The sequence below is a fragment of the Panthera onca genome, chromosome C1 (genome assembly GCF_046562875.1).
Source record: "Panthera onca isolate mPanOnc1 chromosome C1, mPanOnc1 haplotype 2, whole genome shotgun sequence".
Classification (NCBI taxonomy): Eukaryota; Metazoa; Chordata; class Mammalia; order Carnivora; family Felidae; genus Panthera; species Panthera onca.
In genome coordinates this window covers 14911240-14983328 of record NC_138346.1, presented here as the reverse complement: position 1 = coordinate 14983328, position 72089 = coordinate 14911240, and the positions used below count along the sequence as shown (strand labels likewise).

Below are 72089 nucleotides of genomic sequence, written 5' to 3'. Positions count from 1 at the left end.
AACTCAAAATGGATTAAGGGCCTAAATGTGAGACCCGAAACCATAAAACCTAGAAAAGAGCAAAGGCAGTAATTTCTCTGACATCAGCCATGCAACATTTTTCTAGATATGTACCCTGAGGCAAGGGAAACAAAAAAGGAAAAATAAACTACTGAGACTATAAAAAAAAAAAAGCTTCACAGCAAAGGAAACAGTCAACAAAACTAAAATACAACCTACTGAATGAGGGAAGATATTTGTAAATGGCATATCTAATAAAGGGTTAGTTTCCAAAATGTATAAAGAACTTATTAAATGGGCAGATGGCATGAACAGACGTTTCTCCAAAGAAGACATACAAATGGACAATGGACATATGAAAAGATGTTTAACGTCACCAATCATCATGGAAATGCAAATCCACAATGAGATATCACCTCACACCTGTCAGAAGGGCTATAATCAAAAACACAAGAAATGAAAAGTGTTGGCAAGGATGTGGGGCAAAATGTCGTGCACTGTTGGTGGGAATGTAAACTGGTACAGCCACTTTGGAAAACTGTATGGAAGTTCCTCAAAAAACTTAAAAACAGAACAACCAGATGACCCAGGAATTCTACTACTGGGTATTTACTCAAAGAATATGAAAGCATGACTTCAAAAGGATATATGTATCCCTATATCTATTGTAGCATTATTTACAATAGCCAAATTGTGAAATCAGCCCAAGTTTCCATCATTAGATGAATGGATAAAGAAGTGAAATATATACACAATGGAATATTACCAACCCATGAAAAAGAATAAATCCTGCCATTTGCAGCAACATGATTGGATCTAGAGAGTATAATGCTAAGTGAAATGTCAGAGAAAGACAAATACCATATAATTTCACTCATATGTGGAATTTAAAAGAACAAAACAAATGAACAAAGAAAAAAGAGATAAACCAAAAACCAGACTCTTAACTATAGAGAACAAACTAGTTACCAGAGGGGAAGTGGGGGCGGGGAATGGGTGAAATAAGTGAAGGGGATTAAGAGTACACTTATCATGATGATCGCTAAGTAACGCACAGAACTGTTGAATCGTTATATTGTGCACCTGAAATATAATACTGTATGTTAACTATACTGGGATTAAAATAAAAATAAAAGAATAAAGTCCCAGGTTTAACATTAAAATCCTGAAGGTGAGTTCTTCCCTCCTTCAGGATTGTTGAGTTGTTGAGCTGCTTCCTTTTCAGCAGTAGTGGAGCAGACTCGCGCATCAAACGTAGCTTTTGACTACGGAGCTTAAAAACCTGGTTACGAAGCAAAATGCTTTTGTGTGTTTCCACTCTGTGCAGAATAGTACGTGGTCAAGAGCATGGGCACTGCCACTCACAAGCTATGTGACTTTAGGCCCACTTCTTAAAGAGGCGATAATGAAAAAAATGATGCTTTGTTCAAAGAATTCACCTTATTTTTGGTTCCTCTCCTACCTAAACATTTCTCCTTTTCAATATCCACTAGTGGATAACCCTCATTTCCTCAGCCTTTAAACTTTGAAATATTGTCAGCTTGGTTTCGGAAACTTCTACATCTCTCAAATCCGTAGGTGAGCTTTCCAGACTCATGTTTGAAATGTTACGAATACACTGGTAATTCCTAAGTGTGTACACACAGCCTTCACCTCTACCCTGGACTCCTGATCCAGACGCTCTACCTTCTACTCCATGTCCCCACTTGGGTGTCTAATAGTCTTCTTCTTGTACCCAATATGCTCAGGCTAAATTCTCGGTCCCCCCCAAACCTACCCTGGCATACCTTTCCTCAATTCATTTATGTCACCCATTTAGTTATTATTCAAGGCAAAGCTTTGGAGTAATTATTGATACTTCTCTTTCTGTCACTTTCTCCATCCAATCTATCGGTAAATCTTGTTGGATCCACCTTCACTGCTGTCTGATTACTGCTGACCACCTTCATCACTGCTACCCAGGTTGAACTCACATCACCTCTTTCCTGGATTATAACAATCGTCTCCTATTCTTTGTCTTTTTAATCCTATCTTTGTCTTTCTAAAATCTATTCTCAAGAGACAAGCCAGAGGAATATTTTAGAAACATAGCTCAGACATAATGGCTTTTGTACTCAAACTCTCCAATTTCCCATCTCTTAGAGTAAAGCCGAGGTCCACCAAATGACTGTAGGAGATCTGAGTCCTAACAGTCTTGGACCTCATTTATTCTTCCTTCTATTTATTCCCGTTCATTCTATTCTAGCCATACTGATTTCCTTGCTCTTCCTCAAGCATGAGCTCCTGCCTCAGGGCCTAGCATTTCCTGGCATCACTGAAATGCCATTGGCTTTCCTGGCATCACTGAAATGCCATTGGCTGGAATTAACCTCTCCAGGACCTATATGATACACTCACCTAGATTTCAGGTGTTTTATCAGGTGATGTCAACTCCAAAAGGCCTCCCCTGACCACGGTGCTATCTAAAATACCACACTTCCGAGGTGCTTGGGTGGCTCAATTGGTTAAGTGTCTGACTCTTTTTCAACTTTTTTTTTTTTTTTTTTTTTTTTTTATTTTTGGGACAGAGAGAGACAGAGCATGAACGGGGGAGGGGCAGAGAGAGAGGGAAACACAGAATCGGAAGCAGGCTCCAGGCTCCGAGCCATCAGCCCAGAGCCCGACGCGGGGCTCGAACTCACGGACCGCGAGATCGTGACCTGGCTGAAGTCGGTCGCTCAACCGACTGCGCCACCCAGGCGCCCCAAGTGTCTGACTCTTGATTCTGGCTCAGGTCATGATCTCACGGTCATGGTCAAGCCCCGTGTTGGTCTCCGTGTGCTAAATGTGAAGCCCACTTGAGATTTTTTTCTCTCTCCCTCTCTCTCTGCCCCTCTCATGCTCATTTTCTCTCTCTCCTCTCTCTCTCTCAAAATAAATTTTAAAAAGCTAAAAAAATAAAATAAAAGGGCACACTTCTTTCCTCTGCTGTATTGTGTGTATTTTCTATTTGCTTATCTGTCTCCTGTACTCTCTCCCCAAATCCGAGATAATAAGCACTTCATTTTTTTTACTGCTGCATCAACAGTACCTATAATTAATGCACATAGTAGGAACTCTATAAGTAATGGTCAAATAAATGAACTAATAAAAGAATCCTTATATCCCTGATGAGTAGTAACTTTCATTGACCTTTCATTGATGGCAAAATGGCATACAAACCATTCCTTCTAGCTTTCAAGGCTTTCCATGATTCACCATTCCAATTACATTTCCCCACTACATTCCAAACATTCAGCCTGATCAGTTTCTGAAACCTAAGCCTCTCCCCTGCACTCTCCCCAGGAGAGATTTCCTCAGCACCCCCCACAAGCACCCATTCTATCTCTTCATCAAAGTGATGTGATTTGAAGCGGAGTTCAGGAGCCAGTGGCCAAGAAAGAATTCTTGAGATGTTTTTGGTTCAAAAAGGTGTTTTTATCATAGCATGGGGACAGGACTTGTGGGGAGAAAGAGCTGCACTGGGATTGTAAGTAGTGACTGATTATATAAGATTTTCTATCCTATGGAGGTCGGCGGGGGAGGGGGGGTGATGTCAGGGTCCCAGGAAATTGAGTCTATAGGTTTCTGAAGATTGCTTTTTTCTTGTAAATCATTAAGACAATTGCAAACTGATGGAGTTGATGGAGATTCAAGTCCTGCAGGACTGTGATCCCTAACAGTTAACCATTTGTTTTTCCCCTTCCTTTGTTCTTGGGCCGCCAGGGAGACCTGAGGAATGTCGTACATATCCCTCTTGGGGGCAGGGGTGGGTTGCAGGATGTTAGCTTGTACTTTACCCTCAGCTTGCTTTTTGCTCCCTCATCAACAGTATGGCCCACATGCTAGAAACTTTCCCAAGCCTTCCCTGATTCCCACAGCCCCGGCACAGATGTTTATATCCATATGTTTTACCCTCTTCTGAACAGGAACTCCCTTTAGTGATTCATGTCAAGTTTATTTGAATGAATTATTGCCAAGAGTCACCTTAACAAAGAACCTGACAACCACATAAGCCACGTTGCTATTCTAGATACTATCGTTCCAGTTTTGCAATAAGGCTTTGAAATTTCATTTTCCAAAGATATATTTTTGCTCATCATACACACCAAGTGACTGGCCCCTGTAGAATAGGCTGAAAAATCCAGTTGAATTAAAATCAGATTATAGGGTTTGTTTCAAGTGACTGGGAAGCTGATTGTTGGTGCTGAATTTTCAGGGAAAGACTAAAACTCAAAATGGAATCATCCAGATGTTTCTAAATATCCATCTCTACCCATGTCTTATACAGAGTGTAAGAGAAATATATTTAGTCAAACAAGAGGCCCATGGAGCTTCAACCACTGCCTGTTCCCCTCTTTCTTTCAGCTCTTAAGGAAGCCAAGCCCAGGATACGTGTAGTTCCCTATTCACTCCATTTAATTACAAGCGACATCGCCAGCTTCAAAATTCCGGCTCTGCTGAAGGATGAGCCGAGTGCTTTGCTCAGGGAGATTGATAGTCTGTCCTGCCCCCATGGATGGGACTACAAACCAGGCCACGTCCCAGGTGGTATCCAATTTCCAAATGAGGCCAGGAATATTTAGAAGTGGTTACAGCTCTGACTTGGGACTTGTCTCCCGGAGATGCCACGATGCCTTTTTAATTTCCTGACATTTTCAGATACGGGGAAAGAATCCAGCGGATGAGTCACCAATATTAATGGGGGTTTGAATTCTATTTGCTGCAGCAGCTGCCTCCCCATTAGTCATTCACAAATATATATATATATATATATATATATATATAATCAGGCAAACTCAGGGGAAAAGGCAGTGTCGACAGCCATTCGGTTGCCTTTTTCATTATCAGACTTTGGCTGCTGCTGCATGGAGAGGAGACCTGTTTGTTTCCTTGCCTTGTACGTGTCTATCTGAGAGGCTGAAAATAATTGTTGTTTACATACCACCTTGATGGAAAGAGCTTCATTCATTTGATGGACAGAAAATACCATGAATCTGCTTCATTATAAGAGGGCCAGAATTACATAACATTTCAGTACTTTTGTTTTTCTGGTTCCAGGATTTTGCATATCTGCGTGCCCTGATAGGAAAAGGAGAAACAAAGTGAAGCATTTGTGTTGAGGGTAACAAATTTCATTTCAGAAACGTCCACACGTATCCAGGGTTTGAAGATGAAGTATTAGAACAGTCGTATCCTAGCTACCTGCATGGTTCTCCAACTGGCAAAAGCCAGGCGCATTTTTAAAAGCCACACCAGCTGGCCCCCAGCAATGACTGAGCTTTACTGAACAATCAAGTCCCTTCATCTTATTTGAAAAGTAAAAGTGTTGGGGCGCCTGGGTGGCTCAGTCGGTTGAGCAACCGACTTCGGCTCAGGTCATGATCTCATGGTTTGTGAGTTCAAGCCCCACGTTGGGCTCTGTGCTGACAGCTCAGAGCCTGGAGCCTGCTTCAGATTCTGTGTCTCCCTCTCTCTGACCCTCCCCCGTTCATGCTCTGTCTCTCTCTGTCTCAAAAATAAATAAACGTTAAAAAAAAATTTAAATATGAAAAGTAAAAGTGTTGCTGAATTTTCTACAGGTGTTTCTGAATTTCCTCTACTTCTTGTGCATTTCAGATTAAAGGGCATGTGGTGCCAGAGTCCCCTTTGTGAGTGAACGGAAGAGATTTTTATTCAGAAAACATCTCTTGAGCCCTGTATCCTGAATCGTGAGCCCATATCAGGCTCTCAGCTGGTTGCTCTCAATTATTAAGGTGCGTAAGATTCACCTGGAGAGTTTGTTTACAATCCGTAATTTCAAGATACATCTTAAAGAATCTGGTCACCAACTCTGATGTGTGTTTGCGGGGGAGGTCCTACTCCACTAGGCAATGTTCTGACACCACATGGGTGTCCTACAGGTCAACTCAATTCTGACGCTATCTACACAGAGACAGCCTCAGATTCCACGAGTAAAGGGCTCGGTCATATACGATCGTGCCCTTCCGACATCAGATACCAGATTATCACCCCTGCTTGTGACTGGCTGGCTCCAGATTGGAGGTTCCAGGATCCCCTCTTTGGGTTTGATGAATTTGCTAAAGCAGCTCACAGAATTCAGAGAAACATTGACTTACTAGATCACCAGTTTATTATAGAAGGATGTAACTCAGGACCAGCCAGATGGAAGAGATCCATAGGGCAAGGTACAGGGAAGGGGTGCAGAGCTCCCATGCCCTCTCCAGGGTGCCACTCTCCCAGCACCTCAACCTGTTCACCAGCCTGAGAGCTCTCCAAACCCAATACTTTGGGGTTTTTATAGAGACCTCATCACACAGGTATGGTTGATTAAATCGTTGGCCATTGGTGACTGCTTCAACCTCCAGCCCCTCTTCCCTTCCCAAGTCAGGGGTGTGGAACTGAAAGTCCCAACCCTCGCCTCAGAGCTGCTTTTCCTGCAATCAGACCTTGTGCTTAGGTACCTTCCAAAAGTCACCTCAGTAACATAAAGCCAGTTGTGGTGGAAAGGGGCTTGTCGCAAAGAGCAAGACACGCATTGCGTGTCTTTGCGGCACTGAAGTGATTTCGGGAACTGAGGAGAGACTAAAAATTATGACAAAAGGTGCTCTCATCACTCTTGTCTTTCAGAAAGTTCCAAGGGTTTGGGGAGCCGTGAGCCAGGAACAGTAGATGAAGACCAAATATACATAAGAAATCTGAATGACGAAATATATATTTCTTACAAATCACATTGAACACCCTGCAGTCGTTCTTGGAAAAAAGCCAAGGAATCTATAGTTTAATAAGGATATTGGTGATTCTGATGAAGGCAGCCCACAGTGCAAATGTTGGCCGATCCCAGTGCAATAACAGAAATCTGCTGTGACGGCATGTGATGATCCATTTCTTAGTCAACACTTCACTAATCTATAATAAAGCTGCCATCACCGGTTTAACTAAGAAAGGGGAATGTCATACGGCAGAACCCAGGTTGAGAGGCACGTATCTCCACACCAAATCCAAAGCACTCCCTGGAACCCCACTGAGGGCCAATCCAGAAAACAGAGAAGATATCTGTACCCTCGGATTATAAAAGGAGTGAATGTCCCCCCACTTGGCTGACCTGAAGAGCTACTTTATCACCACCTTGCTCTAGGGTTTCCTAGGTTCCATATGATGTCGTTGGAAATATGCCATGCCTTCTGCTTTGGGGTTGATTTCAAGGGCAAAAGACACGTCTTTGATTTCTGCCATGAGCTTTCCAAGACCAGTCACGAAGAAGAAAATTTCACTTCTTTCAACTTGTTTGTGGAGAAGACAGTCTCTGTCAGCTCTTTCTTAGATCCTGCTTGTGAAGGAGAGAGAACATATCTAAATATCACAGGGAGGACAGAATGCTGTTTCTGCCATGGACAGTGCGTCATCACCATGAAGAGCCATGCCTTAGGCAAGAGAGGATCATATATCCTTCCTGCTGCTTCCCAGGGCAATGAGGTTCTTCTCCTCCTCAATGACTCAGGTCTGCAAGGTACCTTATAGTGGAAGTGGAAGGCTTCAGAGGTGGTTAAACAGAACAAGAGGGATGGGGCATCCTGGAGTACCTTACATCCATCACCCCAGTTGAAGCCATTGCCATGCTACCTCTTGTCAACCTGCACATCACCCTTTCCTAAAAAGCCCACACCCATTTGGGCCTACAGGTTTACGTACCAGGCGCTCTTCCCATTATAAGCCCTTTATATTAGTTAAAACTCCCAGATTATGGGGAAACTCAACCCAAAGTAAACAAGGTTTTTTCAAAAAAGGTGGAGGGGAGTGGTGTTTAGTGCTTAAGGTGTGGCTGTGCCAGAGTTTGAACGATGTCACCAACTAATCCCCCTTTTGTTTATATTATTACATGCCTCTGTTCTGCTTCTGTCTGTCAGTAAACATCATTCCACAGAAGGGCTTTCTTAATGCAGAGAAGAATATGTGTGCTGCTATCCACAAAACTGCTCGATTATGACCTTCAGAGGCCAAAAAAGAGAACCAATTATATCACATTTCAGTAGGCACTGTGACCAGTGCTGGAGCCCTATACCTATGCTTGAATCAAACGCTGTGCGGGGAGCTTGGTTCTCCCTCATCGTCAACCTTGAATTATGACCAACCTTGACCGGGGGGGGGGGGGGGGGAGGGATAGCTGGGGCCAGGGAGTGAAAGCGGTAGAGAGTAACGTGCAAAGCAAACAGAACCATGTCTCTCTTCTACGTCTCTCTCTGCCTTTGCCACCTTTGCACCTTTCATTGACTCTCAGCTCAGACATCACCTCCTCCAAGAAGCCTTTCAGAATGCCTGCGTGCTAGCTGGTCTTCACAGAATGTTTACACACCTGACCCTCCCACCCGACAGGCCTCCTTAAGTACAAGAACCAAATCAAAGACATCCAATGCCTGTATCTTGAGCACCCAGCATCTTGGGATAACGTATACTGATTTTCTCCTAAAGCCAATATGAGAAATAAACACCATTCAGCAAGAGGCAGCAAGATCTGGGAGTGTGTCCCCCCAGCCAGAGCAAAGCTGGTCTCAATGGCCCATCCCAAGCACCTTCCCTGTGGAACTTTCCTCAAACAGGATGGGCTCCAGGTTTTCCTATTTTTGTATCACTTGAAATTTATTTCTAATTTCTTAAAACACATTTATTAGCGGTATAATTTATATACCCTAAAATTCATTCATCTTCAGCGTACAATTCGGTGATTTTAGTAAGCCTACAGACTTGTGCAGCCATCGTGATAATCCAATTCTAGAACAGTTCCATAACCCGCGGTGATCCCTTGTGCCCATTTGTGGACCCCCCCCCTTTCCCAGTGCAGCCCCAGGAGAGCACTAATCTACTTCTTGTCTCTAGAGACTGTTTTTTCTAGCCATTTTATGTAAATGGAATTATATGCCATGGGTCTGTTGTATCTGGCCTTTTTCACTTAACATAAAGTCAGTTCATCCATGTTGTAGCAGGTACCAGTCTTTTATTCCTTTTAACTGCTGAATAGTGTCCTACTGCATGGATGTGTCACACTGCTTATTCAACTCCTGTTTATTATCCTTGTGGGAGGGACAGAAACCATCCATGGAGAAAGGGCAGGAAAGCCAAAGCGTCCACAGCCTTCCTGGCCCCGGATCGATGCCTTTGCCGTGATGGTCAGTACTTTTCCCCAAAGGACCATGACCCAGTAAAACAGCCTCAGACTACACTATGGTCTATCCTGGCAGAAGGGCAGAAGTCGATCAGGAGATCAAGGCAACAATAATGGTGGAGCCCAGAGCCTTCTTCAAGGTGTTTTGAATGCAGAGTTCCTCAGCTGTGACTGCAAATAAATAAATAAATAAAATAAGATATCATTTATAGGAAAAAGATCTGGTATGAGCTCAAGATTTTTGCAAAATTAAGAAGAGTATGCCAAATTCAATTTAAATAGTAGTGACTATCAAGAAGGTGATTATAGGGGCATCTGGGTGGCTCAGTTGGATAAGCGTCTGACTTGGGTCAGGTCATGATTTCACGGTTCATGAGTTGGAGTCCCGAGTCGGACTCTGTGCTGACAGCTCAGAGCCTGGATCCTGCTTCTGATTCTGTGTCTCCCTCTCTCTCTGCCCCTCTCCTGCTCGTACGCTGTCTCTCTCTCTCTCTCTCTCTCTCTCTTTCTTTCTCAAAAATAAACATTTAAAAAAACATTTTTAAAGGTGATTATAACCTGTATGTTTACAGTTTTGAAAAAATAAGTATGGGTCTTTGGAGCATCTTTTGGGTAAGAATTATAGAAAAGAAGCAATTTTCTTTCGTTTTTAAGGTAAAGGATAATGAAGGCAATCTCTTACAAGATAATAATATACACTTTCCAGTACTAATTTTTCAAAAGTGTTCTTTTCTGACACAGCAACACACGCGCACACACACACACACACACACACACCCCTTTTTCTTTGCTTAAATCTGCTAACATCCTTTACTTTTCATTCTTCCCCAATTAGTGCCATTTAAACTGAGCTTTGCTAATTAAATAAACAATGAGCTCTGAGGTCACATTGTCAGGGATAATGGTGGGGGCGAGTATTAGAAATTAGCTCACACATTCTCTGAGATCTTATTTCACAGCACGCACACAAAGGATCTCTGCATCCAGGGCGCAAGAGATTACTCATGAAAGGAATTTACAGTGGAAGATAATGAGGGAGGTTTCAGCAAGCCATCAATCTGCCCGCTGTTCCTGGAGGCCCCTGGACAGTCAGAACGCAGGCCAGGCTGAATGGAAGCAAGGTGACATTTAGAGTACATGGTTCATTGAAAAGAGCAAATGTATGCAAACCCGGGACTATCGTCTTGGGGGAAAATAAACCTTGCTACTGTGAACACCATTGTTGTAGCTGGTGAGTCCTTTCCAGCTTTCAAAGTCCTCTGGCAACCTGGGGATACTGCAGAAAACTGGCGTAATTGCTGGCATTTACTAGAACAGTAGACCCAGCTGGGAGCAAGACAGGGCATGGCAGACACTCTTAACGAGAAACTTCGCAAAAAGAGCTTCAGAGGGATTTCCTTGTCTTATCCATTTCACACTCTGCTATTTTTTTTTCCTGCATAGGTTTCAGTATGAGAGAACTGTGGGTATTCTTTGAATTTTGAAAGTTGGTTTTAGAGAGAAAAGGTAATGACTGGCAAAGACTGAAAGGAACAGCTTTGAATCCAAATGACAGCCCCGCCTTAGTTTAAAGCTAGGTTCTCTTTTCTACTTATTATGGATCTTTGATAAGAAATACAATTGCTGAGAAGTTTGTTTTGCTTGCTGTTTACTATGAGCATTGTGAGACCTTTCCTGATTGTAACCCACTGTAAAATGGGCTGTAAAACTTCCTAAATGTAGTCTGATATGTAATGGAATGAGTGATTGTATACAAACTAACCGGCATTTCTCGCTTCTGTAAACCTGCTTGCTTAGCACATTCCTCACCTACCCCCTTCCCCCTTTCTTCCTCTCGCCACAAGTAAAAACCTCCCCTGTGCTATTTGTCTCTGTCTATAAAAACGCTATACCAACCCTATTCGTGGCCTCTTGCGTCACCGGCGACGAGTGCGCAGAGGACCAGGTTCGAACCTGCAATAAATGACCCTTGCCGCTTGGCTTTGACTTACGACTCTGGTGGTCTTTTGTGGGAGGTTTTAGAACTTTGGGCATTACAAGACTGGACATATTATTGTTTCATTAAAGAGAGCCAAGTTTTGAAATGCTAGTATCTTTATTTCCTCTAGGGATAAGGTCTTAAAGAGGACTCAGATATGTGTAGGAGAAGATTCACCGTGACATTGTCCCTCTCAAATCCCTATATGTTCCCATATCTTTAAGCTGATTTCCTGCTTATGCCTCCATTACACAAAAATCCAAGCTCATTACAGAAATTTCTTTGGAGAAAATGTCAACAAAAGTCTTAGTCTTCTGTGATGCTATCTATCAGTGATGACCATTATGAACATTTCATCTATAATATTCTAGACTTCTTTTTACTACATGTGTGTACATTTATGCATATGACTGTGCGTACATCTATTTATATATTCTTGTAACAAATGGAATCACCCTGAAATAGATTTTGTAACTTTACTTCTCTCGACAATAAAACATGGTACACATTACAAGTCACTAAATATACATTTGCATTTTCGTTCCAAATAGCTATATTTTCTTTTGTAGTGTGGATGTCCTAGAATTCATTTAAACCCAGCATCAGGAAGAAAACATCAGAAGCATGACAGAAAGAAACTATGATTCTAAACTTCCTCGGATACCCTGGTCAAAATCCAAGTTGACCCTTATTCAGGAATGCAAGGCATTCTGTGGCATAACCTGATGCTGGAGAAGGCTTCAGTGAACTCGGGGAACTGCAGAGATGTTAGAAGGATTAAACGGTATACCGAATGCTGGAAGTATTTTTCAAAACTTGTTGGAATGCGAGTACATCGTAAATCACCGTAGATGTCCTTCTGTAACATCTACCATGGTTGTTTTGCACATGGTGGGTGATCAGAAAATATTTGTTGATTGGAAATGAATAAGGGAGAAGTGGAAACATACGATCCTTGCCATGAGCTGGAGAACTCTTGAGTTTAAGTAGTTTCTCTTTATGTACTCATACAATTGAATTTAAAGTATAACTCTTTGGAATAAAGATAAATGAGAATGACTGGACATCCCAGAAATTACTAGAAGATTCCAAAAGAAAATCTAAGACACAAAGAAAGCAACTCTTATCTCAATACTGTGAAGAAGACAGCAAAACATTGGAGAGAAGGTGAGAGCTGGCTTAGAAGGTATGAGCCACAGTTAAGGGTATCATTAGTTGAGTGCTTGACTATCAAGTTGCAAGTTCTCGAATGTTAATTGAGACTAGCTTCTCTTTCTGTACAAGAAAAAGGTTGTCTGGCCAATGCCTGAATGGCTTCCAGCATCAGGAAAAAAATATGTGGAATTGGCAGGCAAACATTGAAATTTCTACTTTATAGAGAAAAATAGGCAGGTATGTCCATGGTTCTAGAGAATGTACGATAACCATCTGACTGAAAACTCTTTAAGGTCCCTGTGCCTGGTGGAAACAACTTACCCTTTGGTCCACGTGATACACCATCAAGCCAAGCCAAGCCTTTCCATATTTCTTCCTCACAACAGCCTTTTTTTCTTCACATCTAAAGTCTAACAGGAAGCCCACTTTTCACGCATCTCACAGGAGGACTCCAGCTGCTTTTACATCATCCTGTTATTGCAAAATGTCTGCCAAGCTTCCATTTTATAAAATAGCTCCTCTATTCCTTTCAGTAAGCTAGAATATTCTTAAGTGCACATACACTGTGGACAGACTTCAGATATTTTTCTCACCACGATTGCCGGTGGCCAAAACCTCAAAGCCAGTCATGCATCCATAGCAAAGGTTTAGAATGTGACTCTAGTTGCCAGTCTGATCCCAGTACGCTCCTGCCTTCTGTTTGGTGAAAAGCAGCTGCTCGGCTGTCAAGTTCATCTGTTTAAAATATTTACCGCATGTAATCCTCTCTTAGCTGGTGGGCCTTTGCCATGGAAACTGTCTTAGCAACCAAGACGAGCACCAGCAGGAAAAGGAACAAACGAGAAAGGACAGAAGCACCTCTGCAAAACACCCTCGGTCCTGGACACAACACAACTCCCGCGTGTGAAACGCTGGGGAAATGAGCACTGGTAAAATACACAAGGAGGCGACGGCAGCAAGTGCCACGCCAGCCTTTTGTCATCATGCTGGATTTTCAGCACAGGAAACCAAATTGAAGATGCCAGTCTAAAGATGCTCACCTCCATCTGTAATCACACACCAGCTGGAATTACAATTATTGGAGCTTGTCAGTCTTCCTGTTCAGCCCTGCGAGCTTCAGGCATAATTACCTGCGACGAGCTAACTCAGTCCCATCCGGTTTCTGAGACAATCCATCTATGCTTTCAACAATTATTCCTTGAGCCCCAACCAATGTCAGGCATTCAGCTGACAGGCTGAGGGCGCAGTAGTGAATGACACGGAGAGTGAATCCCACTTTTCATGAAGCTTGCCCTCCAGTAAATATAATAAATCCATCCATCCATCCACCTCTCCATCCGTCCGTTCCTACATACATACATCAGACACGAACAAATAAGCAAACAATATCGGGTATTAATAGGTGCTATGAAGAATCAAACTAAGTGATGTGAAAGGAGAGCAGTGGGGGCCAATTAGGTAACTCGATCAGTGAAGGTCTATTCATGTGTCTCCAAGCGGAAGGAAAAGCCAGCGCATGGGCCCCAAGGTAGAAACAAGCTCGACGTACAGCAAGAACAGAAGCAAGTCCAGATTGTCCAAAGGGTAGTAGTGAGTGTGTCCTACCTCAGTCTCATGATTCGGGCTGGATCTTGACATATGGTGAGGCTTCCTTCACATCAAGCCCTATTCTTCTGGTTCATGAGCCTGGCTGTGTCCTATTTTAAGCAAGAGGTGTAGGCATTCCTATTACCCACTGAGAAGGTTCCAGCTGGGTGTCATCACTGTCTTGAAGGTCTCATAGCTGGACCCACAGCCTCCTGATATGCATTCTTAGAAATCTGGTGACATCACCTTAGTCACTGCACTTTAGAAGGCTGGCCGGTCACCCCAGACCAGTTGTTTAAGTCTTGACCATCTCTAATCAAATCTTATTCTCCTTTTCCCACCAGCCTATGATAGAATGTTAACATACCTTACACACAGGAGGTTTATTGCAGCATATTTTAATACAATACAATTCACTTACTTTAGTGAAAATTTCTAAGAGTTTGACAAGTGTATACAGTCACACAACCATTCTCATAATAAAGCTATAGAACATTTCCACTAGCCCTCTCAATTTTCTCCTGCCATTTTGTAGTCTCTGGCAATCACCGATCTGTTCTGTGTCACTAGTTTGGGCTTTTCCGGAGTATCCAATAAATGTAATTATAGAGCACGTGACTTTTGGAGTCTGGCTTATTTCACTTAGCATAATTCATTTGAGATTTCTCCATGCGGTGGTGTGGGTCAATGGGTCTTTTTGTTGCCAAATAGTATTCCATTACGGGTACATGCCACAATTTGTTTTTCCTTTAAGTAGCTGAAGGTCACTTGGGTTAGGTCCAGTTTGGGGCAATTGTGAATAGAGTCTCTATAAACATTTATGCACAGGTTTTTATACGAATATATGGTTTAATATCTCTTGGGTAAATATCTAGAGATGGAATGTCCAGGTTATATGGCAAGCGTATGTTTAACATTATCAGACTAACACACTTTAAATCACTCCCTTGTACATATGAAAAGTTCACCTTTGTGTAACAGAGTAAAGATTAAACCTGGAATCAAAAGACCTTGATTCAGGCCATACATTTGAAACTAATAATTTTCATGACTTTGGGAAAGTTAGTTCATTATTTTTCCAAACTAATTTCCTTGCTACGGACTGTGGATTATTATAATTTATAGAGGCATGTTATTGCAGTATAAACAAACTGGAAGAGTTTTATAAAATATATTTTATTAAAAACTATTATTGCATTATATTATTATTCCATTTTATTACAAATCTGTTACAAATGAGACGTCATAAGGTCATACTAGTGTTTAATGCATGCTGCCAGTGGCTGACACAAGCCGAAGTCACAGGCCATGAATTTTACCCTTTGTCTTTTTAGAATATAAAGTTCTAGAGTTACACTCTGTCCAATACAGTAATCACTAGCCACAATGTCTATTTAAATTTAGATTAACTAAAATTAAATACAGTTAACGATCCAGTGTCCCCATTTGCACGAGCCACATAGTCAGTGTTCAATAACCACATGTGGCTAGTGGCTACCTAATGGGACAGCACACGTGATAAAACATTTCCTTCATTGCAGAAAATCACAGATGGTGCTGATCTAGGGGGCAGATGCTATGCTGTTGTTCTCAGAAAATAATATAGCAAAAATATCCTAGAACCTATTTATAACTTAATATTAAAAATTTTGCAGTGATGAACATTACCCATTTTGAGCTTGAGACTTTTAATCCACCCTATAAGCCCATACGCCCAGGCATCCACTGGCTTGTAAAGGTAAAACCCTAATACCTATGCATAAGTAATGAAATCATTCTGTACAATTCTGGTCTGCTCCTATTTTGATCCAACCTCGTTTAAGTACTTACTCCTGACTGTCTCTAATTTATTGTCTTGTTCTTGCTCCTTTGGACTTGGCATTTGCTGCCAATCTCTCCAGCTTAATTTTGGATTCCTTCTCTACTCTTCTGGAGTATCCACCCCTAAAGGATACAGTGAACAGTTGGTTTCCCCAAGACTAATCCAATTGACGGGGCTGACCCACCCCCATCATCCTGACCCACCTAACCCTGCAGTGGATAGAAGAAATGCACAATGGTGGTATAAGGGCAGCTCATGTTATGTCAAGGTTGTTGACTGTGGACAGGGGTCATGTATTTTAATGCTTTCAGGAGCCAGGCTAGCAACATAAATGAGTGAAGTCGATGAAGTTTAATAATAGGAATGGAGGAGATTGAAGCAGACTAGAAGCCTATGCCTCATCATGAGAAGCTCAAATAAAAAATAAAGTAAAGTGAAATAAACACGATATAAGCAATTGAAAGTACTGGAATTGCAAAAGAAGAGATAACATTGTTTCTTTGCTGCAGACGATGAAATAGTGTCCTGGAAAAAACCAAGAGAATCCATGCTAAAACTAATAAAAGCAGTAAAGAATTCAGTAACCTAGGAAGATATAAAAGTATAAAAAAATTAATAAACTTCATATATGGAAACAATAACCAGCTAGAACATACAGCGGGAGAGCAAACCTTATTTACAACAGAAAAATAAAAGAAAGAAAGAAAGAAAGAAAGAAAGAAAGAGAGAAAGGAAGGAAGGAAGAAAGGAAGGAAGAAAGAAGAAAAACTTGACAAAAAAATTTTTTTAAATCCAAATATTTAGAAAGGCTTTAAAACACTCTTCAAACAAAAGGAAGTTAATTGGAACAACAGAAAGACATTCTTATTCTTGAACAAACCCATTTAACATAAGTTTCCCCAAGATAATATATACATTTAACGAGATCTCAATACAAAACTAAGTATTTTTTTTTTTCTGGAACTAAATAAGTTAATTCTAAAGTCTACATTTTAACCATTCAAGAAAATTTAGGAAAACCTTAAAAATGAAGAGCAATGAGAGGGGACAATTTTTTTTCAGATTTAAACACAGTTTTACAATAGAATGGTCCTGGGACTCGAACCAAACAGAACAGAAAGCCCAAATATAGGAAGAAAGAAAGAAAGAAAGAAAGAAAGAAAGAAAGAAAGAAAAACAGATAAATGTAACTACAGAAATTTAAAGTAAAACTTTTTGCATAGAAAAATGCTATCAGAAAAATAGACTATTTACAAACTGGGAGAAAATATGTGCCACATAGACAAAAGGGGTAACCTTCTTAATTTATAAGTAACTCTTAAGAATTAGAAAAAAAAGGGGGGGGAGCTCCTGGGTGGCTCAGTCAATTAAGTGCCTGACTTCTGCTCAGGTCATGATCTCGCAGTTTATGAGTTTGAGCCCCATGTCGGGCTCTGTGCTGACAGCTCAGAGCCTGGACCCTTCTTCAGATTCTGTGACTCCCTCTCTCTCTGATCCTCCCCCACTCGCACTCTGTCTCTCCCTGTCTCTGAAAAATAAACGAACATTAAAAAAAAATTTTTAAAGAATTAGAAAAAAAGGAAACACCAAAAACCTGATACAAAAATGGACAGAAATTAAGCAAAAAGACACACAAAGTGACATGTAAGGAAGAAAATTTCCCCAAGTTCGCTTATAATAAAAGAAATGCATACTACAACTCTAAGACACCATGTCTAGTCTCAGACTGACAGAAATCACAAGCTTGAGAAACACCCTGTTACAAGGCTGTGGGGTGACAGACACTAGGGTCATACTTTGTTGGTGGTTGTATAAAACGACCTAAACCAGTCGGCAATATCTCACAAAATCACATGCTTTCACCCTATGATCTAGCCATCCCAGTTCCAGGAATCTACCTGAAGGCGTACCTCCATAAACAACACGTCCACAAGGTTATTCACTGAGGTATCATTTATAGCTGCAAAAGAATGAAAACAATCCAAATAGTCAAGAAAAAAAAAATGAGGAAGAACTTTATAAATAGGAATGGTGTGGATTCCAATGTATATTGTAAAGTTAACAGGGCAAGAGACAAAATCATGTATATGGCATAATATGCTACTTTGGGGGGTTTTTTTTAGATAACTTTATTGAAGTATAATTGATATACAAAGAACTGCACATATTTCATGTGTATAATTTAAAGAGTTTGGATATATGCAAACACCTTTGCTATACCATCACCACAATCAAAGTAACAGCCATATCCAACACCTCCCAAAGTTTCTTTGTGTCCATGCGTTTTTATTCTATTTGTGGCGAGAACACTTAACTTGAGATCTATCCTCTTAACAAATTTCAAAATGCACAATACCACATTGTTAACTATGGGTACTATGTTGTGCACATATCTCTAGAGTTCATGCATCTAGCATAACTTCACCTTTTTACCCATTGAGTAACAATTCCCCATGTCCCCAACCACCTAGCCCCTGGCAATCGCTATTGAAGTCTCTGCTTCTACGGGTTTATTTCAGATACTTCTTATAAGTGGAATCATGCAGTATTTGTCCTTCTGTAACTGGCTTATTTCACTTAGTGTAATGTCCTCCAGGTTCATCCATATTGTCACGCATGGGAGTATTTCCTTCTTTTTTAAGACCGAGCGACCTTCCATTGGAGGTATATGCCACATTTTCTTTACTCATTCATCTGTCGATGGACACCTGGGATGTTTCCATGCTAATTTTTTTAATTAAAAAAAATTTAGGGGCAGTGTGCCTGGGCATCTCAGTTGGTTAAGCATCTGACTTCAGCTCAGGTCATGATCTCGCGGTCCGTGGGTTCGAGCCCCGCGTGGGGCTCTGTGCTGACAGCTCAGAGCCTGGAGCCTGCTTCGGATTCTGTGTCTCCCTCTCTCTCTCCCCCACTCATGTTCTCTCTCTCTCTCTCTCTCTCTCTCCCTCTGTCTCTCTTGAAAATAAACATAATTTTTTTTTTTTTTTTAATTTTAGGGGCAACTGGGTGGCTCAGTCAGCTAAGCAACTGACTCTTGATTTCAGCTCAGGTCATGATCTCATGATTCATGAGTTCGAGTCCTGCATCAGGCTCTGCATTGACAGTGCAGACTCTCATTCTCAAAATAAATAAACTTAAAAAAATTAAAAAATTTTTGAAATTAATGTTTACTTATTTGTTTATTCATTTATTTATTTTCACGCTACTTTTGGGTATATATATATATATATATATATATATATATTTGTTTTTTTAACTGATCAAACAAATGAAAATGGCTACCTGTGGGGGTGAGTGGGAACAGGGTGGGAGGGGTAGGCATGGAAATAAAAATTCTATGGGTATACCTTTCTTGATACTTTTGAATAAAAATTCTATGGGTATACCTTTCTTGATACTTTTGATATCTTGATACCTTTCTTAATGAATTCTTTTGAATTTCATGAGTGCTTTACATATTCAAAAAATAAAATAAAATCAAAAAGAGTGAAAACGTTCACAAAATATCAGCAGGCTGAATGGACCCACCTGTTTTGCCACTGATGACTTATGATCACCTGCAGGCTTGAGGACCTCCTTAGCTTACCAAGGAGCATTTTGAGGCTGTGAGTAGCAAACATGTGCTTGGGGAAGGGAAAGTGAGATTTAAAATTAGGTTAAGCTAATTGCATTCACCTTCATAAAGACTAATAGCCAGTTACAGTATAATTAGCTACTCAATTCTGTTACCTTCATAATGTGTAGAGAGGTATTAGTCCTAAGTTTTCATTCTGGCTTATAGTTGTTGTTTTTTTTCCCCAAAGTGGTTCTGACCACAGACCAAGTTCAAAAACTTATTATTCCGTTTCTAAAATCTCAGGAAACAAGGCCAACACTCTTCTAATTTCAATACCGTCTGACTCACACACCAGGCCTCCGAGGCAGCAACCGCAAACATATCGGTGTCAGCAATCACGGGCTGACTCATCCGAGAACGTGCACAACCTATGGAGCATCTCCCCGGCAGGCGTTGCAGCCTCAGTAGGACCATCTGCATCGCCTTCACCCAGGTAGGAGCCCGGCCAACCTGTGCGGTGTATCCCACGCGATCCCGCTCTGACGCCTGGCCAGAAGCAGTTGGTCCGCAGTGGAGCTCAGACTCAAAACATTCCCTCTGAGCCCAACCGACTGAGGTGCTTGCTCCGTGCTAACCCCCAAAGCTCCCCAGGCCTTAAGAAAATGATTCCCTGCTGTCGCAGAAACTTCACCTAACAGCTCACAAAATGCTATAGGGATGAAGGGTCTACCAGTTTTTGCTTGAACGGGGATTTGGCTCTTTGGCTGGCCGAGTGGCCGTAGCAAAAACACTCAATCTCTCCAAACGTCAGTATCTTCATTTGTAAAACACCCAGCCCACGGGCTTTTTTTGCAAGAATTCAGTGAGATACTCATTATCAGGGATCAGTATCCGGGTCTCAAATAAGCGTATGTCCATATGCTGGGGGAAAGTTGGCTCTTATTTCTATAACTGATTGAAATCTTCTTCTTTAAGAATCGCCATCCCCCCACTCACCGTGAATAGGTGGGGGAAACTAGAAAACAATAAAATACTAACCTGTACTATGGAAAAGCTCTCAGTTCTTTCCAGCTTGCAATCTTTTGGGTAGCACAGCAGATTTCAGGGGAACATGATTTGTCCAATCCTCCCCACTACTCCTCCTCTGCAAGATGGATTTCTTTTTTTTTTTTTTTTAATGTTTATTCATTTGAGAGAGAGAGAGAGAGAGAGAGAGAGAGAGCTGGGGAGGGGGAAGAGAGCAAGAGGGAGACCCAGAATCCAAAGCAGGCTCCAGGCTCTGAGCTGTCAGCACAGAGCCCAATGTGGGTCTCGAACCCACGGACCTCGAGATCGCGACCTGAGCCAAAGTCAGCCCCTTAACCTACTGACTGAGCCACCCAGGCGCCAAGGCCAGGTACTAAGCTCCGGTATTCACTGATCTTTCCACACTGCAGAGTAGCTGGTCTGCTCTTGCCCAGGCCTGAGCTCTGTGGAGGCACAAGTGACAGGGCCCTTGGTTGGGCACAGTTCTCCTACTATAGCTCACTGTGCAAGTCTGCAGCTCATGTATTTGTGATCTATTTCTCTGGGTCAGTCGAGATTTGCCTGGTGTACTGGGCCGTGCTTCAGTGTTCAGTTTGCTGTGACACCTGCTTGTGACTCCCATTTTTCTCTGCCCCTGCAACTGTACCCCTAGGAAATCCTTCATCGTTCTTCTTACCGCCAGCAATCTGAGGATTTGTAGGAACTTCTGGGTCCCCTACAAACACTGCTGGAGTTGTGCATGTGACTCAAGACAGCTGGCTCGTCCGTCTGGCACTATACTTCCTCGTTAAGCCATCATTCCCTTGAACATATAGGGAACCAGCCACATAGCAGTCTCCTCCCAGGGGTTCAAAAAGAGAATGTGATCAAAGCCCTTTTGGAACAGCCTTCTCACTGTGGCCCTCCTGGGAACATGGGTCCAGGGAGATCTCGCAAAGCACACGTCATCTTCCAACAGTGTCGTCTGCGCTCAGGTTCTTTACTTCTTTGTCTGGGAGGGACATCGCAATGTCATATCCTTCTCCTGAAAGTGGCATTCAACTTGCCCACTTCTCTGGGACCTAAAGATGAAAGAGGAACAAGAAGGTAAGGTTACTGATAAGGGAAGCCCCCAAGTAAAGGTTCTTTGTTGTATGCTTATTCAGCCCTGTGACTGGCATACGACATATGCTCAGTAAGTGCGAGCTGTGGCTAACTGTGCTCTATATTTGATCAAAAGAAAATACCTCCAAGCCTTTTCAAAGTGGGTCAGATGATCAAAAACATATAGTATAGTCATAGGCCAGTTAATTTTTTTTTTCAAAGTTTTTTCATTTATTTTTGAGGGAGAGAGAGAGAGCCTGATCAGGGGAGAGGCAGAGAGAGAGAGAGAGAGAATCCCAAGCAGGCTCTGATAGTGCAGAGCCCAACACAGGGCTGGAACCCTCAAACCTGAGATCCTGATCTGAGCAGAAATCAAGAGTCGGACGCTTAACCAACTAAGCCACCCAGGTGCCCCTATTGTTAATAAAAGTAAGCAGGCAGTCCATTTTTGTCTTATGCGTATTGATAATGATTGCTGATTAGGACGTACGCAGTCTTGACCTCTATTTTCCTACCGCCAGTAGCCCTATGGCCCTGGTTTCATGATGCGAATGAAGGGAATTATACGTGGAAATCTCCCCGTGAAAAATATTTGCAGTACATATTAATCCATTCATTCATTTAACAAATATTTATGCAGCACCTTGTCCCTGCCTGGGGATACATGAATAAAATGTAGTCTCTGTTCCTTTTGGACACAGGACAAAGAGCTTATTCTTTAATATACAAAGAGCTTTCACAAATCAGTAAGGGAAGGTCAGAACACAAAATCTGACCGAGGATATGAAAGGGTAGATTTTAAGCACTCACCCGCAGAAACACACACACAACCTGTCAGTATTTTTAAATGTTTAATCCACTCTGAGCTGATGAAATGCAGAGAAACTTCAAAGATACGATAGACTATGTTATAATGAGACTTTCTGAGTCTGAGCTGATGTATGAAAACGTGCTTGCTGAGTTCCACTCCTCAGGAGAGCAGCAGGGGACTCCCCGTCTCTGACTCTGGCCTGGAGAGAGGAGCTTCAGTGGGGTCCTCAGAGCACAGTACTCATCAGCACAGATTTATCGAGCTGCGTACCCCCCTCCTGTACTGAGAGCTGACGATACGGCGGTGAAGCAGGCACTCGAGACCCCGCCGTTGCAGAACTTACAGTGTCCTCAGAGCAGAGGAACTGTTCGGCTACTCAATTCAATTTAATATATTGATCATTCCTTCACAAAGATTAGATTAGGGGAGGGGCGCCTGGGTGGCTCAGTTGGTCAAGCGTCTGACTCCTAATTTCTGCTCGGGTCATGATCTCACGGTTCAAATTCGAGTCCCGCAGCTGACTCCTCATTGACAGCACAGAATCTGCTTGAGATTCTCTCCATCTCTCCCTGCCCCGCTCCCTCTCTCTCTCTCTCTCAAAATAAATAAATAAACCTAAAAAAAAAAATGATATGGGGGAGGGGGAAATACTCCAAGTGAATCGTGTTTAGATTCACACAGATGAGGTATACGCTAGAGCAACCAGCTTCCAAAACTGTAGAAAGAAAAGCTGCTAAGTGCTTGCTTCTGTGTTTCATTTTGTTGCTTCTGCAAATGATACTCGCTCAGCTGATCTTTTTCTTCTTCATCTCGGGTCCTGTTTATCAGATTACTTTTCCCCTGAAAAAAAAAAAAAAAAGAAAAAGAAAAAAAAAGAAAGCTCTTCATTGCCAATGGACTGTCTTCTTCAAAGGTCAAAATGAAAAGCTCCCAGCAGAACCTCAGCATTTAGGCTGGCTTCAAAGAATAGTTAGGTTTTCTATAAAACTTTCTTCTGGAGCCCAATTTCCTCTGAGAAGGAATCTTCTAAACAATACTGAGCCTGCGCCCAACCTTCTGCAGTTTCCTTGGAATCTGATGAGAAGGCACAAGCTGGGACCTGAATGTGGCTTGGCTTCCGGGGTTGTTTTCAGCTCAGAATGTGACAGAGGGACTGGAGGGCCCGGGCTCAGCCTCAGAGAAGGGCAGCACTTTGCTCATTTGGGAACTGTAGCTACAGTCCCTGTGCCTCACTTCTTTTTCTTGTTGGACCCCTAAGGCTGGCACGGCTGTGTCTGCTGCCCCTTTCCAGTGGCTTCATACAAGCCAGCTGGCCAAATCAGGCCCCCAGTGGCCACTACACTCTCCCTTCTTTTCCTCTTTTGTCCTAAAGCCCTAGGGTAAGCTTACTCTTCATATCTAAGCATCCTCCCAGACCCTACGGTCGACTTATATAGCCCATTTTGAGTGTCCTGGCAGGTGGATGCCTCTGTCTTCTCCTTGAAGCACCTGAGTTTATAGTACGTCCCCTATAGCCCCTGTCATCACTTTTGTCACTGAAGAGCTCTTACGGGCTGTAACACCTCACATGGAGCCATTATCCCTGACTTCTCAGCTTTGCAATGAGGAAGACTAAGCGGGAACAGTTGGGAATTAATTCTGCCACCGAGGGAGCTTTAATACAAAAATAACAATTCGAGGAAAAAAGAGTGCATTCTCTCATTTCAGATGGTTCTCGTTGGTGATTAGCATTGTCACAGAACCTATCATCTTTTCAAGTTTATTAATTTATTTTGAGAGAGAGAGAGTGCACACATGCATGAGTGGGGGGAGGGGCAGAGAGAAGGGGGGAGAGAGAGAATCCCAAGCAGGCTCCATGCTGTCAGCTCAGAGCCCAACGTGGGGCTCGAATTGATGAACGCTGAGATCATGACCTGAGCTGAAATCAAGAGTCAGATGCTTAACCAAATGAGCCACCCAGGTGCCCCTGAATTTATCTTTTAATGGAGGGAAAGATTTCTGAGGTCAAAAAGGAGAGTGTCGGAGAATATTAACTTTGTTATCCCAAGGAAGTTTTCTGTGTTTGCCTAATATCTTCCCAAATGGTTATACCTAACTCCCTCCACTTCTGAAGCCTGGGACTCAGCAGCATTTTACCATGTACCAGCTGGTTATAAGTGCCAGGAAAAGAAGTTGAGGAAATGAAGAAGAAAAGTCCTTCCATATAACTGATACCCTCTGGAGTTTCCCTGTATGCACATGCTTGGACAATTTTTTCTGGCTCGTGTTTAGCAAGTTTTTATTGTGATGTCATTTCAAATGTACAGAAAGTTGTAAGAATTTCATAAAGAAAGCTCACACACAGTGTGCCTAAATTCCTTAACCAGTTATATTTTTGTGAATTGGGTTTTGGTATGTTTGCTCGCTTACTTCCTTGATTGTTTGTTTCCTTTTGAATAATGTAGCCTGCAGCTTCCTCTAAATTCAGGAAGTTTCGTTTTCTTCCTTAGTGCTCAGAACAGACTACAGAGGAGGCCTGTCCATCCAATAAGATGCACTTTTCAATTTGGGATCCAGATCTGATCATACGGTACAGGAAGCATGGCATTTGAAGAAATGAATGGGAGATAATGGGAATGGGGGGGAGGAAGGGAGGGGGACAAAAAAGCCAGAGTACTACTTACAAGGAGAGAAAGATCACAAAGAAATGCCGAGATGATCAGGGACTATACATAGGGGTTTAAGTAGAGAAGGAATGTTAAACAAATCTTTCAGTGGAGTTATCTTGTTTCCATGTGACTATGTGAGAATTGTGGAGAGGGGAGGAACACAATGAAAAAGAAAAGACAAATCTTGCCTGAGGGAACAGTGCATCTCCCTGCTGGGTATTAATAGCACCTGGAAGAGTTCGCTGTGGGCTACATCACAGCTGCTGCATGGTGGCCACAGATGGCCAGTTCAAGTTCAAACTCAAGTTCCTCTTTTCCAAATCCCATGACAAAAGAAATATAAAAATATAGTCACGGAGGCTCCAAAAAGGCAGAAAAGTTGTCAGAAGAAGATGGGACAGTTGATACTGATTTGCAATATTTACCTCAATATTTGCTCAAGCAATAAATATTAATGAGTGTATACTATGTGCCAGGCAGACCTATGTCCCTGCTCTTATGAATCTGCATTCTTGCGGGAGAGACCCCATTCTAATGGGGTGGTTCGCATTTGAAGGACCCCATGCAGCTTTAGAAGAGGTTTACCAGGAAAAGGGAGTTTTCCCAACAGAATCACAGAATAACCTAAGTTCTCAGAGACCCTATCTACAGTAGAGTTAGAGGTCAGATTTCTCAAATCATAAGACAAAACGGGATACAGAGTTATGCCAAAACTTTTGAAAATCTACATGAAAAGGAGGCTTTTCTCAGAAAGTATAAAAAAATATATATTTAACTTAACAAGAGGTAGAAAACATGGGTAGATGATTAGACACTAGAGAGATGAAAAGCCAGTCGGTCAAACTGATGAGGTTTTGGGGTGATGGTGGGGTAGTCCGAAGCCGATGACCAACAAAGAATTCTCGAAGATGTCTTTGGTACAAAAAGGTGATGTCATTAAAGCGCGGAACTGTGGGCAGAGAGAGCTGCACTGGGGTCGTGAAGAGTGGCTCCAAACATACTATGAAGTTAGGGAGGTAAAGTCAAAGGCAAGGCCTCCAGAGGGACTTTGATATGCTAAAGAGGCCTTGCAATTGTCCAGCTAAGGTTGTTTAGGGGGTTCCTGGAGAAATGTTCTACTCTGTAGTTGCCTCAAGTGTTTGTCAAGGGGCTGCAGGTTATAAAGAAATTTAATTTTATCTGCCATTTCCTTCTTGCCTTTGTTCCCCACATCACTCTGGAGGGGTGATACTGGGGCTCCAGGAAATGGAGTCTGTAGTTTTCTGGAGATTAGGCAATTGATAAATTTGCCTTTTTCTCGTAATTCACTAAGATATTTGTAAACTGATGGAGACCCACGTCCCATAGAACTGCGATCTCTATCAGTTAACCATTTGTTTTCTTTCATTTCCTTTGTCCTTGGGCAGCCAGGAGAGCCTGAGGAATGCCACACACATCCCACCTGGAGGGTGGGGGGAGTTGTCTTCAGCCCACCCCATGCTCACTCATCAAAAAGACGACTACAAAATTTTTAAAGGCATGAGTCTCATAATTTCATAAGCAGATTTTTGCAAGTCTTCACAGAAAACATAATATTTGTGTTATATAAATTTCCATATTCTGTTCTACAACATAAAAAAATTGATAGAATATTTTCCAAATCATTAAATAAAATTGCTATAGCCCTGACACTAAAATGAAATGGGGGGGGGGGGGTGGAATTAAGAAACTAATTGCATTCATTAATAAATGAAAGGAGACTTTAATCATTTTAATAGATCTTAATAGATTCTATTTAGCATTTGATATAATTCAACTTGTTTATGTTTTTAAAAATAATGTTAGCAAGTGAGGAATAAAAAGAAACTTATCTATTCTATAAATGTTGCCCAACAGAAATTGAGAGCAAACGTTTTGCCTAATGGTAAAATATTTGAAGCATGCTCATCAAAACGTCCACCATCACCATTGTTTTTTTGACATTTTACTGGCAATCCTGGCCAATGAAAAAGATGAGAAAAAAATAAAAGGTAAATATTCATTTTGGAAACAATGAAATCAAAATCTCATTATTTTAGTGAAATAAGTCAAGCAGAGAAATGCAGATACCATATGTTTTCACTCTTATGTGGATCCTGAGAAATAACAGAAGACCAGAGGGGAGATGGGGGGAAGTTACAGAGAGGGAGGGAGGCCAACCATAAGAGACTTTTAAAAACTGAGAACAAACTGAGGGTTGATGGGGGGTGGGGGAGAGGGGAAAGTGGATGATGGGCATTGAGGAGGGCATCTGTTAGGATGAGCCCTGGGTGTTGTATGGAAACCAATTTGACAATAAATTATATTTAATATAAAAATAAATAAATAAATAAAACCTCATTATTTTATTATTTTCTTTATTTTTAATATGAAATTTATTGTCAAATTGGTTTCCATACAACACCCAGGGCTCATCCCAACAGGTGCCCTCCTCAATGCCCATCACCCACCCTCCCCGCCCTCCCACCCCCCATCAACCCTCAGTTTATTCTCAGTTTTTAAGAGTCTCTTATGGTTTGGCTCCCTCCCTCTCTAACTTTTTTTTTCCTTCCCCTCCCCCATGGTCTTCTGTTAAGTTTCTCAGGATCCACATAGAAGTGAAAACATATGGAGTCTGTCCTTCTCTGTATGACTTATTTCACTTAGCATAACACTCTCCAGTTCCATCCACGTTGCTACAAATGGCCAGATTTCATTCTTTCTCATTGCCAAGTAGTATTCCATTGTGTATATAAACCACAATTTCTTTATCCATTTATCAGTTGATGGACATTTAGGCTCTTTCCATAATTTGGCTATTGTTGAAAGTGCTGCTATCAACATTGGGGTACAAGTGCCCCTATGCATCAGCACTCCTGTATCCCTTGGATAAATTCCTATCAGTGCTATTGCTGGGTCATCGGGTAGATCTATTTTTAATTTTTTGAGGAACCTCCACACTGTTTTCCAGAGCGGCTGCACCAGTTTGCTTTCCCACCACCAGTGCAAGAGGGTTCCCGTTTCTCCACATCCTTGCCAGGATCTATAATCTCCTGATTTGTTCATTTTAGCCACTCTGACTGACATGAGGTGGTATCTCAGTGTGGTTTTGATTTGTATTTCCCTGATGAGGAGTGATGTTGAGCATCTTTTCATATGCCTTGTTAGCCATCTGGATGTCTTCTTTAGAGAAGTGTCTATTCATGTCTTCTGCCCATTTCATCACTGGATTATTTGTTTTACGGGTGTGGAGTTTGATGAGTTCTTTATAGATTTTGGATACTAGCCCTTTGTCTGATATGTCATTTGCAAATATCTTTTCCCATTCCATTGGTTGCCTTTTAGTTTTGTTGATTGTTTCCTTTGCAGTGCAGACGCTTTTTACCTTGGTGAGGCCCCAGTAGTTCATTTTTGCTTTTAATTCCCTTGCCTTTGGAGACGTGTCATATAAGAAATTGCTGCGGCTGAGGTCAGAGAGGTTTTGTCCTGCTTTCTCCTCTAGGGTTTTGATGGTTTCCTGTCTCACATTCAGGTCTTTTATCCATTTTGAGTTTATTTTTGTAAATGGTGTAAGAAAGTGGTCTGGTTTCATTCTTCTGCATGTTGCTGTCCAGTTCTCCCAGTACCATTTGTTAAAGAGACTGTCTTTTTTCCATTGATATTATTTCCTGTTTTGTCAAAGATTAGTTGGCCATACTTTTGTGGGTCCAATTCTGGAGTCTCCACTCTATTCCATTGGTCTATGTGTCTGTTTTTGTGCCCATACCATGCTGTCTTGATGATTACCACTTTGCAGTAGAAGCTAAAGTCTGGGATTGTGATGCCTCCCGCTTTGGTTTTCTTCTTCAATATTACTTTGGCTATTCGGGATCTTTTGTGGTTCCATACAAATTTTAGGATTGCTTGTTCTAGCTTCAAGAAGAATGCTGGTGCAATTTTGATTGGGGATTGCATTGAATGTGTAGATTGCTTTGGTTAGTATTGATATTTTAACAATATTTATTCTTCCAATCCATGAGCACGGAACGTTTTTCTGTTTCTTTGTATCTTCTTCAATTTCCTTCATAAGCTTTCTATAGTTTTCAGCATACAGATCTTTCACATCTTTGGTTAGATTTATTCCTAGGTATTTTATGCTTCTTGGTGCGATTGTGAATGGGATCAGTTTCTTTATTTGTCTTTCTTTTGCTTCATTATTAGTGTATAAGAAGGGAACTGATTTCTGTACATTAATTTTGTATCCTGCGACTTTGCTGAATTCATGTATCAGTTCTAGCAGATGTTTCGTGGAGTCTGTCGAGTTTTCCATGCATAGTATCATGTCATCTGAAAAAAGTGAAAGCTTGACTTCATCTTTGCCAATTTTGATCCCTTTGATTTCCTTTTGTTGTCTGATTGCTGATGCTAGAACTTCCAACACTGTGTTAAACAACAGCAGTGAGAGTGGACATCCCTGTTGTGTTCCTGATCTCAGCGGGAAAGCTCTCAGTTTTTCCCCATTGAGGATGATATTAGCTGTGGGCTTTTCATAAATGGCTTTTATGATGTTTAAGTATGTTCCTTCTAGCTCGACTTTCTCGAGGGTTTTTATTAATAAAGGATGCTGAATTTTGTCAAATGCTTTTTCTGCATCTATTGACAGGATCATATGGTTCTTATCTTTTCTTTTATTAATGTGATGTATCACATTGATTGATTTATGAATGTTGAAACAGCCCTGCAGCCCAGGAATGAATCCCACTTGATCATGGTGAATAATTCTTTTTATATGTTGTTGAATTCAATTTGCTAGTATCTTGTTGAGAATTTTTGCATCGATATTCATCAGGGATATTGGCCTGTAGTTCTCTTTTTTTGCTGGGCCTCTGTCTGGTTTGGGAATCAAAGTAATGCTGGCTTCATAGAATGAGTCTGGAAGTTTTCCTTCCCTTTCTATTTTTTGGAACAGCTTGAGAAGGATAGGTATTATCTCTGCTTTAAATGTCTGGTAGAATTCCCCTGGGAAGCCATCTGGTCCTGGACTCTTATTTGTTGGGAGATTCTTGATAACTGATTCAATTTCTTCACTGGTTATGGGTCTGTTCAAGTTTTCTATTTCTTCCTGTTTGAGTTTTGGAAGTGTGTGGGTGCTTAGGAATTTGTCCATTTCTTCCAGGTTGTCCAGTTTGTAGGCATATAATTTTTCATAATATTCCCTGATAATTGCTTATATTTCTAAGGGATTAGTTGTATAAATAAATAAATAAATAAATAAATAAATTCTCATTGTTTTAGATGATATGATTGTCTACCTAGAAGACCTTAGAGAATCTAATAAAACAAAAAAGCCTATAAGAGCTAATAAGAAAGTTTTAAAAGTGGGCAGAATTAATTGCTTTTCATTAGAATTAGCAATAATCAGAATATGTAACAGAACAAAAAGATCACAATCATAATCGTAACAGAACCTAGGAAACACCTAGAAAAATATCCCAATAAATATGTACAATACTTTTATAAAGAGTAAGAAAGATGTTCTGAGGAGATACATCATGTTTATAAGCAAGTTTTGGAACTTAATAAGCATATTCTCAAATTCATCTAGAAGAGAAAAATGCACAGAAGTGGCCAAAAATTTTTTGTTAAGAAATGATAAAAGCATATAGTCACTAGCTTAATAGATACCAAAGAAAATTGTAAGACTGTGATTATTTTGTAAATATAATTTTTACTCAAAAATAAATAGGTCAAGTCCTCAAGACAGAGAATCTAGAAATAAACATATATACATATGATAATTTATAATTGGTGGTATTTCAAATCATGAAAAATAAAGGCTTCTATACTAAAAATGATGTAGCCATTAGCCATCTAATTGTAAGTGTGTGTGTGTGTGTGTGTGTGTGTGTGTGTACATGTATGCCCAAAGAGACCTTATGGATTTTTTAGTTCTACCTTAAAGTTTTACAGAGCATCCATTGGCCTAGAAAAATAAGTAACATCCCTCAAAGAAATGCAACTACCTAAGAGAGTATCCCGCAATGAGTTTTTTAATTAAAAAACTAACATGATCCAGGTGCTTTCTTATATATTTTATCATTTATTCTTCATTTCAATGTTACAAGAGATTCATGATATCTCTATTTTACAGATGAAGAAAGTAAAGTTTGGGTGGTTTATGTAATTAATTTCCCTGAGGACCGTACATCAGTTAAGCAAGGAGCCAGGATTCAAAACCTGATCTATCTGCTCCAGTTTTTTTCCACTTCATCATGTCACCTCCTACACAGGCCCTTGTGCAGAGCTTTTAAAGCCTCCTACACAGGCCCTTGTGCAGAGCTTTTAAAGAGCCATGAATCCTAGCAGCTCCCAAGGTAATTATTCCCCATTATTATTTATTTGCTGAGTGTTTATACAACAGCCACCAGAGACCCTCATCCCTAGGGGCCCTGTCACATTAGATTGCCCGTGTGGGCTGTTTGATTTACAGTTGATCTCAAGGTGCTAAAGGAAGATGTCAGTTGTTCCATTAATTGAAATGGCATGACATAAAATGTCAATGATGTACGGCCAAAAGACTCACAGGAAATAAGGAAACATGAATGAGACACAGGCCAGGGACTTCAGAGTTTCAGGAAGCAGTAGCCTGCACTGAGGTTCTCACAACCAGTCAGCCCTTGGTCATTAAAAGAAGTAACAGATACACTGTTGAATTTCAAGACCACAGATACACTGATGAATTTCTCAGTGGACACCAATCTGGTGACAATACAAAGACATAACAGGGCAGCGGAGAGTCCTGGTGGCAGAAAAGCAACACATGCCCTGAAAAGGGGATCTCCTAACACAATAAGAAATTAATGAAATTGTGAAATTCCTTGCATGCATTTTTTTTCCCCTAGGCCTTTATCCATTTATACCTGGGGTTTTTTTAATATCTTTAAACGCTTTCTTTTCCCAAATCTTCACCCAAAATTCATGCCCTGATATAGGTGTCAGATTTTTCCTTTGGTTGCCAATTTCCATAGCACACTTGGGAATCTCCTGCTCTAGTCTGAAAAGTTGGGTTCTCACTGAGTGTAAAATGTAAACTCCTGATCATAAGGTATTTTATGATACAACTCCTGTGGACACCTACAGTCTCGGTTTCCCTTTCCTTCCCCATATGCTTTCAGTGAGCTGTTTGATATTCCTGTAACATGCCATTCCTCTTATCCCTCTGTGCCTTTTCCATGCTATCATCCTGCCTGGAATGTCCTTGTCTAACAGTCTCCAGGCCTTGAGACGAGGCTTAGATAACACCTCTGCTCTTCCCAGCTTTCTCAGATGGAATATAATATTCCACATGTGCTTGTCTTGACCCAGTTTTGAAGTCATGTCTAAAGACTGTCAATTCCTCTTCCTGGACAGTTTACCAAGCTCTCGACCCAATTATTCCCCTTATTAGGTCCTAACACTCCTGGACCACAAAATTCACATACCCAACTGCCAAAGGCCCCCAGATACCTGAGGGATGGCTCCTTCTTTCACTCTGTAGCATTACTGAAATACAAAATCCCTAAAAAGCCCTTGTGAAACCTAGCTAACTCCTCCTCCCTTCCCCATACAAGGTGCTTCCTACAGTTCTAGTTCACTGTTACCCTGTCTCCAGGGACAACGCATTGTGTGGCAGCCTTGTCTTGTTTAGACCTGCAAAGAGCAAAAAATTCTGCTTCTGAGCATCTTTGTGTTGTGTTCTGTGACCCAAAGAACCTATAATTATACCTAATATTTGATTATGAAACACTAGATGAGCTGGGTGGTCCCTTACCTGTGCTTCCTGTGCTTGGAGGTCAGAGCTGTTGAATTCTTAGGCCACCAGGATCAGCTGAGACTCAGCAAAAAAGTTGCTACTTATGTTCAGCCCTTCCAGTCTTTCTTTCTGAATCCTGTTTCCCCTTTTTGGTGCTCCTCTGAGATGGTAGAACCAGCTCCTATTTTTGGCAGTGTGGTCCATTAGGTACCTTTTAATTGAGAGCTCCCAAATGAGAGTTCTTTGAAGCAGACAGCTGGAATAGGGACTTCTAACCATTACAGAAACCCTTCCCAAACTGAAGAAAAACCCACCTCCCTACCATTAAAAAATGTGTCTGCCCTGCTCTAGCTGTTAACTGGACAGGGAAGGCCCCTTTGTGGGTTGCCCTCAAATGGATTTGGTGTTAAGATTTATTCTCTTTGCGTGGCTTGAAAATCTCCAAGCCACTTTTTACTTTGGATGAAACAAATATATTCACTCTTTAAGGATACCTCCCCCCATAGTCAGACTTGCATGATATCCTTAGATGAATTCACACTGCCCATGAGCTCTCAATCCAAAATTAAAACAAAAAAGATGAAATATGATGTTGCCATGTGTGAGAGTAATCAAAGAAAAAAAAGCAGCAGAATATAATCCCCTGAGAATATGATATTGGTATGATTATACATAGAATCTAAGTGTGTTTCAAATGTCTAAAAAATAAAAATGACGTGTAAAACATGAGAAGGAACATGATTATCCTCCCAAAAGCAGGCATACTTGAAAAAGGGGAAAATGTTTAAATTAAAAATATAATAATTGTAATTAAAAACTCATTTAACAATTGAAACGGCAGAGGGGATATAGCTCAAGAGAAAATTAGTGAACTGGAAGATAAAATTGAAGAATTTACCTATATCAAAGTGCAGAGTCAATAATAGAAAATACTTACATGGCACTCCTTATGTTCAGGTATTACACAAAATGCTCTAACTGTATTAATGCCTTCTCTTCTTAGCAACCTTGTAAGTTAAATACTTTTTGTTCCCATTTTACAGATGGTGGAATTGAGACAAAAATGAATGAAATACCCTGTTCAACGCCACACTAGCAGAAAGTGGCAAAGCTGGAATTGGTACCTAGACCTTTAGACTCTGTTTACAACTTTGACTATTAATAGACAAGAAGGGAAAAAAGAAAAATGTTAACATATGTCTATCTACTTGGAGTTTGACACATGAAGAAATAAGGGAAAGATATATTTAAAGAGACAATGGTTTACAATTATTAGAATTGATGAAAACAATGAATTATCAGATTCAGAATATTCCAAGTCTCAAGCAGGATAAATGAAAATAATTCCATGCTGATATGACAAAAACAATTCATATGTATTGTTTTAGGATAATGATTCTATCAGAGTATCAGAATATTTCATCTTTATGCATGAAAGGAGAAGAATTAAATTTCTGAGTTCCTCTGGCTAACAAACAAAAATAGCTACTTAACGTATCTTCCAAAATTATAGGCATTAATATGTATATTGTTGTTCGTAATAATCAATTAACATAACATGATTGACAAGCTTGATCTAACAAACATGCACGGAATCCTGCATAAACAATTAGAGAATAAAAATCTCAATAAAATTCTCAACTACAACGTAAGTCCCAATGAAGCCCAAGAACTGCAGTTTCATTGCAAGGCAATAAAGTTTGAAATCTAATTTTTTTAATGATTACTTTTTAAAAACTTTGATATTTAGAACTTTTAAAACACACTTCTAGATAATTTATGGCTCCAAGAAGAAATCATAACAGATGTTAGGAAAGACCAGAAAGTGAACTACAAGATGTGGATCTTCTCTTTGGAAAGAAGTTGAGGTAAGTTGTTTACTTCTTGGTGTGGATCTCAGACCATGAGCTCTCTGCCCTGGGGAAATTTCCATTTAAAGTCCATCAAGGTGGTGAAGACTTAAGACAATGGACCAGTCTTATGGGTTCATATTTTGGTTCTGCCCCTTACCAGCTGTGTTTCTCAGTTGCCTCATACATAAAATGGGAATAACCACAACTTTACACAAGGTTATGATAATTGAATATATATATATATATATATATATATATATATATATATATAGCATTTTATGCTAGAATGTAACCTGACGTAACATAAGTACCATCTAAGTCTTCGTAGCTCTTTTTGTTGCTAATAGAACATCAGTGACTAGATGGAGGTAGCATTTAAGGAGCACAGAGGTCTTTTACAAAAGTCCTAAAATCATGTTTGTAGGCAGTCACATTCTCTGCCTGTGGTTGAATCCAAACCTATTATTTAGTGTGACCACAATTAGCTTTCAACTCCTTTCTCTCCATCTCATGCTACCATAGACTTTGTCTAGGCCACCTAGGTAATGTTTCCCTTGAATGATCGTTACTTCTTCCATTCTGGAATTCTCACCTGCTTGCCTTCCTCAAGTCAGAGCGAGAAGCGACAGAAAATTGGAGAATTCTAGGATCATCACATTCCACAATCTTCCCCAGCAATATATTGATGCTGTATAAGATTCGCCCCTTAGAAAATAAAAAAAAAATTATATTCTGTTCAAATGAAATTCAAAATCAGGTTTGACAAAACCAGGTTGATGATACATATGGTATTTGTTTATAATATCCATTCTTTGGGGCAAAAGTAATACATCTTTTGCTTAAGTGCGAGGGTATTTGGGATTGTTCCTTTGCTCTGCCATGCCTGCAAAAAGAAGGAAAATCCACAGGGTCCAGAGGAGTGAAATTGATTCTTTGATTCTTTTAACATGGGCCATAAATGGCTAGACCTCCATTTAAAGATTATGGAGCTTCCTCTCTCCTCTCTGCAGGTGGCATGTTGAAGGGGACATTTCCATCATCTGTGTTTGTCAATTACTCACTGCCTCCCATGTGTGGGAGGAAGAGTAACTCATCGGATTGTTTAGAGGGAATCCAAGACACAAGAGCAGATTCTGCTCCTTTCCATCTGCCTTCTAGAAAAAGCCTGCTATTCATTTCCAATCCCCTGCCTCTCCCTTTCTTTCTGTCTCTCTGTCTCTCTCTGTCTCCCCCTTTCTCCTCTTTTCCTCTCTGCCCATAAACTGGTGAGTAAATCATAAATCACCATAAACTGGTGAATAAATGGGGCTGTCTCTGCCCCATTTGTCTGGCTGTCTTCAATTTGAGATGGAAGTCAGGAAGGAGGACACTCCACCTTTTTTAATCCAACCAGAGACCCTGCACTTTGGTGAAGAAAAGAGACTTGCTTGGCCATTTATCAAGGTTCCTACTGGGCTTTCAGTTCTTTGTGAGCACAAATTATCACCCAGAACTGGAAAGGGAAAGGGCTGAGTCTTAGGTCTCTATACTTCTAATATGTACATTTCCATCCCTGATTTAGAATCAGGAATATTGAATAATTTATACAAAGTGAGTTTTCTTGCCAACATATAATTATTTGACTTGTAATGCTGAGAAGATAAATTAATAAGTAGTCTGGTCATAATAACCTTTCCTAGGAAGGTCTCTTTATGAACTCAAGCTTTCATTAGAGTTACATTCAATGATTTCAGTAATTTCAGACCATTTCCTCCTGCAAGTGAAAGAAAACTTTTCATGGATCAAACAGAATTTGATATTGACATTTCCTAGGGAAAGATGAAGAAATTGTACATGAAGAAAAGAACATAAATGAAACAATAGGTTAATACTCAGACTGATTGCAGGAAGCCAAAGTACCCAATGTAGATAAAACTCAAACGATGCTGAGTCTTTTAAATGCAACTTACTTATGCCTCAGGTCCTCCTCAAAAATAATAGATTACAAAGAAACTGTGCAGTTGAATCAGGGCTTATGGAAATGTCCTCTAATGGAACTTTTTTTTTTTTTTGAGTAATTGCAAAGAAGGCAATTTAGTGGTTTTTACTTGAATAGCACAGAATAATTTAAGGATGTAAGAGCATACACCCCCCATATGAGATAACCTTCTTACTGGAAGGACTGTCTCTACATTGAGACCATGGCTCGGGGCATTCCAGGCACCCACTACAGCTTTGATTAATTACTTTCCTTGTATTCTATTTTATTAAGTAGTCACACAGTGAGGAATGAGGGCTAATTTGATCAGAAAACAGCTTCTGTTGAATCAAAGACTTAAAAATAGTATTGAGATGTGGTGAATCAGGGTAAAAAAAATGGCCATATTGAGAATCGTAACAGCTGTTTCATACCATGGGGTCTCCTAAACCCGGTGTCCTCCACCTGGTCCCTTCCAGGTGAATGCAACCCAAATTCAATTACTTTTCAACTAAGTGATCTGCACACCCCTCTACAAAAAGAAAATGGGAACTTAAAACAAATGAAAAAAATAAAACACTAAATAGATGTTTTAACACTACATAGTCTAAGCTGGTTAGACTAGTTAGAGAAGGCAGTTTGGAATGAGCAACATTAAAGGAGAGACAGACAACTTTGTACGATGTTTTATACAGACCAAAATATTTGGAGGATACTAAGTTCTCAGGCTTGAAGAAAAGTAAACAGAATTAATCACATGGAAATCAATTAGCTGTAACTCTCTGAATATATATGTCCCACCAGTCCGACTTACCTGCCTTTTTTTGGCTCTCACCCACAATGCAATCAACCCTGGGTGGTCAGACCACTTCTTTGGCCTAAAACTCGGTGAATAATTTTGCTTGTTTCTCCTATCGTTCCAGCTAACTTACAGGTTTTATGGGGGCCACAGATCTTCCACTTTATTGGAGTTTCTAGCACTAGACAGCACTGGGCATGAAAGAGCTGATCAGCCTCAATATTCAGAGTGTTGCTCTCTGATGCCCTCAAGATAAAAGTCAAAGAGCTTAGCGTGCTCAAAAGGACCCTTCATTCTACCTTGAACCATTCAACAGTTCCGCTTCATTTCTCACCACTACCGTACATGCCTCACCAAACCACGTCCCATGCACCCTGAATTTCTTACAGTGTCTGAATGTGTCATACATACTCTCTCTTAGTGTGGGACTTTGTTACTCTCTCTTGCAGCTACACTTTTCCCTTTCTCCCCATCATCTGGAGTACACCACTATTGACTTGACTTAGATATTCCTTATTATTACTTAGATGTTCCTCAGGAAGTGACCCAAGACTAGGGTCTACATCCTTCTAGGCAGGGCACCTCTGCAATACCTTACACCCACCCCTGCTGTACCACTTACCAGATTGCATTCTAAAGGCTTTACAAATGCCTACCTACCTGACTGCCTGAAAACAGGGGCTCTGTTGGAGTCACCTTGTGTCTCCTACAACCAGAAATTCCAAGCCAAGTACCCAGCCTCCATTTTTATTTGCTGAGCTAATCAACAATTGAGTGATTGAAAGGATGGCCTGGCCTTGATGGGTGAGTCTGAATGACCTCTGCTAACAGGAATTCTGTTTGAATGATTCTAAATATTCTAGGTATTCTGCTTTGGGAGGTAGTTGTTCATTCTGACATATTGGGGGTACCACCGGAAGATTGTTCTGGAAGCTGAAAGTTAGCATACAATTCTTTATACCATTTCAGGATTTGATATTGATAAAGTGATATTGTGCCTTCTACCAAAGCTGTTTTTAAAAAGCCTCTGTACATTTTCACATGGAAATCATCATAAAACTTTTTGTCTGGTACCTCATCTACAACAGGTACTTAATAAACGCTGGCTGAATGTATGCTGAGCAAAATAAATCTTGCTCGGGAAAACACTTTGCTAACAACATTAGCATACGGCCCTGAAGTCTTCACTCATAAATCAAGAAAAGGGAACAAACTGAGACAAACTTGTAAGGTTAGCTTGAAAATCATTAGCAAAACAGATATTCAAGAGCTTGATTTTACATGACTTTTTTGGCTTAACAGCCGACTTAATGCAGCTTTCAAAAATTATTTTTTATATCTGCATGTGTGTTTTGTAGTCAATATCCAATGTTTTAATTACAGTTTCCAATTGACTGTTAATTTATTTTTCTACTAGCTGCTTTGACGGTCATGTGGGCAGGTAAAGCATTTAGGTCTGTGGTCTTGCTTAGACTGATGAATTGCATGCATCTTCTTTTCTCATGTCAAAAGTGGAGGAAACCATGAAGCCCTGAATACCATTTGTTCTTCTCTCTTCTTGAGGCTCTTCTGTAAACGGCACAGAGCATTTGCTTTGTGAATACTATTCCCAGCCAATCCTTGATTTTCTGAAATCTCCAGGAGGAATTAGTTTAATCAAAGATTATTGAACTCTGTTGACATTCTGGAAATTACCTGAGTCATGACTAAAGAATTCAAATGACGCCAAAGAAAAGGCAGAATCCAAACAAACTCATTCTTTAAGGGACTTGAATTAAATTTTCAAAATTTGAGAGACGGATAATAGAATGGAAAACACTTAACCCTGAACTACAAAGGTGAATACTGACATCAATAGCAATAGGGGTTTTGCAAATAGATTTCCTTTCTTATCTAAAAGGCATGAGTCTTCTGGGAGTCCTCACGTCCAAACTGTCTTTATTTTTCCATTACTTTGTGCACAAACTTGAACTTACAATAAAAAATCTGTTGAAGGCAGGAGAAGGTGGCTGGTAGGTGACTGTGTCTTACATCAGCAAAACTGAAGGAAGGAAGTTACAAAGACATGTAAAAGTCTGAATTACACTTTAGTTTGAGAACTAGAGAATCTGTTCAATGCATTCCACAACTCAAGAGAAATGTTCATACCTTGTCAGATGAAAGTTAAAAATAGTCTAAATCAATGTTGTATAGAATTGACATTCCTTTCACACATCAACACTTTATGAAAGATTTTGGAAATTTGGATTGTCATCATGTAAAGAAAAAAACTATATATGAATTTTTTTTATAAAGCACTTTCATATTTATGAACTCTGTTTGCCCCTTTAATAAACCTGTCGCATTGCCAGGATATTTTTTTTCTATTTAACCAATAAAGAAACTGAAAATTAGCAGGAGGGTGAAATGAGTAAGACAAGAGTTGTAGAAGTATTATCCCTCTTTCCTCTAAGTCCAAAGAAATCTAATTTTCCTCTGGGTGACAGCCTGAAGTAGAGCAAAATACATCACTTTTTTGCCAGTGTCATTTTAATTCAGTTTGGTGATAAGTTAAAATCATTTTGCACTAGGGAACTAAATTTCTACAAAAAGAAAAGAGATTGTGCTTCCTGCTCAGAGACGGGAGAGCAATGAGAAAGAAACCCTACTAGATTCCTCTACCTTGAGCTCCATGGGATGAGCTAGTTGGCCCCTTGGGGTTCACATGTGACCCCAAAAAGTACCTCATGCACATCCGAAGAAATCCTGGTTGTGCTTCAGTGCCTCTTGGATTGATGTCATCAGGTCTTTACATTGTTCATTCCTATGTGAGATTTCTATGCCCTTTGAGGTTAACTCATCCCAAATAACTTTCTTTGTCTCACTCGATCAGTGCTTCTGATGTTCTAGTGGGAAGGGAAAAGACATTTATTGTTATTTTTAAATTATTCTGTTTGGGAAAATCTGACCCTTAGAAACAAACTTAAAACAGACATAAGTATTAAAGAGCAACTTTTCTCTTCTGTCCTCTGATTTCCATGAGGAGGAATTTTTCTTATACCCTTTAAGCCTCTGTCCCAAAACTTACCCTCCGGAAGTGGATCAGGTTACTCGCCAGTGAGCAATGCCCATTGGTCTTGGATGGAGTTGATTTATCAAAAGCATGGGGATTTGGTTTCTTTCTCTTTCTTCCTCCACCGTACATCAGCTGAAGCAATGATTTCCTTATAGATTAAAACTTGCCTGTGGACAAGTAATCCCAACGTCTAAATGGGGTGAGCTCATTTGGTTCTGTCCCCAAACTACATTCTTATCATTAATTTTATCAGCAGTAAAGAGACATTTTGTTTCTGCTTATGTTGGCTCTTTTGTTTATTTCCTCAATTTTTTTTTTTTTTTTTTTTTTTTTTTAATGAAGCGAGAAGGAAGGGTTCTATCTATTGGGCTTTCCTCAAAAACCCTGCCAGGTAGAATAAACTTTACTCAAGTATTCAAATATTGGGGAACCGGATTTAGAATGCCAGCCTACTGTGGTATATGAAATTTCAAGATGGCCTCCAAGGGTCCCCCCACCTTGCAGTTCCCACCCTGTATAATCCCCTCCCCTTGAATGTAAGTGGTATAGTGAAATATTATAAGATATCACCCCTGTGATTAGTTTACTAATAAATGGACTTTAAGTTGGCCAAAAGCAGGTTATTCTGGCTGGGCTTAACTAATCAGGTATGCTCATTAAAAGAATGGGTGATGGGCATTGAGGAGAGCACTTGTTAGGATGAGCACTGGGTGTTGTATGTAAGCGATGAATCACGGGAATCTACCCCCAAAACCAAGAGCACACTGTAGATACTGTATGTTAGCCAACTTGACAATAAATTATATTTTAAAAAAAAAGGAAAGAAAATGAAGTTTCAAAAAATATGTTACCATTGACCAGGAAGAAGGCAAACAGCTGTGTTGTGAGTAGCCACACAGGTAGAGCCTAAGGGCAACATCTAGAAGCCCAGAACAATAGCCAGTCAATAACCAATAGCCAGTGAGAAAACAAGGAGTTTCCTTCTATAGCCACAAAGAATTCCATTCTGAAAACAATTCGAATGAGCTCAGAAGAGGCCTCCAAGCTCTAGATGATCCTTGAGCTCTGGCTGACACTTTGATTTCAGTCTGTGAGACCTGAACAGAAAACCCAGCTATGTTATGCCAGGACTTCTGATGCATAGTAAGTGTGATGTAATAAACATGTGTTGTTTATTATGCTAAATTTGTGGTAATTTGTTATGCAGCAATATAAAACTAACACAACCATTGAATATTGATCATTCCATTCAAATAGTATCAAAAAAAAAAAAAACTTGTAAACCAATTGCTTTGAGTTGAAAAGCAATTTCTGAGAAGCAAATTAATAACCTAAAAAAATAGTTTGCTATTTTATATATCTAATGAGATTATTTTTTAAAATGCTATTCACCAGAATTCTAAAGGAAGTATCTGAGAGGGAAGCAGGTAGAACTGTTCAACCTGTCCCAGAACTGTGTGTCACAAGTCAGGGGCTTTGAAGGGGAATAGAATATGAATGTATTATTGGAAGACAAGGGAATAAATAGACTCACCTGCAGGCAGGGTGCTGTGCCACTGATAGGATGATCTCTCTATTCAACATCTCAAGCCATTATTAAAAATACCAACAAGGTACAAGGGACAAGGCTTGGGGATAGAATTTTGCACCAAACTGACAAGAGAAGAAATTAAATGGGCCTGTGTGAATGAAAGAGAAGAAATCAAGAGGACGCAAAACATACTCAAGTTAAGACAGGATTTCAGCTATGTTTACCCAAATCTCTAAAAAACAAAGTCCTGAGTTACAGTCAGAATAGAGGCAGTTCTATCATATTTAAAACACAAATATAACGACTCAAGTTTGAACCACCTAGAACCTGGGATCACTGAGGGGAAAGAGGAACCCAAGAACATCTGATGTGTTATCGCAAGGCACAGGAGAATAGATGGACTTGTCAAGGAAGCATGTTGGCATAAGTAGATATCTAAATTGAAAGGATAATGTTAGATCCCTGTCTAACCCATCATTAAAAAAAAAAAAAATCCAGATGAACTGAAAACCTAAATGTAAGCAACAAAGATTTTATACTTTCAGGAGAAAATAGAAAAAATGTAGCAAATTTTTATGACTGGGGTTTTTAAACAGTTCATAAAGAAGAAGTAAAATGTACAAAACATAAAGAAGAAAAATGCTAAAATTAAACTATCTTAAAAATTAAAAGCCTTATGCACAATATAAGATATCATAAGGAAAGTTAGAAATAAAGCATAGCTTGAAAGGTTTTAAAAGTTTATAACCACCAAAGATGAATATCCTTCATTTATATTTAAAAATTTTTTAATGTTTACTTAATTTTGAAAGAGAGAGAGAGAATGAGTGGGGGAGAGACCGAGAGGGGAGACACAGAATCTGAAACAGGCTCCAGGCTCTGAGCTGTCAGCACAGAATCCAATGGGGAGCTCAAACTCGGGAACAGGGAGATCATGACCTAGGCCCAAGATGGATGCTTAACCCATTGAACCATCCAGGCACCCCAATTTATTTTTAAAATAAAATAAATCTTACAAATCAATATGAGAAAGAAAGTGATCCTGTAAGAGACTGAAAAATATCTATAATTTTCTCAGAAGAGAAAATTAAGGCATCGCTAAAGAAGGAAAGTATTTCCCAGTCACCCATGACATTGGGGTGAAAATCACTAGGGTATTGATGGTGATTAGGGAAATGGAGTAGTCATACATTGTAATAAGAATGCATGTTGTTCCAATTGTACATGACCTTTGACCCAGCAACTTCATGTTTATGTTGCTTTCCAGGAGAAATGTACTTATATGCACAGAGGCACATTCAAATATGCACATGTACTATTTGTGATATCAAAACAGTGCAAACAACCTTACTATCCACCAGGAAGGGAATGGATAAATTATATGTAGTCTAAATATATGGTGAAATACTATAAAATGAATGAACTAAGTAGATGAACAAGGAAAATCATAGAACATAATTATCAGAAGAAAGTTGGAAAGGACATTCTGATAGCATATCATTTACATCATATGTCATTTAATATAATTTATGCTAAGTCCATATATTAATAATAAATGATGCTATTTATTAATTTAATTAATTTAAAACAATTTAAAATATTAATTTAAAATCATTAAAATCATTTATTAATACACGTACATATGGTAACTATAGAGATACACACATTGATATGGCATACACTGCTTTGATGAGTGGAGCTTACAATCAGAAATTAGCCTGTATATTTCATGAGGACATTTACACACCTAGAAGAGTGCCTGATGATAAATGGTAGGAATTCAATAATTATCTTTAAACAAACAAATAAATAAATTATTTTATCTAGGGGAAAATGAAAGGAATAGAATGGGGGAGATGGTAAGGTATATTTGTAACATTTTCTGCATAAAGGAGTTAAGATGTACGTATAACAAAATGACATAATTAATTAAGTCTGGATGATGAATTCTTCTATTTTTTCAAGTATTACATGATTTAATATTAAAATTTTAAAAACACATCTGTAACACTTTTTGTTCTTATGAAAGAATTGCCACCCCCCTCACCCTACCACCAAAAATATCTTTAGAGAGCCCACTTTTTATTCCATAGCAGAAATCTTCCAGTGCACAAATTAAAGCACTGACCTGAATTTTAAATGTTGTAGACTTAAACTTGTACTAATAGTCAAGCATCTGCTCCATTTACAAGTACAAGCAATAATCTTCTTTGTTGAAAAATTGCATTATTACCTTGTTTGATACATCTTAAGTGAATTTCTAGAAGCAATGATTAATTACAGGAGAGAGAGTTGATATACTTCAAAGCAGAGATAATTTAAATTTTCTACCTTTTGTGTAATTACATATATTCTAATTTCATTTCTCTATGGAAAAAAATAACAAAAAATATTCTGCAGGCTAGACACTATAAAAAGAACTGAATAATCAGATGTCTGAGATGTGGTTCCTTCCCTCCATGATCTCATAGCATAGCAGGCACGTTAGAAATTGTATCTTAATTGTGGTACAGTGTGATAACTGCTACCATACAATTATTTAGAGGATTATTGAGCACATAGAAAAGGGTCCTCACAGTCTGGGGTATAAGGAAGGCTTCCTGGGGGAAATGACACATGGGCTAGACTTTGAAGGGTAAGTGTTTGCCAAACAGAAAAGTTAAGGGAGTGAGGAGTTGGGGATAATAAAGGATTTTTTTTTCTGCAAGGTATTTGTAGGGAGGTATTTGTAAAGTCTCAGTAGATTGAGAAATTATAGCATATTTGGAGAATTGCAGGTAGGAGAATCCACTGTAGACTAAAAAAGCATTTTGGAGAGTGGCAGAAAACAAGTCTGGAAACAGAGACAGGCACAAGACCGTGAGCCACGCTACAATACCAAGATATCTCACAGATTATGAACAACTTTATCTCCAAGATTATGAGGAGCCATTAAAAACTTTTAAACAATGGAGTGATATATTCAGATTAGGTATAATTCACATTAGAGAGGATGGAGTAGAAGTGGGTCCAATTGGAGGTAAAGAAGATAGCTACAAATCTATTAAAGAGAGAGATTGATCAGACTTCCCTTATCTGGGAATGGAAAGGGGATTATTAATTAAAGACATGGGACACAGAATCTGTAACATTTCTGGGTGTAACTTTCAAGAGGCAAAATTGTGGCCACAATTATTGTCTTCTTTTTATCTAGGTCCCTTTACAATGTGACTTTGCAGCCCTTTCCATCACCTATGGAGTCTCTTTCTTCACCCCTTGAATCTGGGTTGACTCCATGCCTTGCTTTGACCAACAAAATGACACAGATATGACGCTGTGCCACTTCCGGAGCTGCACTTCCTTGCTCTGGAAACTGATCTGTTTCTCTCTGTTCCTTCCTAAAAATCCCACTAAAACAACAATGAGTGAACTGTGTTTTTTGAAGGCTTAAATACTCATGGGCGTTAGGAGGGGAACAAAGCATCAGAAATGACAAAAAATACTGGAATTAAATTAATTAGTTAACTAATTTTCTATCAAAATACCTAATAACATGGGTATTAAACTGGCATAGTTTGTTTACAAGGTCCTTCAGTTCATGGAACTCACACATTAACAACTATGACTCGGAATGAAAACTCAGTTAAATTGATTTAGAAATGTAGTAGCTTGATCTAAATGAAAAGTCATGATATGTAACTAAGTCGTCTACAGACACATATGAAACCATTGTTTCTGGGCACAATTTCCACAAAACAATTACTGAATTTTGACATAGTAGCTGATGTTACTTCAGAAGATTTTTGTCTTCTGCTTTTCATGTGGTCAGTTTTATTACTAGAGTTCTCATGATGGATGACAAATGTGGGCAACATTTTGAGCAAAGTAAAAGTTCATCGTCAATTTTCTTGAGAAATGGAAGTTTAACGATTAATTTATCATTAAGCATTTTACTCTTACCATTCTTTAGCTTATTTCTGTTTTAAAGATTTATTGGGAAAGTTTAAAACACATCAATAGACAAAATGAGCAGCTGTTGACTTGCAACATAAATAAATTATAAGCAATAACTCATAGCAAGAATGTTCCGATAACTTTCTAAACACTCTATGACAGAATAACAGTGTCTATTCCCACACATAGTTCATATTCACCGAACCTCCAATTTCTGGTTTCCCACTGACCCCAAATCCCACCATGTGGCAGTTTGGGCAACTTTCTGAATCACAACCAAGGTCATGGCATCACGGGGTAGCACGACTAAAGCTAGCAAGGGCAACAGTTTCAAATGCTGCCTTCACAACCATCTGAAACTCGGAAGAAAGATTAGCTTCCCCTAAACTCTTGTGTGCGTGTCCTTGGCTTGTCCACAAGCATCCTCCGTGCTGTCTTTGAAAGGAAAGTAATTGTTACCTCGCATCCAGAAAGGGATGGGAAAGAGAAATGAATTACTGCTAATTGTCTTGCAACTATGTGTTGAAAAACTCTGTTCTCTGCGCAGGGATCTCAAAACTCTGCAAGCACGACAGAAATTGGAAGTATAGAGCAGACATCTACTGAACCCCATCCCCATTTATTTAAATGTAACTTCTAATTGCAACGTTTCATTAAAAAATGAAAAATTCAAGAAAATGTTAAACAGACAAGTCACCAGGACAATAGGCTCAAACCTGAACTGCTGTCAGTAAGAGGAGACATAGGGTCTTCCATTTTGAGCCCCTGTCATCCATCCACAGCTCTGGATCTGTTCACGTAGATCACAGACGGGGGGCACCAGTGGCAGGAAGTAGAACTAGGTAGTAAGTGCCATGGAAGCCACCGGAAGGCGAAGCACTGGTGGCTTTCACACTTAGGCTCTCTGTCCCAGCATCTATAGCTGCTTTCTCTTTGATGGCTAGCACTTAGGCTGCATAGGTTATAAGCCCTTGGCATCGAGGTACTCTATTAATCCTTCACTGCATATAAAATGCTTAAGGATCTAATATGTTCAAAGACACGTATAAGGCATGGTCATTGTCCTAGAGGCAGCTCTCAGTCATGTCTTGTGGAGGCTCTATATACGCACCATAGGGGAAAGAATGGAAAAAAAAATTCTTCCTTCTTTATTTCCTTTTTAAATCAATATTTCTTCAGATTACATAGCCCCATGTTCTCACCCTTCTCATCTCTGGTAGAATTCTTTGTTCCCATTGATCCCAGGAAGTTACTCATCAGAATGAGGTAAAGAAGACTGGGGACAGAGACCATGTTTAATTCACAGAGTGGGTGGTTGGATTAATTAATACGGTGAACTCTATCAGTTTATTTTTTATCTTATTTTAGAGAGAGAAAGTGCACATGTGCATGGGCGGGAGAAGGGCGGAGGAAGAGAGAGAGTCGCAAGCAGGCTCGTGCTCAGCGCAGAGCCCGATGCTGAGTTCAGTCTCGCAACCCTGGGATCCTGACATGAGCTGACATCAAGAGTGGGATGCTGGGGCGCCGGGGTGGCTCAGTCGGTTGAGCGTCCAACTTTGGCTTGGGTCACGATCTCACAGTCTGTGAGCTCGAGCCCCGCATCGGGCTCTGTGCTGACAGCTCGGAGCCTGGAGCCTGCTTCCGATTCTGCGTCTCCCTCTCTCTCTGCCCCTCCCCTGCTCATGCTCTGTCTCTCTCTGTCTCAAAAATAAATAAAACCATTAAAAAAAAAAAAAGGCTCGGATGCTTAACCAACTAAGCTGCCCAGGTGCCTCTAATTCCGTGAACTTTATAACCGAAAACACTATGCTCCCAATGCCCCATGACCTATCAAAGATTTCATGAGTCACCTATTCCTTTTACAATTAGTAGATAAAATTCCCATAAGGTCAGGATGTCATTCCAGAACGCTGGATATGTGCCATTGGACCTTGGCACTTTCACACACCATCCCCCTATCACTCTTAAAGAAGCCTGAATGATGTTATTCCTGAAAAAAAGAAAACAGTATAATTGTTTCCTCTTTTTTTACTCCCATCCAAAACCACCAGTTGTACCCTTTGGAGAAAGAGGCAGCTTTTACACCAAACATTCAGAGGCATTAAGAAGGGCATCTATTCCCACCCACTACATATTTGGCGGTAAAGCCATCCATCATCAGGGATTTAAATCTTTCATTCCACCATCAGAGATAAGTGTAAATCCAGTGCGACCCTCCCGGGGAGGAAAGGATACAGCAGCATAAAATGACAACAGTGTCTTCATAGACGAGACATTCATAGACATATAAATGCTTGTGCTGAAGTGGGTAAGTCTATAAACCACCTGGTCCCTGATTGCTCTTACAGATGAGGAAACTGAGATTGGGCGTAAAGTGCCCGACGTACACAATTGCAACCAGGATGTGGACTCGTTGTTCTTAGAGAAAGATAAAGGTGAGTGTAGAAGATACTGGGCACCAGTGGAAGACACAAAGGGAGCCCAGAAAGAGAAAGGGCAAAAAATAAAAAGAATCTAGTGATGCCAAAGAAAATCCATTTATGTCTCAATTGTCTCAGGCTGATACAGGGCCGGCGGGAGTAACAGGGTTGCAGGGGCCCCTCTGCGCTCTCCCCGACCCCACCCAGAAAATAGTAAGTTGCTGGGCCTTGCTATTCAAACTGTAGGTCTCAGACTAGACCAGCCATATCGGCCTCACCTGGGGGCTTGTTACCTCAGGCCCCACCCCAGATCTACTGACCCAGAATCTGCATTTCACCAAGTTCTCCAGGCTCCACGTGCACACCAAAGTATGAGCAGGGCTGGCTGGACAGGACACAGGGAGAGATGAGGCCCACAGGAAGCATCTCAGACTTACCACAGACCCTACTCCCAGCATCATCCTCCAGCAGAAACCAGGGCCAGCCTCTGGGCTAACAGGACAGCTCATTATTTCAAGAGCGCAACTCTCAGGATGTTTTTATATTGCCCCAGAATCCTCAAAGAGGGTAAAGGGAGAGGCTTGAGGCATGAAGGTGGGGGAGGCCACCAAACACTGGACAGTCTGAATAAAAGTTTGCTAGGCCTTTACAGATGTGTCTGTAAATTAGTTCTACTTTGCACCCGCTCTGTTTTCGTTTTACTTTGATTTGATTTGATGTGTGTGTCTTGTTGCCTTGTTCATTCATATCAAGTTTCTGGATTGACTTCGTGAAGCAGACAAATTAAAACTTTCACAGACTATCCCCTACATGCCTCATTTCTCTTATTTCACATTTTTTCCCCAAACAAGCACTTGTATAAGGCAGTTGCCCAAACTAGATCATGAGCCTCTTCAAGGAAAAAGTTTGTGTTTCCTTATCTTTGTCATCCTAACAGTGCCCTACATTTAACGAACAACTGGTAACGAATGGAATGATTTCAATAGCAAAATGCAAATGGATGAATGAATAGATGGGAGCAGAACAAGGTAGAATGAATGAATGAATAAAACAGTAAGCAGAGTTCCCATTCTCCTGGCTTTGGCTGTAATAACCTGCTATGATTTCTTCCTGCAGTTCGAGGTAGTCACATGACTCCTGAGCTTGGGGTGGCTGCAATCATGACAGAGAGTCGACACCCAGGCTGTCGAAGCGTCGCTGTGTCCTGACATCCAATAAGAATACGTGAGCCACGATCTGTGCCGTGCAATCAATCAATTGCATTGCTCTGAAATTCTCAGGCGAGAGTCACCATCCAATAGGCTGTTACTGCAAAGACCCCATTCTCTTTCTCACACTTGGTTCTTGATTTACAATACATATGCATGGGAAGAAACATATTATGAGAAGAAAGCAATAGGGAGTAACATTTTTTTTCCTCTTTCCCACAACACTTGCAACCAGCAAAAAAAAAAACGAAAAACAAAAACAAAAAAACAAACAAAAAAAACCGACAAGTAAAATCTTAAAAATAGCCATCTCCTGGAAGTACTTTACACAAACTCATGGCCAAAAAAATAAAAAAGGTGTTTAAAAAGTGCTCTTTTTTTGTAGCCATTTGCAGGAAGCACATTATAATTCCAACAGTGATCACAGTAATGGCAGGGTCACAAAATTTAACTTGCATTTACATATAAAATCTTTATTTTGCCTATAACTATCCCACTCATCCTCCTGAACCCTGATTGCCAGGTTACAAGAAAAACAAATTAGACTAATGTCCAATACAATCATTTAAGGCTCTTCAGTCTCTCCCTTGCCCCTGGCATCTGGATACACGTGCCTGAATACATGCATACATGGGCCTGGGTCGCTCAGTTGGTTAAGTGTCCAACTCTTGATTTCAGCTCAGGTCTCGACCGCACGGTTCATGAGATCAAGCCCCGTATTGGGCTCCGCACTGATGTTTGGGATTCTCTCTCTCTCTCTCTCCCTCTCTTCCTATCTCTCCCCCACCCGCATGTGCGTGTCATCTACATGCATACATACATACATAAACAAACAAACTAAAAAAAATAAAAGCTTTTCAGGAAATAGCCTTCAATGTGTTACAACTACGGGATCATTGAGATATTCTCCCATCTCCCCAGAGTTTCTCCTTAAAGTAGTGTCTGGTCTATAAGGCAAGAGGTAGGGATAGGCCCAAGTGCTCTAGGAAACCCAGGAAAGAATTGGGGTCCTCCGAAGAGATGTCATCATCTCCCTCCGGTCTCCATGTTGCAGAGGTGGAGGTGCATCTCTCAAATCCTGCTTCAAGACACAATTCTGCCCTGGTGTCAGAGATCAGCTGAGAGCCTCCAACAATTAGCTCCTTCAGAGTCTGCCTCAACTTTCAAGCTGGCGTCATGCTGTTCTTGGGTGGCTTCGACCAATGTCTGAGCAAGGGACTGTTATGATAACCTAGCCATGGTCTTCTTGTGGTGGCCTCCTGCCAGTGCAAGAGCAAGAAGGTATAGGGTGCTGGCCATTGCTGCCCATGCAGGACTAAGCTAACAGACAAGCCTTGCTCTGGAGTGTCTCACTGGACTAGCAGTGACTTCCATGTCTATATCTCAGTCTCACAGATTCCCCTGCCCATCCTGTTTCCGCCCTGTTGGAGGAGGTAGTTGAGAGGTCAAGTGTACTCAGTGATCAGAGGCTCCTCCCTCCCTCCCCTGCCCTTAGGATGTATGCTTTTCCCACAGTTGCCTCAGTGGGAGCTGTTCCCAGGACATGGCCTTGAGAGCGGAAGGTGTTATTGAGACCATCCAGAGTGAATGTGACTGAACAGAGTCAAGGCCTCTATAGAATCCTTTACGATTCTGGCAGGCAGATGTAGGGACCTACTCATCTTGCAACTGCCCAGGACAAGCCTCGGATGTAAGTTTCCTTGCTTATCAAACCTGCCATCTGCCAGTCTGGAGTGATCAGCCTCTTCCTTCAGTCTCTCCTTGCCCTCCATGTACCGAGATCAGTTTCAGATTTTACCCAGGAAGCTCTCAAGAGTGCAGACCAACGCTTCCTTTTACTTTAAGACATGGCACCCAAGAAACATTTTACACCCCTGCTTCCATCTCAGGGTCTGCTTTCTGGAGCACTCTACTGGCATTGTGGGATGATGTCACTTGTCCAACCGAAGGCCGTTTGCCCTGCTGGTTTTCCAGGCTGGTCTAACTCACAGTGTGATCTCTCTAAGTTTGTCAGAAATTAATAAATGGCCCTGGTACATTACGTCTCATCTCAGCTCCTTTGGGACACATTCCTCTGTCTGTCGTGTCCTTCATGGCCTTGGGCCTGGCAGTCCAATAAATTCTTAGGGGAAAAGCTCTAATTAGCCTGGCTGGGATCACATGCCTGTCCCTGAGCCATCACAAAAACAAGAGGATGGGGTACCATGATTGATCAAACTCCACATGGCTTTGTGGTTGCAAGTGGGGAGGTGCCACAGTTACTAGGCCCAACACATATACAGGATATGTGGAGAAACAGTCCCCAAAGCAACGTGTGGGGTGTGACCAGAGGAAAGAGGAAGCGGGATGCTGAGCATTCAAAAGCCGAAAAATACATAGTTTTTCACTACTGCTCCCTGTTCCCTGTGCTCAAGAGATTCAGTATTTTATCACAGAGTTACTCATAAGCAGATAATTATGACAGCAGGTGGCAGGTACTGTTGAAGGAATAGTCACCACAAAGGAGAAAAAGACTAACTCTGGGAGGATGGTGAAGGCAGAGTGTACAGGGAGGGACATAAAATAAAGCAGTATCTGAAAAGCTTTCACAAAGTTGCATCTCAGAGATTGAGCAAAAGCTTGACCGAAAGACAAGACGGAGGGCCATCCAGATGGAAGCAATGGTATCTGACAGGTCGCCGAGGTATGAAACATCATGGTGCAACATCCTTCTTCCCCTGAAATCCCTATTGGAGCATCTCCATGGCGGTATGTGGTTTCAGAATGGCCAAACCACCACACATCTCCCGCCCTAATGCACCCCTCGTTCCCAAATGCTCGCAGGTTACGGCAAATAAGAAGAAACTGTGAAATTATGAAATCAAGCTGATCTGCTGGCTTACCTCTCTCTTTGCAGCTATGTTTCTTTAACTTATAGTCACAACTTCATCCATAGGATGCAGGTTACTATTTCAGCCAGGTAAAGGGGAGAGAATCATTCCGTATGAAGAAAGAAGGGAGAGGGCATAGTAGGTGATAGCAGCAATCATTCAACTTATTAAGATTTTAAATATGGAGAATAAATTATCAGTATGCTTATGTATATTTACATATGGATACTTGTAAGACTAACATATGGGGAGTGCATCCCATGCGTCTATTCATTATGTGAACAATGCCTTTTTAATGAACATATATTATGTACATGTATATAATATGTATTCACATACATTATCACATATATATCATATATCACAAATATTTACACATATCCTATTAAAAAGGTATTTTTCACATAAGGAGGATAGACTCCAAAGAGAATATTTTCTATGGTACTGAATTCTGTGCTTCAAGGTTTCCAGTTATATAATACAGCCTGAGTATACCTGAACATTTATATTTTTTTAAATTAAACCTTTAGATTAACTCTCACTGGAAATGAATAGAAATGCAGAACGCAAAATTAGAAACTCTTCTTCATTTTTGTGTACCTGTAACTTTCCTTTAATAACGAGTCTTATCAGAATCAAATCTCAAGCTCAATAAATAAAAAACACAGATCGTGCTTGCTTCATCTAAAACTTTGGAAAGGCTGCAAAACCACCACAGAGGCTCAGATTGGCACCTCCACCTTCTTATTTTCATTTTCTTAAAGATGCAGAAAGCCTGGAGTTTAAAGCACAAAATTGCTTCCCCCAGTCTCATGAATTTTGGAGTACCTCGTGCACTGTGCTGATTTCACATTGCAGAAGCGTTCAGTGCCGTAACCCTGACTCTCCTGCTGCCATAGCAACCTGTTGGTTCAGACTGAATTGAGACTGTGGGATTATCACTAAGGGAGAGAGGAAATGGGTTTCTGCCTTATTTATTTTTTAGTCAGTTCACTGCACAGTGCCTACGAATGGAAAGACCGGGAAGGAATGATTCTGTTGCTTCTTTTAAAATCTATATTACATTTTAAAAACGTTGTGTTTGTTAGATATTCATGTAAAGCCTATAGCGGTTAATTTATCATCGCATCATCGGAATGTAGAGAACAAATAAAAGGAAAATTGAAGTCTTTATCATCTCTTTGAAAATTCATTCTAAAAGAAAAAAGATGGGATTTGGGGCAGTGTGTAGAAAGGACAATCATTTGAAATTGGAACTTGATATCATCAGTTTTCCCTGAACATTAGCATGGATCGGGATTTTAAGCTTAAAATAAACCTGAAGTGTTGGTTTATGCCACCTACAGACTTCTGAACATTTCAATTCCCGTGAAATGGCCCCAGTTAAATTGGAACCCATGACAGATGGAATCAGAATTTGTTGCTTCATCACAAAGCACTTTCCTAAAATAGCTGCAGCATGGGACATAATCCTGTTTGTAAATGGAGGGAAAGTGCTTTCACAACATGGTCTATTTTTGTAGAAATACATTACGCACATCCCGTATATCCCTCTTTCTACATAATGTCTGATACTAGGTTGCAACAATGCAAACAGTTAATAATAGTTGTTGATTAATTGATTGGGAAGTTCTGCCTTATATCTAGAAACTATTTTGTTCTGGGCACTGTAAACCGCTTTACCGATTTTCACACATTTTACCGATAAATCCTTGCAATAGCCCTAAAGGTAAGCATAATCCCTACCTCAGATCCAGGTAGATTAAGTGCCCGGCCAAATAAAAGAGCAAAGCCAGAATTTTCTTCAGTTTTGTTTTGTGTATGTATTATCCTGAAAGCCTCTTCCAAGAAAATGTTCCAATGCATTAGGTAGGTCAGAGGACTTTCTAGAATTGAAAGGTGAATGGTGTTTAAGCTTGGAATTGATACACCAGTCAACATTAGAAAAGCTAGAGTATTGTGTGGTGGTCCAAACTCACCCTGTAATACATGTGTGAAAATTTAGTTGTTTAACATAGCAAGCTCTTGAGTGTCTCTAGATGTCAGGGTTAGAAATATGTCAGCTAAAAAGAGATGCCCATGTGGGAATCTAGGATTGGGCTCAACCTCAATTTAGGCCAAATGTTAAATAAGATCCTCTTTAAAGCATCACCCGTGGCAGCATTCTGAGATTTCAGATGTGCTGAAAACATCAAGGTCAAAGAGTCCCCTCAGATGACCATGTGGGATGCACAGCAGACAACTCATGTCACTCCTTTCTATTAAGTGAGCTGGGGGGTACAGGAACACCTGGGGAGACTTCATAAAGCACAAGACAACAAAGAAGAAAGTGTGCTTAATAACATCTGCTCATGTATCCACCACGTGTCTACTGAGTAGTTCCCTGGAAAGAGCCAGAGGTTGGGCACTGTAGAGGATATTGAGAGGATATTCAGAGCAGTTTCCTAACTTCAGAGCTTACAATTCAACAGATGAGGCAGACAGGTCAACATGACTAACCGTGGCTATGTGGCCAACAAGAGAAATAAACATTGCAGTGAAGGTAAGAGAAAATCACCGTGAGAACCGAGGAAGAGGAATAATCAGTAAACTCTTCATGGAGGCGGCATCATGTCCATTAAACCTTGAAGAAGGACTACGATATTGGAAGAGTCCATCAGACTGAGGAAGTAAAAGCATCAAGATATAAATATGTATTGGAGTAACAGGAAGAAGCAAGGGGCTATTCCATCATTATGTCTTAAGCACAGATTCTGTAGCCCATTCTTCATCCAGTCCTTCCACCCCACCACCCACTCTTTCCCAGTGATGTCCAGAAGTCACGTCAGTGATGATGATTAAAGAGAGGACTTCAAGGGGGAAAAAAAAGAGTCTGACAAAAGGACAAACCTCAAAAGTATCAACAATGCATTTTTTACTTGCAAATGTGCTGAGAACAGTAGACAGAGTGGATATAGGCATATGTAAATGATATGAAAATTAACTATAAATACACATGTGGGTTTAGCCATCCAGAAAAACTTGCCGAAGATTGTTTCAATAAACCCTCTAGAAGGCAGATACTGTCTGAACACTTGCAGACAAATTGCCATCTTTGTTCCAAATCAAAAGGCTTCAGCTCTCCAGGAAAACTCCACTGGCTTTTCAATCCCTGGTTCTTCTCAACCTTCAGAAGTTCCCTGAGCAAAACCCATGGGGCGTCCTAGCCTTCCAACCATCAAGAAATAATAGTCACAGCATAAATACCATTAGCTGTGGTAGCTATGCATTCATGCTGGCATAGCTTAGGCCAGCATGTGACTAATCTCCATAGCATTTCTAATAACAGTAATCTTTCTCTTCTATGGGGTACAATAACTATAATTTTCACCTATATTGATAAAAATACCAAAATCGCTATAATTTTGTAGTGCTGGAAAACTATGCCATCTTAGAGGATTGCCTAATCATGGCATAGGCCCTTCCGATAATGCTTAAGTTAGAAAAAAAAAAAAACTGGACCCACTTGTCACAAGCTGACAACTTCTATCCATCCCTTCCTAAGTCACAAAGGTAACTGAGCTTCCAGACCCCTGCTACGTTCCCTTCAGGCAAAGATAAAAGGCTTGGTAGAAGAGGATATTGAAATCTGGATCAGGAATTTTATTTCATGAATTTCATTCTATAAACATTTTAAATGGGCCTTGAATCTGTATTGATGCAATAGAATTGAGGTTTCTCTATTCTTTCAACAAGGATTTACCTTGTTTTACTGTTCAAGACTTTTGGCCCACATTCCCAAATCATTAATTGCATCGATAACTAGTTTTTCTGCACTTCCTGTGTTCCAGTTACGAATCTAGGGAGCTAGAGGTGCAAGAATGGAGAAACAAACAATAGCTGCCCTCAAGGAGATCACCTTCTAGCGGTGGAAGAGTGGGCAGTATGTAAGATAACACTGTAATTAAGAATGCTAGCTGTAGTGAGTGGTAAAGAGAAAGGGTCAAGCAAGGAATGGAGGCAGGAAAAGCGTGTAGGAGTTGACATTTGAGGAAGAGTGGCATTGAGAAGTAAATATTGGCACAACAGACTTGAAAAAGGTAAGGGAGAAACTTAGGCAGTTATTTAGGGGAAATAGCACTTCTGAAAGAGTAAATGCAAAAGTCTTGAGGGGGAGCGTATGCTTGGCCTATTCAAGGAACTGTGAAGAGGCCGGTGCAGGTGGAAAGGAGGGCATAATAGGGAGAGTACTAGGAAATGGGTTCAGAGCCAGACCATATAGATGCCTGTAGATCATCGCAGTAACTTTGGCTCTCACTCTTGAGTATCGTCTGATCTGGATTATAATTGGCTCCTGTTGGTTGCTGTATTTAGATTGCAGTGAAAGGAGTGTGGAAGCAGGGAAAACCAACAGGAGGATATTCCAATAACCCAGGTGAGAGATGATCATGGTTCGTAGCATGTTGGTAAGAGTGAGGTGGTAAGAAGACAGAGTGGATATGTTTTGAAGTTGAGACAACAGGATTGGATGCCAGTTCATGAATGACTTATAAGAGAAAGAGAAGAGTCAAGGACTAAACCATGGGTTTTGGTATGAAGTCAGACAGAAAAGTCTGTGAAAGGAGCTGGAAATTTGTCAAGGAGTGGGAAACCAGGTCCCAATTACATATAAGATATCTATTGGACATCCAATGCGGATATCTTCTAGACAGTTGAACTAATGAGTGTGGAGTTCAGGGTAACGTAACGGGATGGACATACTGCACCTAAGGAATGAGTGCAGACAGGAAAGAGAAGGGTTCCAAGGTCTGATGGCTGGGCCTCCAATGTTCGGAGGGTGAAGAGATTAAAAAAGGGACAGTCAAGGATGAGAGAAAGAGTAACCAATGAAGTAGAAGGAGAGCCACGCATGCACAGTGGCCTGGACACCAAGAAAAGAAGGTGTTTAACAGTGCCGAATGCTGCTAGAACAAGTTAGATAAGGACTTGGAATTGATCAACACACTTGGCAACATGAAAGTCATTGCTGATCTCAACAGGAGCCATTTCTGTGGAGAAGTTGGGGCAAAAACCTAGCTGAAAGGGGTTTGAGATGTGAGAAGAGAATTTGGCTAAGGGCACACAACTCTTGAAAGCATTTTTCTGTAAAGCGAAGAACAGACATGAAGCAGCAGGTGTAAGGGAACGCGGGGTCAGGAGAGGTTTTTGTCTGCTTCTTTATTTGTTTTGTTGGCTTTGCAGATGAAAGAAATTGCGATCTATTTGTATGCTGATGAAGATCATTCAGTAGAGAGGACAAAGGGGATGCACAAAAAAGGGGAGAATTTCTGAAGCCAGTTTCTCAAGTAAGCAAGAGGGCAGAACTGAGTGCACAAATGGAAAGGTTAATAAAGACTTAGTTACCCACAAGAACAGGAAAGCAGGGAATGTATCGCCACAGAAGGAGGCAGGTGGTAAAAACGGAGTCTGTAGACCTCTTCAGATGGCTTCATTTTCCTCAGTGAAACAGGAAACTAGATAACCATGTGCATATGGAGTGTGGAGAAAGGGTTGAATATTTTTGGACAGAGGGAAAGTATGAAATTATTGTCTAAGAGGAAAGAGCCTAGGTATGTTCGAATTCCAGCACAGCGTTGTGGACCATTTAAGGGCAGTAGGCATGAATTTAACGTGAAATCAGTCAGCGTGGTTGTGTGTCTTTCTCCTGCTGTGTTCAGTTGTGGGCAAGAAGGTAAGAGCTGGTAAAGGATTGGACTTAACTAGAATTCCTGGACTAACAAAGAATTTACAATGAAACGTGAGAGACCAGAGGCAGGTAAGAATGATTTGAGAAGTATAATGATGAGCCACGAAAATTAAGATTGGCAAAGTGGGTGGTGTTGAAGAATAAAAGGGATGGGAGAGTGTGGAAAGATGGGAGGATCCACGGATAACATTTCTCGGGTGGTGTGGGCGGTTATGGGAACTAAGCTACTACAGGAAGTGCGCTGGAAATATAGAGTGAAATTTTTAGGATTTAGATTTAAGGTAGGTCACAGTTATTGGTAAGAAAAAGACAACCAAGTAAACAGCTGATGGGGGATGGTGCCTGGAAAGGGCTGGGAAGATCATCTTCAGGGATATTGAAATTGACAAGTATTATGAAGGAGCAGGGCTGAACAGAGGGAAGTGACCAGGAGTTACTGTCTTTGATGAGTGAGGGGAAATGACACAGAGCACCTGATGAACCCAAAAGCAGGGAGTAAGGGGTGGGTCCTTAGTGAGACTTAACATCCAAAATACTAACTCAGGGGTGTCTGGGTAGCTCAGTCGGTCAAGCGTCCGACTTCTGCTCAGGTCATGATCTCTCGTGGTTCACGAGTTTAAGCCCTGCGTCGGGCTCTGTGCTGACAGCTCAGAACCTGGAGCCTGCTTCGGATTCTGGGTCTCCCTCTCTCTCTGCCCCTCCCCTGCTCTCACTCTGTCTCTCTCTCTCTCTCTCTCTCTCTCTCAAAAATAAATAAACATTAAAAATTTTTTTTTCAAAGTACAAAATCAATATGTGGTACACCTTGACTTTAAACAGTGCTATGTGTCAAATATATTTCATTTTTTAAAAGGCCATTATTTTGGCTATTCTGGATGTCCCCACATTTTAGCATGACCTTTACTGGGATTTTGTGACCCTCTCTTTAATTCATGTTTTTACTACATCTCGTTTGAATTGGTTTTACGTTCACTTGCATCTAAGATTATTTTCACTAATAATATACACCCCCCCCCTCAAAAAAAGTTGAAAAATAATTGCTCCATAAGCAACAAAAAGGAACAAGGAAGAGTTTCAGGGACAGTGGCAACTTCAAAGGAGGGGTAAGCTTCCTTTAGAGCAAGGACGCAAAGAGAATACTCAGAGAAGAGGTTGAGGATGCAGGGGATTTTGCTGATGACTCACCTTGAGTATCAAACAACATAATAGGGGCTTAGTTGGTTAAGCCTCCAACTCTTGATTTTGGTCCAAGTCATGATCTCATCGGTTTGTGAGTTCAAGCCCCCATCGGGCTCTGTGCTGACAGTGTGGAGCCTGCTTGGGATCTTCTGTCTCCCTCTCTTTCTGCCCCTCCCCTGCTCAGACTTTTTCTCTCTCTCAAAAATAAATTTTAAAAAAAAAAGGACATAATAAAAAATGTTGTAGAATATGGAAAAGAGTAGGAACTGGGATCCAAAAAAGGTGATATACAAGGTATAGTGGGGTTTGAGCATGGGAAATAAGGAATGGCTTGGAAGTTTTGTCATAAAAGGCACAGTCACATTAGTCCTGATTGTCCCCAAGGTGGGGTAGGGTGGAGCAACCTTGAGTGCTAAGGTTGGTAGTGGAGATCTTGGCAAGAGCATAGAGATTGCTAAGCTCCTATCTGACTCCTGAGAGAGATATGGACTTCTATCAGGGGTGCAGTCTTAGTGCCCAGGCAGTTTTTTCCTCCTTGCAGTGGGAGCCTGCAGAGGGCATCTCTTTGGAGGGTTCAAGCTACTCCCTGACTTCTGCTGAAGGAAGCTTCTAGGCAGGGAAAGGGGTTGTGTTACTCTACTTCCAACTGATTTGTCATTTTCATCCTTAAATGGTACTTAGAGCTTTCTTTCTTATGCTAGTGAGCAATGTACTAAAGCACTTACAAAAAAAAAATATTTGGATCAGAAATTAGTCTGATGACTCAGTAGCTGGGGATATGATGGTGCTGCAAAAAGGCAGAGATGCTTGCTGGCTGGTGTTGGAGAGAAGTCAGGCAAAGACTAGACATCCAAAATTCAAGTAGCTCCCCAATGGCCACTCCTGATGCCTGCAACGTCATCCTTAGAGAATCACAGAATTTCAAGTCTGAGACTTTAAGAAAGAAGTACCATGTTGTAGCAAAATGAGTACAGGGTTTGACATCCCCCCTGATTTGTGTATAAATCCCAGCCAGGAGACTCATCAGCTGTTATCATCTCAGTTAACTTGGGCTCAATTCCTAACCTCTGGGTAGAATGTCCAAACATCACAGTGAGGGCATTTCTGTTGGGTGGAGACATGTGCCAAGTTCTCATTCCTGCTTAAGGCTGGCCTGGTCACAGGGTTGATTTAGGATGCCAAGAGTGGCTTGTTGCATGAAACAAGAAGTTGAAGAAAATATACAAAGGGCAGAAGATATATGTGGACATCCGCCAAGCATGGCGTATAGACTGTACCTAGACCTTAAACTACCCAAATATCCTGGATCTCCCCCATAATACTGTCTGCTAAGTTTGTAACTCTCTATTTTGAAAGATGTGGGGTAGAGAATTGAGTACTAACTAATTATTAATTAGAAACACTGTAGAGACAATTCACCACAAAGGTCTCTTCCACTTAACGGATTCCAGAATTACACAAATTTGTGTGATCATTAGAAAAGAGTCTGGGGGGCACCTGGATGGCCTCAGTCAGTTAAGCATCTGACTCCAGATTTTGGCTCAGGTCACAATCACACAGTCATGATATTGAGCCCCGCATGGAGCCTGCTTAAGAGTCTTTCTCCTTCTCCCTCTGCCTCTCTGTCTCTCAATTCTTTCTCTGAAGAAGAAGAAGAAGAAGAAGAAGAAAGAAGAAGAAGAAAAGGGAAAAAAAAGAAAACAGAAAAAAAGAAGGGAAAGGGAAAGGAAGGGAAGGGAAGGAAAGGGAAAGGAAGGGAAGGGAAGGGAAGGGAAGGGAAGGGAAGGGAAGGAAAGGAAAGGAAAGGAAAGGAAAGGAAAGGAAAGGAAAGGAAAGGAAAGGACATCTGGACAAAATTGTAAAGAAGAAAAACCTACATTCTGTGTTTTCCCTAAGGTATACAGGCCTTCTCATTGCCTTCTGACCATTCAAGGGTTGCCTCCCCTCCCTACACCTGGCACGCGCATGCACACACACGCACACACACACACACACACACACACCACCACACCACAAGTGCCCTCACTTGGAAATAACTGATCCTAGATCCTCATGAGCCTCTCACCATCCCGCCTCCAAAGTCCCAACTCAGCTGATAGGGCACTTCCCATAGAGGCAAAGTAGTGAAGTGGTGAAGAAACCAGGCTTTGGTAACTCATCAAACCAAGTGTCTTTGGGAAAGTTATTTAACCTTTCTGAGTTTTGCCTTCCCTGATGTAAAAAGAAGGATAATAAGAGACCCTTGACAACGTTACAGTACAGACTAAATGAGGTCAAGTGTTTGGGGCCTGGTGCATTATAAACATTCAGTAAATAGTAATTACTTATTTCCTTGTTTATTTTACAAGTATGACTATTTTGTGGCCGTATATATTTTCTTGTGGTTGCTGTTTTTGCTATTGGTGTTGATTCCCTGTTGATCTGTTAGCAGGCTGAATGCTGATACACTCTCCCAACGTGATACACATTGTAACAAGTAGACACTGCCTAGCCCACTCAGGATTTTCTCAAGAACCAGCGCAAAAGAGAGGGCAGCTGATGTTTTCCACTGTTACTGTGCCCATTCACTTACCTGACAGTCCGGGGGTCCTTTAGCCCTTCTCAAATCATACAAAAGACGCATCAGCCTTGTCTTCTGAGGACCAGAGTGATTTGGAAATAGGTAAGTTGCTTCCAAGTCTGTAGTTATTTCTGATTGGCCTGAACACGGTGTGTTTGTTTGTTTGTTTGTTTGTTTGTGTTTGTTTTTCAATGCTGGTTATGGGTCTGGAAGACTTAAGTGTATTTATTTATTTATAAATCAGGGGTACAAGGTATAACTATGACAGTAAAAGGCTTATTCCATAAGTCATATATATGAGAAAAGCCATAGGCAAGCAGTAAGCTCTGGGCTGTTGGAGGATTTGCATTCTATAAGCATGCAGCATAATAATACATTTGCTCTTATTTCTTACCTGGGTTGGCAGTGGAAGGTAAGGAATTTCTCTTTGTGCTCCATAGTCGCTGTCTCTGGCTTTCCAGAATGAATAGTCCACAGTTGTCGAGAAATAACATTTATTAATCAACAATAAAACACACAATAGAAAAGGCCTTATGAATAAAACTATATATTTATAATGCTTTATTTTTTTGATCCAATACTTCACAAAACACTACAGACAGTAACAAAATAATTCAATAATTATTAAAAACTTTCCAGAGAATTATAGGACACTCTTTATAATATGTGAGCATCAACAAGGCCACGGCCATTAAATACACTATTAAACACTATCACACATATCTTTCTTGATTAAGGGATATGATTAATTTTTATCCAGAAGTCATAACATTGACACATATCCATACACAAGAGAACAACTCAGAATAAGTGAAGCAGATACCCCAGTGAAATGGAATCATCGGCTTTATATCATTTAAAGATATTACAGTGTTAACAGGATAGAAGTCAACACACTAAAGAGAAATGTTGGGGTTTTCTTGGGGTTCGAGGAAGAAAGTAGGGCAATTGATGAAAACTCTTACATATTTTCCATTGCTCTCTTAGCAATATGCTCCCTTCCCTTTTCTACCTTTTCTTGGTTGAGGTATTCCAGCACTTTCATTAACAGATCTTCATCCAAGTACTGTCTGTTTGGGGTATCATCATTCTTTGGGGGCCCCACAGGGAGCCTTTTGCTTACCGATGACAGTCTTTCAGTCTCCTGAGAGCTACCTTGATTCAACTGCTCTTTGATGGCCTGCTCAATTTGGTCCTCTTCCTGTTGGTTATCTTCAGGGGAGACTTGACTTGGAACTCGCTTCACCTGGTTTGAATTCATGATCTCAGGGTATTTCACTAGCATCCTGGCCAAGTACTCTCCTAATTCTTGATCCTTGTCGCTCAGGTTTTCATATGCCATTTGTCTATTCTCAACATCTGGCATCCACGCACCTTTGGGAAGCTGGTTCGCTCCAGATCTTCCAGGACCGTAGGGGAGCCTGGGCAGAACTTTCTCTCGGTTATACTGACTGGAAACATATGGAGGCTTTTGGTTTGCTGCATTTTCCATCCCTAAAAGACTTAAAATGTCCTCAACAGTTAGCCCCTCTGGTAGGGCCTGTGCCACAGCACGACCGGGCGTTTTGGAATAACCATTCTTGGAGAGCATTTTGTTTGGGAAAGCATCTGGACGGTCTCCGTCAACCTCTGAGATGTCATCTAGGTCAACAGGAAGTTCAACCTCCTGCTCGGGTTCCACCGATCCATTTGGCTTCTCTCCAGTTTTGAGCATGTCAATTAAGTCTTCAGGGGGTATCTGTAAATTCCTTGAGATTTCAATCAGCTGATAAATAGACTGAGAATCAAGTGGTTTCTCAAAAAGCCTGGTTGCTCTTTCCCCGCCTTGCCCATTCTGTGCCCTCCCGCTGCCTGCAGCATTCACTAACCTTCTCAGATAGGCAATTACTTTGGAGACATCATCTGAGAGTTGGTCTTTACTCTCTTTCCGGAGATCTTCATCCTCGAGGCCCAGCTGCCCTGAACGCTTCATTTCTTCATTGATTGGATCATTTTTTTCTATATTCTCCTTGCTGTCTCTTACCTCTTCCTGGGTTTGGCTCTCTATTTTTTCTTCTACTGGGTTCCAATCTTCTCCCCCAACCACATCTTCATAGGCAATGTTATTGGCCTTGTAGATACTATCTTCATCATCTGTATAAAGTTTTTGCTCCTCGTCAACTCTCTCACGCTTCTGGCTGTTTGGTCCTGTCAGTTTCCCTAGCTCTTGGAACACAGATTCTAGTGTGGCAAGACTTTGAGGAGTATATTGTTCCTCCACTATTTCATTTGTGCGTTTAAAGGGGTTATCCCTGGAATTCTCTTCATACATAGGAGGGAATCGCATGTGCTTAAGCTTCCTCTCTGGCCATGGTTGAGTCTCGTAATCGTCAGGCATGTCCATTGGAAAGTTCTTTTCTGAATTCAAAGCATAGGGCTTTTCTTTTGGTGCAGACTGAGGCTCATTTTCGGCCTGTCTCAAAGCTTCAAGTATTATCCTCATCCACTCATCTTCACTCAGAGAATCCCTTGTACTTTCTGGCAAGCGACTTTCATCACCATTTTCTTTCTTCTGAAGAGGAACAGAGATACCTTGGTAGGGATTGTAGTCTGGGCTGTTTTCTTCTTTGTGAGCTTGTTGTCGGAGTTTTTCTATGTATTCCAAAGCTCTGATCATTTCAGGACTGGGAAACTTTTGGGCATTCTCCAGTCTGAGGTCTGGTTCCTTCTGAAGCAGCTGGTTTCGCTGAAATGAAGCTGCTTCATCTCCAGAGATGAGGAAAATTAAAGGGATCAGAGACAGAGCTGCTCCAAGCCGGTGAGTCTTAGTTTCTGCCATGTTTGACAGATGTCCCTAAAGCATAGAAAATATGAATTAACACAAATGGAAAACTAGAAGTCACTATAGCAAAAGCGGTAACTGACCATTGAGGGAGAACACATGGCAGAGATTGTTTCACATTAAACTTAGGATGACTCTTTTTAAAAGCCATACATATTTCCTATACAACCCCTCACAAGCTAACTGCAGGAATCCATTGAAACTGTGACCCAGCTACATCAATTTTGCACGGCATTCACTTGGTTAATATAATAACAAAAAGACTGATATGAGGTTTTGTTTTTTTAATTTGCAAAACATGTAGTTTGTTTTTCTTAAAGTATGCATTGTCTTTAAAGTATGCATTAATAATGCATTAAAGTATGTTTTTAAAGTATGCATTAATAAAAAATTTCCAAGGTGACTTTTAGTTCCCTTGTATAGCATTCCTACCAAAATCATTGGCCAAAAGAATTAGTTGCCTTAATTTAAAACATGATGTATGTATGTATGTACACATGTACACACACACACACACACACACACACACACACACATACACACTGAATGATTTCCTTAAGGTTGTATCAAGAAACCATGTGGGTTAGTTCTTGGACTGTCCATCTAATTTTGTTGTAGAAACACCACAGCAGTGACATTATATATGATGAAGTAATACGGCATCCTAACATCAATCATACTGAATTTCCTTATGGATGAATCCTATTTACATATATTTTTCAGAAATAACTTGTTCTTACACTGACACTAAACCCAACTGTCAATTTTTAAAGTTCTATACCTTAATAATCTCCAGAATATGGATCTTCTCTGGTCCCAGCTAGCAGGCTAACCTAGTGAAGTTTCTTCCTGTGTAAACACACTAAGAAAGTAAACTTTTAAAATGCCTGTGTTCCATATGTCTTCTAATAATTTTGTTCATGACTGTCTTGCAAAATGCAATCATGGTTATATTTTTCATCAGCCTTTAAGAATACATAGTAAATAATAACAGATGCTTCAGAGAGAACATAAGTTTTCTTAACCAGTCTATTTCTGAATTTGTGAGTGTTCAGATTCAGCTTGACTTATGTCTGTGTCTATTTTGGTGTGGACCTGTGAAATCTTAAATGACTCATACTGTTAGAAAATCTTAAAATAACCACTATGTAACTCCCCATTTAGATAAACACAGACAATATGTTGAATTCTTCCTACTTAAAAATCTTCATTCATTTTTTTCTCCAATGCTTCATAACCTCACATATGAATTAGCAAGGGGATTATTTTTTACATGTTTTACATTAACATTGCTAACATTGAAAAACTATTTTAATATTTGCAATTTTGTCTCAAATAAATGTAAGGAAAGATCACATGTTTGTTCATGATATCTTACTTGCATCATGATTTTGTGATATATAAGCTAAGTTTTATGGGCACAATTTTCTGTTAGCTTAGACATCAATTGTAGAAAATATCATTTTTCACTAGAGCATTTTGGTTTTTAAGTAATACTTTCAGTTTTTAGACCTACCAATGGTTGTAGTTAGAGAAATTTCTTTACCATAAATGCATATTTATTAAAACGTTTCCCATTAATCAGACTACTTAATTTACTGAAAGAAAAAAAACCTTTAAAGGCATGTCAGAGAAAACTCTTCAAATGTTCACTATGAATTAATGTTTCCTATAAGAAACTGTAAAATTTAAAGAAGTGTAAATTCTTAGATTCAAATAAAAGTACATTCTAATTTCTTCTTTGTATTATTTCAGGATTAATTTAGCTTTGATGATCTATTTCCAACATTGGCATTTGAAATAGCAGTCTTAAGAATCTTAATGAACTTATTTTCTTTGAAACCAGTATCCTGAAGTATTCTTAACATATGAGTTATGTGCTTGTCTTTGAAATCGTTATCTCGGAGATGGGCTTTGCTGTGGAATTGGGGAAGAATACATCGTGCAGTTATTCAAACCACAGCCTAACACATGCTATTCTTTGGTCATTTATAAGGTTCAGTTCGGATGACACAGTTATTGCCTTTGCGTAAGACTCGAGGGAGGGATTTCTTTCCCAGGTAGCAGCTCTTCTATTTACTAAAGATGGTGACAGCTCTAATATCCTATGTACAATTTGAACTAAAGCTTCGTAAGCTAAAACGTCTTTTCTATTGAAATTAGACTGGAGCATTGACAAATACAGATGGATATATCTAATTTGAGCAATCCTACTAATTAGGACAGAGAAAAAAGAAACACTCGTCCCATTAAAAATTTACAGTAAAATATTGTACCACCTCTTTCATTCAAACATAGTAAAAATATCTTACACAGTTATGAATGTTTTCCTCATGGAAATTCGAAATTATCATCTCTCTATAATTCGTGGTCACATCCAACCTATACCCCAAGATAATATTGCACCCTGAATAAAAGGAAAAGCCTGTACTCAGGATAATTCTAATTTTACTCTCCTGGGACTAAAACTGGGGAATAACAACGTAAGCCCTTTCAGAGGGTATCAATTCAGAAAATAATTTTAGACAATTTATTCATTTTGAGCTCTTGTAAGGTAAATGTCAAAGAAAATAAGAAAAACTAGTTCCAAAATTGGTTGCCTCTATGACTAATGTGTTTAACAGCCCTTGAATGATTGGAAACCTACTGCTAAGAATATTAAACATATAAATTATATCTCTGGCTTTGTATCTAGTTCTTAAGAGAACAAACAATACATTAAGGAAAGAAACAAAATATCAGGCTTAGTTAACTTTACATTAATATGGGTATTGACACTAAAATCCTTAACTTTTTCACACTTCTTACATATGGTTATCTAAATAGCATAATGGTTATAAATATCCAACAGCAAATGGTATACATCATAGATTCAATTCTATATGTAAATATAGATTTATCTATATATAAATATATGTCCTTGTATTGGTTGAAGAGCAGCAGGTTGCTATTCAGTTATTCTATAGATAAAAGGTTGCCAAAAGGTCTTTTTATTCTCAGCTAGGATTTAAGGAAAGAACACGCAGTTTAGAACTTTCCAGTAAATCGAAGGAAAAGCAGCCTTACCCCTTTTTTATATGGCAGAGAAGGTCCACAGCATGTCCTTCCCAGTCCGCCTGGTGAGCTGCTCGGGCCGTTTCAGCACCCGGACAGCTCCTCGGCTTATAGGGAGCCGCCGCGCCTGACTCCGCACTGCCACACTGACGTCACCCGGCTCAGCCACAAACCGGAGCACAGGCGAGTTTTTTCAAAGAACCCGAGAGAAAATAATCACTTTATATATTTAAGGGGGGAAAAAATGCTGCATGCTTACGCCACCTGTCTTTTTGTGGCAAAAATTGCAGTTTTCTTTCATCAAAATTTTTGAGACTGGCTCTGCACAATTTCCCTTAGAAAGAACGAAATCTGTCAGACGGCTAATTGAAACGTAATCTCATCTATGTTCTAATATCTTGTGATAAGTGTTTCCTGTTGCTGTTGTTTTGTCGTTATTTTAAAAAGTTTTACACACAAGGACGTTTTTTCTTCATTGCCTACAAGGAAATTACATTACCTAAGTTCCCTGGTATACTCTGAAAGGAATGGAAGGCACATTATTATAATGAAAAGTCGTATTTTGTATCACGACCACAAGCAGCATTATTTTTAAATTCACATTTATTTGAATAAAAAAGAAAGTTTTCTTTTTCTTTTTCTTTTCTTTTTTTTTTTTTTTTTTTTTTTTTGGTTTCTGTTTGAGAGTAAACTTTAAAGTTCTAATGAGTTGGAATTTTGTTTTAGAGCTTCAATATAGTTTTGAAGTGGGTAGTCATAAGATTTCAGGTCTAGTACCCAATAATTTTCTATGAATCTGTCATTATCTTTTACAATACCTGTCTCAAAAAGAGAAGCTCAGAAGTTGAGTGTTAATGAAAAAACTTCCATTAAGTGAAAAACGGATTCTTTTACTGTTAGAGAAAAATGTGATACGTATGTAATGGGAATTCATTTGCAATTGAAAGCAAGTTGAGCTATAAATATTTTTTCCTTTTCTATGGAATCAGAGGAATTGAATACCTTCCATACACATGACTAATCCAGGGAATAGTATACCGATTAACTCCCAACCTCTCGTATTTGTAATTCATGACCATTGCTCTGCTTTGCCAGATAATATGATTATATATTTTAATAATTTATATAAGTCTAAATTTTTAACTATTTTATTAAAGATGTGAGTTTTTAAAAACTGTATGTTTTGAAATATACTTTAAGTATGAAAAGAATCTTGCCATATAAGAGATGCCTTTATAGCTCTGTTCAATGAATAATCAGCCACGGATGTATCCATTCAATAATTTGTAATGCCTATTAAGTGCCAGATACATAGATGAATTATATACATGTGTTAGCTTCTATATGATACTATATATATATACACACACACACACACACACACACACACACATATATATATATATGATAGCTTTTTATCACATCATATATATGGCCATATATATATATATATATATATATATATGCTTTTGAGGATTCTTTAGTCTATTTAGCCTAGTGGGGATGACAGACAAACAGATTATTTTGATATAAATTGGAAAGCACTAAGAAAGAGGTTAGCCAGCAGTGTTTGGGAAGCACTGTGGACAGCCGTGTCATTCCTTCTAGAAATTCAAGGGAAAAACTCATGGGTAAGAAACCTCCTGGGAAAAGAAGACTTTACTAAGATATTTCATTATCAGGTTTTATTAAAGTGATTTCTAACTATGTTAGATAAACCACAGAACTCTTGAAATCCTCAAGGAGACAGGAATCGTTTAAAATATTAGGAAAAAAAACCCTTGGGAAAAATAACCCTTGATTTTCCTTCCTTGCTCTCCTATTGAAAATATTTGATTTTTCTAAATGACCAGAAGCACTATCATCTGTGGATTGACATGGAAGTCATACAGCTCAGATGGGAATCTTATGGCCAATTCATCCAATAGTTTTATGCTTCATAATGAGTTTTTAGAGCAAGGTCAAGCGCTAGGTTTAAGAGAAAGGGTTGAAAATCCCATTTCTCAACTACCGTCTCAATGATATCAGCTCTTTTGATGATGTTTTGTTAGCTTTACACATAAAAACATTTTCTTTAACCTTGACAAATATTTAAGCCACTCTGAGTTTGACCTAATTTGCTTTCTAGTAGCTCTGCGTGGCCAGCTGAACTAACCAGTATCAATATTGCCCCAGAAAGTTCTGCAAGCTTACTCTTAAAGGGTTGAATTAGTTCAACATATGTCTCAACAGTTCTCAAGGAAGTCACTCTTGACCAAGCTAGTACATAAATATGGAATTGAACTCTTTTGGTAAGGACCAGAAACTAAGATCCCAAAGTCAATCTCTTCCCTAAGATTAATCACCCAATATCCATATAAACCTTCATTCAAAAACTCCAAGTAGAATTGAGATGTCAGAAGGCAGCTGCTGGGAAGGACTGGCTTCATCAGCTACAGGTGTGGGTAGAGTAATGAGCCATATGTGGGTAACTGAGTCCCTGCCTCTATATGATACTATGATAAATACATATCATGTATAGAGTTCCAGGATGTTCCAAGCACTGTACTTGGAATTCTACAACCTGATTTGATGCTCATGACAACTGTGAAAGATAGTTGTTTTTATCTCCATTTTGCAGATGATAAAACTGAAATTCAGAAATAAATAAGTTGGCCACTGTTTCCTCATTCATAACTGGTAGAGGTGTGATTTGAACCTAGTTCTTTCCAAAGGCATTTCCATAATAAAGACTATGATTTCGGCACTCTGCCAGGTTATCAGGATAGAGAAATGAATATGGCAGGAATCCAACCCTTAAAGATCCCAGTCTAGAATGTAGTCACTTTGACAAAAGTCCTTAGGGGTTGTCCCAATTGCTTTTTGTGGTCACTGTCCAGATGGCCTAGGCCCAGACTCCCATCTGGGGCAGCAAAAATGGAAACCAAGAGTCAACATTAGATCACTTCATTGATGCTATGTGGCATATTATAATGTCTTTTAAACAAGAGAGTAGTTATTGAATCTGGAAAATCCTATGCACCAGCAGGCTGTGTTCTATAGATTTTTCAATTTTTCGATTTTTTAATATTTAGCATATCTCTAGAAAACATCAAATTTTTTGCCAGTAGTTGTTGTTCTAAAGGAAACTATTTGCTCAAATAGAGATCTATTTGAAGAAGTTAAAAGGTAATATGTAGAGAGAAAGCAGTGTTGCTGTTGATGTGAAGTCTTTTAGAGCATGTACAATATATTACAGATAACCGATAAATCTTTCTATTACTAAGCCTGAGATAAAATCATTCTAAAGGTTCCTTACAAAATTTTAATCTTCTGTTAAGTCCAAATTGCCAACTATCATTGCCTCCGAGAAACAAAGCTTTATATCTGGACCATTTTCAAAATAATTATGTACCATGTACGGTAATAGTTCTCACTAAATTAGCTCGCATCCTTGCGTGTGCTGTGAAGATAAAGCCAATCATTCACAATTCAAATCTAAGTAATCAGAATGGGCTAATTTGTTTTTATGATCAGATTTTCTTAAATCTTAGCCATTTCATTCTTTGTTACTCAATTTCATATTTCATTTAGACCAGACTTTGAGTTTGTCATTTGTACAAGCACTCTTAGTTATCCCTCAATTCGAAATGTATCTCTCCTCCACTCCATTACACTTCCCATTTTGTTTCAATTTGTATGAAAGCAACTAAGATAGAGAAGCCAATGTGTCTTCTGTCTCCTCTTTGTGTCATCTCCTTCTCCCCCATCTCTTAATCCCCTCATTGTTCTCTCCCTTGGAAGATAAGACTCCTGGCGGAGTCCCGTCTGAAGGTCTGGGCTGTTTCTCATTGCTCATTCCTCACATGTCTGCCTCCCTTCTCTTCTGTTTACTCCTCCTTCTTTATACTCCTGTTTACTCTTTGCCTCCCTGGTTCCAAAATTTATTTAAAATTTGAAATTGCACGTAAGAAAAATGAGCCATTTATAATTCTAGTATTTGTTTATTCTTTGTTTTGGGGGGTGGTAGTTCTTCTTCTTCTTCTTCTTCTTCTTCTTCTTCTTCTTCTTCCTCTCCTTCCTCTTCCTTTTCCCCCTCCTTCCCCCTCCTCTTCCTCCTCTTCTCCTCCTTCTCCTTCTCCTTCTGCCTCTCCTTCTTATCAGGTACCACATGATTGGTGGCCCTAGATAAACTACGTAACATTTAAGGCCTCTTCTAACCCTTGGACACTGTGCCTCTTCTCTTTGTGAAATGGGATTTGGCTGTGAAATTATTTTTGCATTTGCCTACCAGGTACTAAAATATGATCTTTCCCATAAATCCTCAATGACAGCCACTTAAATAAATTTAGGTTTTCTTTTCCATTGCCTTTGGATTCTAGAACCATCTGGTGATTGGAGGAAAAGAAAGTACCATTTCCTTAATCCAATGCCATGCATGTCTGAGCATCTGCTCCCTCAGTGGATTTTGGGAAAAGAAGTTTGTGCCCTAGAAGTTAATTACTTTGTTTAAAACAACACTGGATGTCTCAA

At 40.0% G+C, this 72089-nt stretch overlaps 1 protein-coding gene across 1 annotated transcript; it reads right to left on the bottom strand.

Annotated features, from left to right (window-relative positions):
- Window positions 1-62233: 62233 nt before the first annotated feature.
- On the bottom strand, window positions 62234-64530 carry SCG2 (secretogranin II). Its single transcript, XM_060623870.3, has one exon. The coding sequence runs from the start codon at window positions 64518-64520 to the stop codon at window positions 62664-62666; it is 1857 nt and encodes a 618-aa protein (XP_060479853.3). The 5' UTR covers window positions 64521-64530; the 3' UTR covers window positions 62234-62663.
- Window positions 64531-72089: the final 7559 nt, after the last annotated feature.

Coding starts and splice junctions, on each gene's coding strand:
- SCG2 (XM_060623870.3), bottom strand. CDS start 64,520: ATGGCAGAAACTAAGACTCACCGGCTTGGAGCAGCTCTGTCTCTGATC.